Source organism: Peromyscus leucopus, chromosome 3 (assembly GCF_004664715.2).
Source record: "Peromyscus leucopus breed LL Stock chromosome 3, UCI_PerLeu_2.1, whole genome shotgun sequence".
Taxonomy (NCBI): Eukaryota; Metazoa; Chordata; class Mammalia; order Rodentia; family Cricetidae; genus Peromyscus; species Peromyscus leucopus.
In genome coordinates this window covers 147,819,184-147,880,131 of record NC_051065.1, presented here as the reverse complement: position 1 = coordinate 147,880,131, position 60,948 = coordinate 147,819,184, and the positions used below count along the sequence as shown (strand labels likewise).

General features: G+C 45.3%; 2 protein-coding genes across 5 annotated transcripts; one reads left to right on the top strand and one right to left on the bottom strand.

Moving 5' to 3' along the window:
* The first annotated feature begins 1,321 nt into the window (after window positions 1-1,321).
* Window positions 1,322-23,689, top strand: Foxj2 (forkhead box J2). 4 transcript variants are annotated; one of them, XM_037204165.1, is made up of 13 exons: window positions 1,322-2,169; window positions 2,331-2,524; window positions 9,173-9,519; window positions 12,786-12,860; window positions 14,343-14,411; window positions 14,548-14,688; window positions 15,170-15,371; window positions 17,395-17,850; window positions 18,236-18,337; window positions 19,115-19,324; window positions 19,867-19,965; window positions 21,412-22,502; window positions 22,824-23,689. In XM_037204165.1, the coding sequence occupies exons 2-12, from the start codon at window positions 2,464-2,466 to the stop codon at window positions 21,498-21,500; spliced, it is 1,851 nt and encodes a 616-aa protein (XP_037060060.1). In that variant the 5' UTR covers window positions 1,322-2,169; window positions 2,331-2,463; the 3' UTR covers window positions 21,501-22,502; window positions 22,824-23,689. The 4 variants fall into 4 exon arrangements, with proteins under 4 accessions (XP_037060060.1, XP_037060062.1, XP_028713659.1 ...); XM_028857826.2 differs by having other exon boundaries at window positions 1,326-2,169; window positions 17,395-17,814; XM_037204167.1 differs by lacking the exon at window positions 2,331-2,524 and having other exon boundaries at window positions 1,323-2,169.
* A 5,509-nt stretch (window positions 23,690-29,198) lies between these two features.
* Window positions 29,199-36,268, bottom strand: C3ar1 (complement C3a receptor 1). The gene is given in 3 exon segments (XM_028857834.2): window positions 29,199-29,803; window positions 29,806-30,942; window positions 36,035-36,268. Coding segments are annotated over 2 exon segments (1,446 nt in total). The 5' UTR covers window positions 30,935-30,942; window positions 36,035-36,268; the 3' UTR covers window positions 29,199-29,486.
* Between the last annotated feature and the right edge of the window lie 24,680 nt (window positions 36,269-60,948).

Below are 60,948 nucleotides of genomic sequence, written 5' to 3'. Positions count from 1 at the left end.
TAACAGGGCTGTGTGTAATTGCTAGAAGAATCCAGTGTGATAACACATGGGAAGTGGGAAGGCTTAATGCCTGCACATTGCATGTGTAATGTGATTGTATGTACCTAGAACTTAATTGCACACATTTAGCCAGAAGACAAATGGCATTACTATCTAAATGTAGTTATCAAACTGTAATCTTTTCGAACAATTCAAATAGCAAATGAATAGTTTTTTAGTTTTTTTTTTTTTTTTTTTTGCCTTGTTTTATATAAAAACACAGTTGGAGAAAAATAAGCCTGAGGGTGATATGTGTAAGAGTTTGTACTGGAATAGCGTGACTGGAGGGTAGAAGTGGAGAAGGTCTACCCTGGCGGTATTTCCTGCCCTGAGATGGAAATTCTTCTGTAAGGAGTAGAGGGATGTGTTGAGAGAACATTCTATGCCCGCTGCGGCACTCAGGATAAAATGTTTTATAGGAATGTCACTTGATGTTAGGACAAAGGTCAAAAATATTTTATAGGCATGTCAAGGGGAACTTAATAATCATACTTTGCACCCTTTGTATATTGTACAGTTTTAAAGAGCATCTCCACACAAATCGTTTCCTTTGGTGACTGCGACATCCATATTAGTAGGCAGGCCAGAGTATCCAAAGTCCCCTCATCGGTACCTAGGACTCCAGAAACAAGGGCCTTGCACAAGTTTACAGAGCGGGAGCTAACACGAGACCCCATCTCCCGCTGCTTATTTCTCTCTAACAAGCTCATCTGTCCTTTCATACGTCCACTGATCCAAGGAGCAGCCACTGACCTCCAGGATAGGAGTAAACTTTAACTTCACGCCAGGCTCCATAACCCTTTATGAGCGGTCTGGAAGAGAAAGAGAGAAGCCATCAAATCCGTTTCTCAGAAAACCGGGAATGCTCGTCTAGGAGGAGACCACAGCACAATGAGAGGTCTGCGTGGCGCTTAGCGTGGACGCTGGCACCGCTGGTGCCCGGGTGCGGAGGGCCGGCGGCCGGCGGGCTGCGGGGACCCGCGATCCTCCTTAACCCGCGCCGGGAGGCGGTGGCCGCGGCGGCGGGAGGGGGAGGGGCGCGGAGCGCGGCGCCGAGGCCGGGGAGGAGCCGGGGCCTGCAGCGGAGCCGAGCCGAGCCCGAGCCGAGCCCCGACGCGCTCTGTCCGCCTGCCGGCTCCCGGGAACCCCGACCGGCCGGAGCCCCGGTGGTGGCAGCGCGGGAGCCCCACGCGCGGGGAAGCGCGGCGGACGGGGGACGCGACTGGGGAGGCGCTGCCGCCCGGCAGCGGGTGACGGGAGCCGGGACCGCGGCCTCCGGGACTCTGCTGCCCAGGCCGGCCGGCGCGAGCCGGAGTGCGTGGACCCCACCCTCGGGGCACCGGGCGCCGGGACCTGCTCCTTCTCCCGTGGGAAGGAGGACCCTCCGCACTCCCGGGACAGCCAGGAGAGATCGCCGCAGGGCACGCGCTGTCCCTCCCACGCTGGCTCTGGAGGAGACCCCCAGAAGTCGGGAAGGGCAGTGGGACCTGAAGGACCCGGAGGGAGACCGCCCCGACTCCTCAACGCACTCCAGACAGTTCGGGACTTTGGAGGCAGAGAGAAAGGGAGCCGTGCCTGTGGAGTAGGCACCCCGCATCCCACCCAGTACTCACCGCGGAGAAGCGTCCTGACACGCACAAGCCAGGACCCTCCAGGGAACCGCCAGCAATCCGTTCCAGTTTGCTGGAGAGTGCAAGACCTCTCGCCCCCCAACTTCCGTGCACCTAGACAGTGGACCCGGGCAGAGCCCCTCAGCTCAGATCTCCAGCAGACAGAAAGAGCCCTCAGCCCCTGAAAGATCCAGTTTGGGGGGGAGGGGGATTCCCCCAAAGGGGAGGAGACAACTCCTGGTTGGGAGAGGCTCCTCCCCTCCTCCCTAGGGTAGCAGGCAGGGTGTGGGGGTGTGCCACCTTCCCCAGGTAGGTCCTCCCTCTCCCCCTCCTCCTCCTTCGGCTCCTCTTCCTCGGGGGACTCAGTGCCCCGCTCCAGCTTGGGAGGCTCCGCCAGGCACTGGAAGAGTCACAGAGGATGAGACCCGTCACCCACCTGTGAAGAGGGGAATCCCTGCAACCTCAAACTTCTGTACCAGGTGGTTTCCTCCAGTGGCGGCCGGGGGAACCTTGGAGGCAGGTTAGTGCTTTCTTGCATCTTTCTCTCTGTGGTCTTTACGCACCACTAGGTATGGGGAGCTGAAATGGTGGATCTTGGGGTTCATTCCTGTGGAAGGCAGAGTCCCCTGGGAAATGTCTTCTGATGGAGCTTCTGCAACTGAAACCCACATGTTGTTGCAGAGACTCTGAGAAACGGGCTTTTTAGATTTTGGAGACCAAAGGGATGGTCATTTGCAGTTCCTAGAGAAGTGGATGCTCTGTACTGAGAACAGACAACAGGTGCGTTTTCAGGACGCCATGGTTACTGTTAGTAATGCAGGACACGGCACAGCCAGAATCCCACTGCACTCTCCGCCTTCCGGTCTTGTCCTCTGGTGAGTGGACCTGCTGTGAAGTCATGGGGGCATCTTGTGTCTTGTCTAGGGCATGCCTTCGTCAGCTTAATGGCCCACAGAGGTCTTCCTTACAGTCTGATACACTGACAGTTTGCCTGTCTGTCAGTCTGTCCCCACCCACTCTCTCTATCTTGGCTACCAGGAGGCCCTTCTGACATCCCTGCTTCAGGCTGGATATCTGCCATCCAAGGGGAAATGTGAATCCACATGTCCCGAGGTGAGAAAAACACTGTCTAGGGTAGTGCACACTGGTGGGCTGAAGTCTTCCTAGACACTGGTTCTGCCTTAGTCCCCTACAAGTGGCCTGCCAGGAAAAATGAGAATGTGGCTAGGAGGCAGACAGTGTTTCCCAGTTTCCTCCACACCTCGTCTGCATGAGTTGACCACCGGGGAGGTCGGACCTCCGTGCAGTTTTTTAGAGTTTGCTTCCAGGAAAACATCTACTGGTCTCATCATCTCTCTTCCTGTCCTCTTGTTTAGTTCTGGGTCCCAGGAACCTTGTGGTGAAAATTTTCATCCTACCTTAAGGAATCATCAAAATCCAGACTCTTTAGAAAAAGCAGGAGAAAAGGCACGGAGGAATTTTCCTGGTTGAGCCAGGACTATGTCTGTAGTGGAGCTCTGAGTTTTAACCCGAGGTCACTACCTGTGGGCCTGCTCTCCGGCCTGGTCATTGGACCATGCCTCATCTTCTGTATGGGGTTTCCTCCCCGTGGGTTTCAGTGTCTGCCTCCCTAGGTGGGCCATGGACAGACTGCTCAAGTCTCTGCCGTCCACTTGATCCTGGAGGTTTCTGTGGTGGTGGTGTGTGAAACAGAGCTGTGGTCCACGGGTTCGATGGCCGTGCCGCAGAATGAAGTACACGTTTCTCAGTGGAAATGAATGTGGCTTAGTGTCTGTGTTGTGAGTATGTACATGGAGAAGGGTACACTGGTGTTCTCAGACTGCTCTCTGAGCCCTTAGAATCATTTCTGGCAGGCATGTAGAAGCAGGTGACCCTCTGCCAGGACCTAGGAGAGGTGAGGGTGCAGATGACCAGTGGGAGGAAAGCTTAGCCGTCCCCTCCCCCACCAGTGGGAATTCTCATGGTCTCCTCTCGGCAGTCAGGCCGTCATCCCTGGCAGCAGGGCAGCCCTTTCTCTGTTTGGGCCTGTTTCTTCCGGGACAGGTAGGAGAGCTTCATCGCGGTTGCCCCCAGTCTTTAAAAAGATGGGGATCCTTTACTTCCATGTCTAGGACTGCCTCTCCCACTTTTGAAAAGCAGATGTCTCTGGTGTAGCCGTGGCCTGTTTCTTACACAGCTCTTTGCCAGATGCTGGGGCGCCACTTCTGAGTGGCTCAGTGTGCACTGTCCTGTGGCTGCCCCAGGCGGACCCACTCATTCAACTGGCTCTGCTGGGATAGGAATCACTGTGGGGCGGGTTGGATTAACTGTGATTTGGAGGGTTCTGTTTTCCAGACTGTATCTTGCATCTAAATCCCCTTGAAAGACAGGGGATGATATTTCCGCCATCCCTTCATCCTTGGAGGTTTCCCGATCTTATATTAATCAGTACTGGGTTGATATGAACTCGAAGGAAACGTTTGAAATTCAGATGTCCTGACAGACTTTGAGATTTGATACCCTGCACCTTTGGTATTTCTAATGCTGCCTCTATGATCTGCTATAATTTTTGACATTCTCTTTTCTTTTTTTAAAATGACATTATGATATATATATATTTATATATTATATATTATATATATATAAAAACTATTTTCTCTGCAAGTATGCACACCAGAGAAGGGAATCATCCCATGGGGACTACAGTTATAGATAGATGTGAGCCACCATGTGGGTGCTGGGAATTAAATTCAGGTCCTCTGGAAAATCGCCAGTGTTTTTTTTTTTTTGTTTGTTTTTGTTTTTGTTTTTTGAGACAGGGTTTCTCTGTGTAGCTTTGTGCCTTTCCTGGATCTCGCTCTGTAGACCAGGCTGGTCTCGAACTCACAAAGATCTGCCTGCCTCTGCCTCCTGAGTGCTGGGATTAAGGGCGTGCACCACCAAAACAAAACAGAAAAAACGCTTCGGTGCTTGGTGCTGAACTTTGGGCAGCATGTGCATGTTAAACACACTGAGCCATGCATACAAGCCTACTGATACTCTTTTCTTTATTCAAAAATAAAGGTTCACTTACTAAGTGCTTTAAGCATATTAAGAAATATTAGACAATCTTCACAACAACTCTTTAGGAACAGTTAATTTTTATTTAAAGGAATTTTAAAGCTGGGTGGTGGGACACACCTTTAATCCCAGCGCTGGAGGCAGAGGCAGGTGGATTTCTGAGTTTGAGGACATCCTGGACAGAGTTAGTTCCAGGACATCTGTGTAGTTGTATAGCCAAGGTTACCCAGAGAAACCCCATCTTGAGAAACAAACAAAAAATTTAAAAAAAAGTTTAGATTTGTGTGTGTGTGTGTGTGTGTGTGTGTGTGTGTGTGTGTGTGTGTGTGTGTGTGTGTGTGTGTGTGTGACAGTGTCTCTATGTAGCTGTGGCTGACCTTGAGCTTACTATGCAGCTCAGGCTGGCTCAAACTCATGGCAACCCTCCTGCTTCATCCTCCCAGAGTGCTAGGAGTACATACAAGCTTGAGTCACTGTATCTAATTTTTTGGAATTTTTAATTTTATTTTACAGAGCTAGAAATTAAGATACAGAGATGTTAAACGACTTGTCCATCAGAGCTGGGCTTAAAACCCGGGCAACATGGCTGATCACAGGATACACTCTATCACTGCCCTGTTAGCTTTGGCATTACGTACAGCCCAGGAAATTATCCCTCCTGGGTACCTGACTTGGGTACCTCGTGGAGAACAGTTACTAGCTGTTTGGGTAAATTGGGCAGTACACAGAGCAGGTTCTTGTGGCTCTTACGGTCCCATACCTCCGGCCGTTCATTCCCCAAGAAGCCTTTCTGTTTGCCTTTGTTTGGTGATCGGCCTTTTCCCAGCACTGTAGTCTTCGTTAGCTGTCCCGTGGATGTGATGGAGCCTGCCCTTTGGCCGCCTTTCCCAGATTCTGTGTGTATTTCCTTTCAGTCTTCCAGCATGCCGAGGAGAAGAATGTGGCCTGACTCAGGTTCTGCCTGAGCCCAGTGGCACGAGGCCCACCTGGAGAGAGGTCTGGGTAACTAGGTTGGCTGGCCTGAGAAATGGAGCCACCTCTTGTTAGCTTTTCTAATAATAGCCTGGACATTAGCCTTGTGCCATTATTTTGGGGAGTGTGGAATGTGTGGCAGCTACGAGCTCATTAGCTTCGTTCCTGTCCCTCCAGGGATGCAGCCTCGGTAGGGGCTATGACTTCATTTCTTTTACTGGAGGGGGAAACTGAGGCATCGAGACTTCATCAGGGCGCGAGGGGTGGCTAGGGGCACTTAGTGAGTCAGTGTTGGGGTTGGGAATAGGATGGAGGAAGCTCCGTCAGTCTTCACTACCCTTTATGAATGGGGAAGTGAGGGAGTAAGGAAGTGAGCAGGCTAGCAGAGTGCCGGGAGACCAGGAGGACCAGGCCCTGTGAGCTTTGTGAAGTTATGCTGGAATGTACCCAGAGCTGAGGTTTGCATTTGGACGGAGGGCTGCCTGGGAGGGTAGTGGAGAAAGGCATCTAACCCCAGGGTCCTACTGTGTGGAAGGGCGCAGGACAGCTAGAAAGAGCTAGAAGAGGCGGGTAGTGTCTCCCTTTCAGGAATCCCTGGTGGTTGGCATGTGTCAAATGTAAGGCCTCTACATACTTCAAATCCACCCTCGTGCTCCAGGTTGGGGTTGAGAGCATTTCAGAGGAAATAACTGAAATTTTCTGGCCCTAAAGATGAGATTTTTCCAGGCTTATTTAGCAGGAGATAATAGGGACTAGGCTGGACTGATGCCCTGTAGACCCAGGGAAGGCAACACAGGAGGATTGCTTGAGTCCAGGAGTTTGAGACCAGTGTGGACAACAGACTTCACACACACACACACACACACACACACACACACACACACACACACACACACCCTGGGTGGAGGAGGCCAGTGGCTGATTGACTAGGGAGCAGGGTACTATCTTTCTAGGGATGAACTTGGTCCTTGAGAATTTGCTAATTGGCATGTCACCGTTGATCTTAGAGAACCCAGCTAAGGAACAGACACTGCCCAAGCTCCCTGCTGCAGTCCAGAGCTGGGATGTTTTGACACAGCAAAAGGTTAGAAGGTGTGTGGCTTCCTGGAGTGATGACATGTCCCTATTGTTTTCCAAGTCTCCAGGGTTTGGGACAAGGTGGCCGTATTAGGGTGAGAAGGTTGGCGCTGGTGAGGAGAAAGCTAAGGCTGAATGGGAAGGCTTTCTTGGTACAGGTTACCAACACAGCCCCATTGCTTTTCTCTGCTCCAGCAACTCTTGGGGTGCAGTTAGGTCTCTTGCTGCCTAGACCCTTGAGGCACAGAAGATGTTTCCTTCAGCTTTGTGGACTAGGTGTGTTGCCGGTTGGGAGCTCTGGGCCAGGTAACATGTGAGCACAGGTTGATTTCAAGGGTGGGACCTGGTCAGGAGGGGAGTGAATGAGAATTCTGACCTGTAGGGAGAGGGCAAGTGTCTATGGCGAAACCTCAGCTTGGGATGCAACAGGGCCAGAAAGGTACGTGGTGTGCTGGGGTGGAGAGAGGGGGGTCCTGCTTGAGACGGAGTCCGGGCCTCCCAAGAGTGAGTCTGTGCATCCTCACCCGTGACTCATCTGGTTGGGCACCTTTTGGCTATGGACTGAGAGAGACATCCATCACCCGCAGAACAGGGTTCTCACCAGCGTTCCAAGTTCTGAGGGGTAGCCTTGGCTGGTGCAGAGCGCTGTCCTGCTGCGCCTGAGCAAGGCATGCTACCTGGCATCTGGCATCCGTGCAGGCACAAACCTGTTAGACAGCCAGTGCTTGGGGGCTCGCTGGCCTCAGCTCTGCAAGGAAGTGCCGCACGGCTACGCGGAGGTTCCTGTCAGCCTTTGTGGACCCTGCAATATAGCTTCCCCCATCCTTCACCTTCCTCCACCAACATGCCACTAGCTACACCTCCCTGGTGGTGAGAGCCTAGGAGGTTTGGTTGGCGGCAGGACCGGCAAACATCAGGCGTGGGCGGAATCGTAGCTCTAGGAGTTTGCATGGAGGTGCAGCCCGTCTGCGTGCCTGGCTGGGAAGGAAGGAGGGAGGGGAAGGGCGGGGAAGGGGAGCCAGCTCTTAGCCCCACGGAGGCTATTTTTAGCCAGGCTATCTGATTGTTACCGGTGTGCACACAGCTGGGTGTCTCCCTGGCTTGGTGAAGCCCAGCAGGCCTGGGAGGTGGGAGGTCCTTGCTGATGACTTCTTCCTGGTGCTGGTGTCTGTGGGCGGGAGCCTGCTAGGGGCAGCTTTAAAGGTGTGAGGGTAGCTGTGTACTCAGGATCTGTTTCTTCTGTGTGACTTTGTTTGGTAATGTATGCCGCGTACATGTTGTGACCTCTGTGTGCGCGCTACTCACTGCCCATGTGTGAATCTTGTATCTTGCTGTTGCAGGGTGTCATTATTTGGTTATTTATTTATGTATTTATTTATTTATTATGGTGCTGGGGACCGAACCCAGGGTCTCAAGCAAGAGCTACACCTTCAGCCCCCTTTTGTTTTTTAATTTCTTTTTTTAAGTTATTTTATTTTTATGTATGTTTGTGTAACATGTGTGTGTGCCTCATGCTCTAGGAGGCTAGAAGAGGGTGTTGGATTCTCTGGAATGGGAGTTTATAGTTGGTTGTGAGTGTTGGGAATGGAACTCAAATCCTCTGCAAGAACGACAAGTGCTCTAAACTGAGCCATCTCTTGCCCCTGTCTTTTGTACTTGTTATTTTGAGATAGGGTCTCACTAAATTGCCTAGGCTGCCTCTGAACTCACTGTGTAGCCCAGGCGGGCCTTGAACTTGTGATCCTGTTGCCTTGGACTCTGAGCTTACAGACCTGTGCACCCAGACCCCCCACCCCTCAGTTGTTAGAACCTGCCCTTGGGATATGTCTAATATACCTTACGTTGGACGTGTGTGTGGCAAAGGGCTGAGTGCTCTTGTTCCGTACAAAGCATCTTTGGGAGTGGTGATGTATGCTTCACTGGTGCATGCTTGTGTTTGCTCCGACTGTCTTATATGTGCAATTGCTGTGTACTTGTGGATGCTATATATAAACATACAAGTGTCGTGTAATTGGAGAATGGACTTCAGCTAATTTTACCTGCTGTCTAAGTGGGGTGGATTTTTTTCTTCTAACTTATTCTTATATAGAGTTTAAAAATACTGTGTTGTGGGGCTATAAGGAGAATTGAGGGAATAGTTCAGTTTTTGTGGGGTGTTGATCTGATCCTGCGTGAAGGGAGAGGCCTTGTGGTCACACTCTCCAATAAGATGTGGGGTCTGAAGCACTCTGTCATCCGGTGGGTGGCTGGTGGTACTTGCACTTGGGATCATGGGTCATCTCAGGAGCTGTTCTCCAGTGGGCATTAAAGTGGGGAGAAACTGCTTGCCATATAGATTGGACGTGGAGTAGCTCTTGCCCCAGTAAACGGGAAATTGATCTGCCTTCCTCCCCACTTTATCCTCTTCCCTGCAGAACCCAGAAGTACAATGGCCTCCGACCTAGAGAGCAGCCTCACCTCCATAGACTGGCTGCCCCAGCTGACCCTCCGAGCTAGTATTGAGAAGCTTGGGAGCGCTTCTCAGGCTGGGCCTCCAGGGGGCAGCCGAAAGTGTTCCCCAGGCTCTCCCACGGATCCTAACGCCACCCTCAGCAAAGATGAGGCAGCAGTCCACCAAGACGGCAAGCCGCGGTACAGCTACGCCACCCTCATCACCTACGCCATCAACTCTTCTCCAGCCAAGAAGATGACCCTCAGTGAGATCTACCGCTGGATCTGCGATAACTTCCCCTACTACAAGAACGCTGGCATTGGCTGGAAGGTGGGACTGTTTCTGTGGCCCGGTTTGTACTTAGCTTCTAGCAGCCTTCTTCACATTTGTGTCTTCCTGTGACCTGGTCTGGCTCGTTCTGACCTGTCTCAGGGATGTCTAAACTCAAGGGCTCCTCTCTTCTGCCTCTGCTTTTATTTACTTTAGCATTAATCAACTTCTTCACAAGCTTTATCATGGGAACACTGGTGATGCCAGCCAGTCAGTGTAGTTATGCGATCTCAGGTGCTGTTGGTGACCACACCCTCTTACTCTCTGGTTCCCCCAAAGGGCAGTCTTGATTTCTTGTCACCCTGCAATGTTCAAGTCATTGAGCAAGGCAAGGCATGACTCCTCCTTGGGTAGGAAACTCTTCAAATTTCTGTAGCTTCCTTGTCTTCATTTTTTGAAATACTGTATATAGTAAGAAAAAGAGAATAACCAGGTCCTTTACCAATAGCAGGTTCACTAAGCAAGCAGTGAGGTTGTTAGACAGAAATAATGGAAAGAAGGTTGATGTTAAACTATATATTTTTTAGCCAGGTTTAGTCACATATACCTTTTTTTTTTAAAAAAAAAAAAGATTTATTTATCATGTATGCAGTGTTCTGTCTGCATGTGTCCCTACAGGCCAGAAGAGGGCGCCAGATCTCATTACAGATGGTTGTGAGCCACCATGTGGGTGCTGGGAATTGAACCCAGGACCTCTGGAAGAGCAGCCAGTGCTCTTAACTTCTGAGCTTTCTCTCTAGCCCTAGTCACATATATCTTTAATCCCAGCACTTTGGAAGCATAGGTGGGTGGATCTCTGAGTTCAAGATCAGTCTGGTCTACATGGCAAGTTCCAGTCCAGCCAGAGCTACATAGTGAGACCCACCCCCAACTCATAAAGAAGAAAAAGATGGAGGAAGAAGAGAAGGTGGAGGAGGAGGAGGAAGAAGAAGAACCCAAACAAAGACAAGAAAAGCCCCCAAGGATTTATTTATTTTGTGACTGTGGCTCAGGCTGGCCTGGCCTGGAACTCATGATGTAGCTGTAGCTGACCTTGAACTCCTGATTCTCCTGTCTTGACCTCCCAATACCGGGTGACAGGCATGCGCCACCACGCCAGGCTTTCTTGTAATCGTTTGGAGCAGCAGCTCATTTGCCAGCTGTCGAGTAGAAGTGGGAATTAAATGTGGATTTCTCACTCTATAAATCACCAGCCGGCTTACAAACCAGATGATGAGCTGAGGCTGTTGGAAGCATTCGATCTTCCCCTGGTAAATGTGTCCCCGCTAGGCTGCAGCTCTCAACGTGCCCACCGTGTGTACTCCGGCCTTGCCTCTTCTCCAGATGTGGTCATTCTGAGTGTTACTGAGAAAACGGAGCTGATCTGTACTGTTGTTTTGTGTGTGTGTATGTGTGTGTGTGTGTGTGTGTGTGTATACATGTTTTTGTGTGTTAGGGTACTAGAGGGCCATGGTGTTGGGTGCCACAGCACATGTGGAGGTCAGCAGACAACCTTGGGTGCTGGTCCTTGCCTTCTGTCTTGGAGGCAGGGTCTCTTGGTTGTTAACACTGTGTGATGTGTAGCAGGCCTGTGAACCGTGAGCACTGTCTCTGCCTCCCATTTGCTGTAGGACAGCACAGTGTTCCCTGTGTAGCTGCGGGGGTATTACAGAGCACCCTACTGCTCCCGGCTTTATGTGGGTCCTGGGGATCAGTCCTCACACTTGTGAGCTTTGCTCAGGGGGCCATCTCCCCACTGAATGATTTTGGTCTTGTCATCATATATATAAGCAATATAAAAATGCTGCTCTTTTGCTTTTCAGAGGGAATTGAGAAGTGAGGTAGATATGAATTTGAGGTGCTTATTCGTTGGTGTGTGTGTGTTTATGACGTGTGTGCAGAGTGTAAATACATGCATACCATGTGTGGCTATGGAGGTTAGAGGACAGCCTGGGGTATGATCCTCATCTTCCCGCTGGTTTCAGGCAGGGTCCCTATTGTTCACTGCTTTATGCCAGGCGGGGCTAGTGTGATCTTCCAGGTGTTCTTTTTTTGGCCTTTTTTTATTGTTGTTGTTTGTTTTTTTCTTTCTTTCTTTTTTCTTTTTCTTTTTTTTTCTCAAGACAGAGTTTCTCTGTGTATACCTGGCTGCCTGGAACTCACTCTGTAGACTAGGCTGGCCTTGAACTCAGAGATCTGCCTGCCTCTGCCTCCCAGTCCTGGAATTAAAGGTGTGAGCCACCCTCCCCCCTCCCCCCTGCCTGGTTCCTTCCAGGGATTCTTATGTCTCCACTTCACATCTAATCCTAAAACCTCTGAGATTGCAGGTGTACTTGGCTATGCCTAGTTAATGTGAATTTCGGAGATTTGAACTTAGGTAATTTAGGTCTCTTGCTTGGGTGTTATACATTTTATCCACTGAACCATCTCCCAGCTCCTACTTATAATTTATTATTATTATTGTGTGTATGTGTGCATGGTGTGTGCGTGTGTGCATGAGCGTGCGTTTGTGTGTGCGTGTGCCGTGATGTGGAAGTCAGAGGATAACTTTGTAGGATTGATTCTCTCCCTTCCATCTGAATGTGGGTTTCAGGGACCAGGTCCCCAGGGTGAACCATCAGCCTGTCAGCCCCCCACCTCCCATGGTCTCATCCTGTAGCTCTAGTTGTCCTGGAACTCACTGTGTAAACCACAGTAGTATCAAACTCACAGAGATTCACTGGTCTCTTCCTCCTGAGAGCTGGGCTTATTAAAGCATGCACCTACGCCTGGCTTATTTTTTGAGAGATGGTCTTTTCATGCAGTCCTGGTTGCCCTAGAACTTATGTGACTGTAGACCAGGCTGGCTTCCAACTTGTGGCCACTCTCCTGCCTGTGTCTCCTGAGTGCAGGGCTTACAGGTGTGGGCCACCATGTCTGGCTGTTTTTGCTGTTCGTTTTCTGAGACAGGGTCTTACTATGTAACTCTGGCTGTCCTGGAACTCGCTATCACGAGGCTAGGCTTGACCTCAGTGACCCTCCTGGCTTGAGGCATTTATAACTTGTTATCACTTTGGTAGGAAGCCTGAAGAACTATAAACTTTCAGGAGCACCTGGTCACCATGCCCCTCGCCAGTTAACTCTGATTTCCTTTCACACCCTCCGCTTTCTGTGTGTCGCTCCCTCCAGCAATACAGTGAGGAGGTGCTGAATGTGCCCTGGAACTTCACTGTGTGCTCTTCTGTGTCCTTTGGAAAATACTGTGGTTTGCCCAATGCTAGACCTAACTTGCTTCTTTGCTTCCCCAGAATTCCATTCGACACAACCTTTCTCTTAACAAGTGCTTCCGGAAGGTGCCCAGACCTCGGGATGACCCTGGGAAGGTGAGACGCTGGGGAATCAAAGGAGAAGGAAGGAGAGTGAGGTAGTTTACACTCAGAGTCCTGTGGCTGTTCTAATTACCTAGAGGAGGAAACCGTGTTAATTTTCAAAGCATCTCTGTTTTTCCTCAAAGGAAGAACATGGTTGCCAAGCTTCTGATTCCTCACGAGAATGGGTGACTAAGGAAGACAATGAAATCTTTTTGTTTTTAATAGGGATGTTTATGATAGAGTTGATTTTGAGGTTCTCCTTCCTCTTCCTTCCTTTCCCTCCCTCCCTCCCTCCCTCCCTCCCTCCCTCCCTCATTTCTTCCTTATTTTCTTTCTTTCTTCCTATCTTTTGAGACAGAGTCTCACCGTGTAGGCCTGGAACTTAATATGTAGACCTGGCTAGCCCCCAACTCAGAGATTTGAGTGGTGAGATTAAAGGCATATACCAAGATGGGCGTGGTGAGGCACACTGTTATCTCAGCACTCAGGAGGCAGAGACAGGTGGATGTCTCTGAGTACAAGGCCAGCCTGGTCTACATAGAGAGTTTCAGGACAGCCAGGGCCTAATAGAGAGACTCTGTTTTAGAAAACAACAAACAAGCAGCAAAGGCATGCGCCACTGTGGCCAGCCTCTCTCATTGTGTTTGAGTTAGTCTCACTCTGTAGTGGCACTTGTTCCTACATGTAAAATGTTGATTAGTCACTGCTTCTTCTTCTTCTTCTTTTTTTTTAGTAATACTTTTATTTTACAATTAATTTAATTTCACATATCAGCCATAGATTCCCCCATTCTCCCTCCTCCCACCCCCCCATTCTTTTTTTTTTTTTTGAGACAAGGTCTTGCTGTGTAGCCCAGGCTGGCCTTGAACTCGCCATCCTCCTGCCTTAGTCCCTCCTGAGTGCTGGGATTTCAGGTGTGTGCCAGCATACCCAGTTTACTCACTAACTTTTTGGAAGGTTTTCTATGCAGAGTCTTCAGGTTTTGCCTTCCAAAGGGGGGGGGGCGTCATTCTCCCCATTTGACAGATGCTAAGGCCCACTGGACTTTTGCTTCAGGTCGTAAGGGAGAAAGGGCTTTCTGGCCATTTCCAGCTCTCGACACAATTACCATTGCTCGTCTGCCCGGTTGGGACCTTTGAGGCTAGTGTTCGGACTGGGGAGTGACCTTGGGGACACATCATTCCTCACGGGTTCCCGGCTCCCGAGGACTCTGTCTGGATGCCCAGCCCCGCTTCTTCCCTTCTCCTCCTTGCCTTGCCTTGGCTTCTCTCCGGCTTGGTCTCACTTCCCTCTTCCTCTCTTCTGGTCTGTACTGGGGAGTCCAATCTGAGGCGTTGTCCGAGCTAGGCCGCCATTCTACACCGGGTCGCATTCCCAGCCCCGCCCGCCCGTTTTCAGCGTGACTGCTGTAAGAAACTGCCTGAGCACTTGTTTCCAACGGGAACGTCTATAGGTAATGCTTTTCTTCTCCGTGGGGTTGGCTTCTCCTTCCAGGGCTCTTACTGGACAATTGACACCTGCCCGGACATTTCCCGGAAGAGAAGACACCCTCCAGATGATGACGTAAGTTCTCTCCCCTTGGGGACACCCTTCCTTGGGTTTTAGTCATGTCTGTGGTGAATGTGGGTTACCACTGGCAAAGGGGAGACGTTTTCATGGGCTCCGGGTGGGTGTTCACCCCTCCTTTCATAATTCTCAGCTGTCCCAAGACTCCCCAGAACAGGAGGCCAGCAAAAGCCCCCGGGGAGGTGTTCCAGGGAGTGGAGAAACCTCACTGCCTCATGAGGGGAATCCTCAGATGTCACTGCAGAGCCCCTCCTCCATGGCCAGCTACAGCCAGGTAGGACGCAGGGGCCACAGGCCCGGGGCAACCGCTGCATGGTTGAGTAGGTTCGGATACCGCTCTCTTCACAGTTACATGCTAAGGACCGGGGATATGCTAGGCAGGTAGATTGGGAAAGAAGAAAAACGCAAAAGAGGGAAACCCAGCCAGAAGGGAGGAGAGGGAGCCGACGGAGGAGACAAACGGATGGCAGAATTTTGATCAAATCAGGAAAATAAGTGGTGAGAAGAGCAAGAGCCCGGAAAGCCACCGCCGGGAGGGGGAGGCAGGAGGACCCTAGGAGGGTCCTGGGGAAGGAGTGGGTAGTGATAATAAGGAGGCCAGATTCAAGACGGGAGCCGGCCAGGAAGAGCAGGTGACGCTGTGCCACGGGCCAGCTGGAGAGGGTGACGGGGACAGGCCTGAGAGCCTGGTGGCCTTTGGAGGGTTATGCTGCTTCAGAAGGGACGGAGCTCACCATCCTTACCTGTTTTCGTAGGGCCCTGGGTCTGTGGATGGCGGAGCAGTGGCCGCAGCAGGGGCTCCAGGCCGAGAAAGCACAGATGGTGCCCCTTCCCTCTACAACACCAACCACGACTTCAAATTCTCCTACTCAGAGATCAACTTTCAGGACCTAAGCTGGTCCTTCCGCAACCTCTACAAGTCCATGCTGGAGAGGTCCTCCTCCTCCTCCCAGCACGGTGAGTGTGGCGAGGACGGGCAGGTGACATCCTGAGAGCTCCTTTCCTGCTTTCCTCAATTTTCTGTGACACAAGGTCTCTCTGCGTAGTCCTGGCTGGTCTGGAACACGCTATAGACCAGGCTGGCCTCAAACTTACAAAGATCTGCCTGGCTCTGCCTCCTGAGTGCCGGGATTAAAGGCTCTTTATATTGTCGAATAAGTGGTAACATTCTCTTCTCTTCCAATTTTCTGTTGTTGTTTTTTTTTAAATTACATTTTAGCACACGCACTTGTGTGTTTGTGTGTGTGTGTGTATGTGTTTGTGTGTGTGTGCGCGCGCGCTGCACGTGCCACAGCACACGTGGTCAGAGGACAACTTGTGGGAGTCAGTTCTCTCCTTGTACCATATAGGTCCCAGGGATCAAACTTGGGTTGGGTTTGGCAGCAAAAGCGTGTACCTGAATGTGCCATCTTGCCAGCCCCCTGGTTTCTTGTTTTTTTTTTTTTTTTTTTTTTTTTTTTTCCGAGACAGGGTTTCTCTGTGTAGCTTTGGGCCTTCCTGGAGCTCACTCTGTAGACCAGGCTGGCCTCGAACTCATAGAGATCCGCCTGCCTCTGCCTCCCGAGTGCTGGGATTAAAGGCGTGCGCCACCACCGCCCGGCCGGTTTCTTGTTTTTAATATGTAAACTGATTACTTGTCAGAGGAAACAGGACTAAAATGTTTGGTGCCAGACAGCGGATTCAGGGGCCGCTGGGTTATTATCTTCACAAGCTGAATTGGAGGACCATCCAGAGGCAGAGATTTCCCCCACATGCCCTGCCCCAGTGCTGGGGTCCGACCCAGGGTCTTGTGTGTGTTATGTGAGTGCTCTCCCACTGGGCCACACCTCTACTTCTGGGGTAGAGATTTTATGGCCGTGAGCCAGTCATTCAGAGTGTGACCACTAGGGGACAGTAGTAGTACTCTTTCCCCAAGAATCCTTCCGCTTTGTTATAAATAACTTTTCTTTTTCAGTTAGTAAGTTAGATTGAGACAGAATGGCAGATAGCCCAGGCTGGCCTTGAGCTTGAGACAATGTAGCCAAGGATGACTTTGAACTTCTAATCCTTCTTCTCCCACCTGAGTGTTGGGATTACAGGTGTGCTCTGTTACACCTTGTTTATGTGCTCCTTCCTCCTCCCAGACCTCCTCTACCATCCTCCTTTCCTGTTCCCTTCTCTCCCTTCTCCTTCCTCTTTTTTTTTTTTTTTTTTTTTAAGACAGGGTTTCTCTGTGTAGTTTTCGTGCCTGTCCTGGATCTTGCTCTGGAGAGCAGGCTGGCCTTGAACTCACAGAGATCCGCCTGGCTTTGCCTCCAAGTGCTGGGATTAAAGGCGTGCATCACCACCACCCGGCCAGAAAACAAAATTTAAGAACAGTATTTCATGATGTTTTAAGAAACTTAATGACTGGAGAGATGGTTTAGTGGTTGAGAGTTTATGGCTTATTCTTAGCCATCCTGAGCTGTCTTGGCCTCGGGCTGCAGGCTACTCCTTTAAGTTGGCTCTTCCTTGCCCAGTTGGCTTGGGAGATCAATTAGTCTGTGTGCTGCTTCCCACCCAAGCTGCATTTCCTGGTCGTGGAAGACCAGCAGGCAGGACAGTAGAGGGCTGCAGAGACAACCAGGAGGAGCAAGCTGTGCTTGCTTAATAGCTTTGTTTTAGTTATAATTTAATTTTTAAATTTCATCTGCTATGTGACTTCCTTTGAAAATGATTCCAGCCCTATATCTAAATCCCCTAAAAGTAGCATGAAAAGTCACCAATGAGATTTTTAAAATTTTTTATTAACATTTCCGTGGTCACCAGTGGGTCAAAGCTTTCCTCTTATTTAACTGCTTTTCCGGTCTGTTATTTCCAAGGAGGGACATGGGGTGCTTGCAGTCACAGAATATGCTCTTGTCCTTTCAACTCTTCTGCCCGAGCTCTCTCATCCTGAGAGATGTCATTTAGTGAAACTATATAGCTCAAATCACTTACCTACTTCCTCCTCCCCCTGCAGGGTTTTCCTCACTCCTGGGAGACATGCAGCCTTCTAACAACTACTACATGTACCAGCAGCCACCACCTCAGCAGCAGCAGCAGCCACCACCGCAGCAGCAGCAGCAGCAGCAACAGCAGCCGCAGCCGCCGCCACCCCAGCAGTCACAGCCCCAGCAGCCCCAGGCACCCACTCAGGGCCCCTCCGCTGTAGGGGGTGCCCCTCCACTGCACACCCCAAGCCCCGATGGTTGTACGACACCAGGGGGAAAAACAGCTGGAGCCGAAGGCTACGGACCCCCCGGTGTGATGGCCATGCATCCTCCCCCACTGCAGCACGGAGGCTACCACCCTCATCAGCACCATGCCCACCCCCATCCTGCCCAGCAGCCGCCGCAGCAGCAAGCGCAGAGCCAGGCGCCCATCAACAGCTCTGGCTTTGGTGAGCACGGAGGGGACAGAGAAAGCTGGGAGGAGGGTGAGTGAACAGAGTTCTGCCGGCGTGGAGGAGCCGTGGGTGAAAAAGCTAACAGCTGGTCTTTTAGGTTCAGTCTCTTACCCTCTTCCTTCATCTCAGCCGAGGGAAGTTGCTACATAAAGCCCTGTGTACGGAGGATTGAGTTGGGGATTTCGTTGTTTCCCGTTTCATATTCATAGATGAATTAGCATTGGTTTGTATGAACTTTGCCTATGAACTGCTGGTGCTAAAAGAACGGCCACTCTACCATTCCTGAATCTCCGGTGAGGGAGTGTCCGCAGCTCTCTTGGCAATGCCGCTGTTAAGCTGGGTGGGTAGCTGTGAAACTGGCATGTGTGGACTGCTCTCTTCCACCCTACCTCACTGCCTGCCTCTCTCTCCACAGCCTTTCCTCCAGACTGGTGCTCCAATATCGACTCCTTAAAGGAAAGCTTCAAAATGGTGAACCGGCTCAACTGGTCGAGCATTGAGCAGTCCCAGTTCTCAGGTTAGCGCTTTAGGTCCACTCCGGGGCAGAGGGGGGTACTAGGACCCCGGTGATGCCCGAATGGGCGTGGGACCGAGACTTTCATCACTTCTGCATGTTATACAAGAAAGATATAAGTGTTTTCAGATTTGACTCAGATGTTTGCCCTTGTTCAGATATTACAATGCTTTATGCCTGTCATCTTTTGTCATGGGGAAGAGGAAAGGCTCTTGGGGATTCAGACCCTGGACCACAGTTTTGTAGTTATGCTTCCTGACAGAGACGATAGTGAATTATTCATTAAGTCACTTGGAACACTTTTATCCATCAGGGAGATGCAAATTAAAATAAAAATTTGGCAAGGAACAAACAGAATGGAAAGTTGAAAGGAGAAACTGTAAAAAGATGAACTCCTGGCCTCTGGATGGTCATTTTGGGATTCCCCTTTAAGAAAAACAACAAAGTAGTTTCAGTTTTGCAAGAAGCATTCTTAGCTAGAGTGAAATGAGTAGGCTTATTTCTAGTCTATTTTATTCTAAAATTGTGAGTACAGAATAAGGTTAAAGTAAGCAGTAAAAACTAATTAAAACCTAGCACATTTAATGATACTTGTTGTCATATCACATGTCAATATATACTTACATAAGCAAAAAAAAAAAACGGAAAAAGGTATAAGTCATTATTGTTAGTGCACAATGCTGGTGGTCCAAGATGAGAGGGAACCGTGCCCCAGGGTGGCGTGGTGGTGGCTTTGGTGGCTAGCTGCTCAGGGTTGCCTGGCTGGTGTTCTCATTGTAGAGCTGATGGAGAGTCTACGGCAGGCGGAGCAGAAGAACTGGACCCTCGACCAGCACCACATCGCCAACCTGTGTGACTCCCTCAACCACTTCCTCACCCAGACTGGTCACATGCCCCCGCAGGGGGGCTCCCACCGGCCACCTGCCCCTGCCCGCATCACTGACCCCTGTGCTCTCACCAGTGGCAAAGCGGAGCCATCCATGAACCAAGGTACTGCACAAAGCTGCCAGAGGAGTGGACTGGGAGGGAAGTGAAGGGTGAAGGGAGAAGAGAAATGAGGAAGCATCATACAGGCAGTGACCAGGCTGAGTCCTGGGACCCGTTTATTGACATCTGTCGACTCAATGAACTCCTGAAGAACCACAGAAGCAGCCGGCCTGTTTCTTTCCATGCCTTGGTTTGGGAGATCAAAACTACTAATTAAAAAGGGAGGGGATTTATTAAAGAAAGTCCTTATTCCAAATTGTCCCAGTAATAATCTTCACATGAGGAGGGGTGGGGGCGGTCAAGCAGGGAAAAACAGATTGATGATCATGTTTATCATGTTTCTGGTTATTCTCAGATCTTTGATATTTCACAGTTCTAGGATCCATCCCTTTTCACCCTAAGAACCAAAGACTGGTAGCTTCTGCAGAATGCTTCCTGCTTGCAGGAAGAGAGACAGAGACTGATGGGACAGGGAACATGTTCTTTCTTCCTGCCTTGTTGACTACAATAGTCCCCTAGTCAAGTAACTCTGTTTTGTTTGGCAGTGAACTCTTATGGGCATCCACAAGCCTCCCATCTCTACCCTGGCCCAGCACCTATGTACCCAATCTCCACCCAGGACACAACAGGATACAGCCGCCCAGGTAAGAGCAGAGGGTTTCACCAGCAGGCAAGCACGCTCATCTCTCAGTGTTTTGCTTTCTTTCGGAATCCTCTCTCTGCCTTCTGTCTGCACCTGCTAATGGATGAGGGCATGGTTCCCAAGGCTGGAGGATGAGACGCGATACCCTCTAGGGAGGTGTACATCCGGTGAGACTAAGAAAGGCCGTTTTATTTCATTAAATTTGTGTTGTTTTATAGTGCTGGGAGTGGAGCCAGGACCTCACTCACACTAGACAAGGGCTTTACTTCTGAGCTACACCTCTAACTTGGGATTGCTTTAAAATTACTTCTGGGACTGGAGAGATGGCTCAGTGGTCAAGAGCACTAGCTTTTATTCCAGAGGACCTGGGTTTGATTCCCAGCATCCACATGGCTTACATGGCTTACAATGGTCGACAACTCCAGTTCCTGGGGATCTGATACCCTCTTCTGGCCTCTGCTGGCATTGCGTGAATGTGATGCACAGACATACATGCAGGCAAAACACACAGACACATACAGTTAAATAATTTTTAAAAATTACCTTGTAACTGCAATACTGAAAAGAAGTAAAATTATAAATGTTAGTAAAAGATAACTGTGAGGGATGTTTATGTCCAATTTTGGAATCAAGATGGAAGACAGGCAAATGAAATGAATGTCTGTTTTCCTATCACCTGACCATTAGTATCAGGGATCTGGGGGCAAACTATCTTTTTTTTTTTTTTTTTTTTTTTTTTTTTTTTTTTTTAAATATTTGTTTTTTTGCAGTGTTGGGGTTAAACTCTTGTATGCTGGGCAAGTACTGTACCACTGAGTTGCTTCCTCAGCATGGGATTGAACTGTCTTTGATGGTGTGGAGACACTAAACCCCTTTAGATGGTACACTTGCACAGATTTCTCATGTTTAAATGTATTTCAGGAAATTCACTGTTGTCATTTTATTTGATCACAAGTAGTTCAGTTTTGTTTTAAAGATGTATGTATTTATTTATGTATGTATTTATGTACACACTGTTCCACCTGCATGTATGCCTGCACTCCAGAAGAGGGCACCAGATCTCTGGTGGTTCCTGGGAATTGAACCCAGTCCTCTGGAAGAGCAGCCAGTGCTCTTAACCTCTGAGCCATCTCTCCAGCCCCAGTATTCCAGTGTTTAGGGTGACGTCTGTTTCTTTGTCCGTGCCCTGCAACTGTGACTTTCTGTGCTGCTGTTTCATATGAGATCACCTTCTTGAGTTATTTTGTCAGAGTTTATGGCATGTGCTTTGGTGTGTTTCCTGAGGTGTCGCTGAATGAATAGTCTGTAACAGAAAGAACCACAGGCTGATCGTCTGGTGCTGTCTCTGTGTCCTTCCTGGTGTTGTTGGGGCAGAACACTCCCCATCTAGACTGATGGACTTGCTTCTCATCCAGCTTCCTTTCTGGTCTGTCTTTCTTCTTGACAGCACACCACATGGTTCCGCGGCCGCCCGTCCCGCCTCCTGGTGCCACTGAGGAGATTGCTGACGACTTCGACTGGGACTTGATCACTTAGTGAGTCAGATGGACGTCAGCCCAAGGCCTGGTGTGGATTCTCGCCGTGGCGGAAGAACGGTCCCCGCCCATCCTCCCCAAACCTGTATATAGATATATAGCTTCTGTCTGTTCTCTGTCAGAGAAGCCACCGCGAGATGCTGCCGAAGATACCCTTTCCTTCCTCATTCTCCGGTTCCCTCCTAGTTCTTTTATTATTATTCTAATTATATTATTGTTATTATTGGTTATATACTGCCCAGTCTACTGCCCCTCACCATGGGCTATGCCCTCCTCTTTCCTATTTGAAGTCTTCAAGATGCAAGATGAGGCCGTGGTAGCTGTAGAGAAAGGTTTCAAATTCGACTTCAGCTTTCTCTCTGAGAAACTCAATGCTGCTTCCACCATTCAGCTCTAAATTGTCTTCTGTTCCTGTCTGTTTCAGGCTGGCCTGGATAGGCCTCAGCGAGGGGAGGGGTCTAAGACACTGCTTAGCAGCCATGACTTTGCAGGTTTTACTCATTGGTGCTAATTGTGTCCTGAACTCTTCCTTTATGCACCCAGTCTTTACTTCTTCTGGCAGTCCTCATTCCCCATGAAGGGTGGACTTAGACAGCTGAGTTGAGGAGAAAGTCATGGAGAAGTGACAGGGTATAAATCTGCATGAGGTTGGGTGTGCACTGCCATGTCAGGGCATCCCTGGCCTCCTCCTGCCATGTCAGGGCATCCCTGGCCTTCTCCTCCTATGTCAGGGCATCCCTGCTTCCTCCTGCCATGTCAGGGCATCCCTGGCCTCTTCCTTCTATGTCAGGTCATCCCTGGCTGCTTCCTCCTTCTATGTCAGGGCATCCCTGGCTGCTTCCTCCTGCCATGTCAAGGCATCCCTGGCTGCTTCCTCCTGCCATGTCAAGGCCTCCCTGCTTCCACCTGCCATGTCAAGGCATCCCTGGCTTCCTCCTGCCATGTCAGGGCATCCTTGGCTTCCTCCTGCCATGTCAGGGCATCCCTGGCTTCCGCCTGCCATGTCACTCCTTGCTTCTTATGTCAGGGCATCCCTGGCTTCCGCCTGCCATGTCAAGGCATCCTTGGCTTCCTCCTTCTATGTCAGGTCATCCCTGGCTGCTTCCGCCTGCCATGTCAGGGCATCCCTGGCCTCCTCCTTCTATGTCAGGTCATCCCTGGCTGCTTCCTCCTGCCATGCCAAGCATCCCTGGCCTCCCTGCCAAGGCATCCCTGCTTCCTCCTGCCATGTCAAGGCATCCCTGGCTGCTTCCTCCTGCCATGTCAGGCATCCCTTGCTGCTTCCTCCTGCCATGTCAGGGCATCCCTGGCCTCCTCCTGCCAGGTCAGGGCATCCCTGGCTGCTTCCGCCTGCCATGTCAGGGCATCCCTGGCTTCCGCCTGCCATGTCAAGGCATCCCTGGCTTCCTCCCTCTATGTCAGGTCATCCCTGGCTGCTTCCGCCTGCCATGTCAGGGCATCCCTGGCCTCCTCCTTCTATGTCAGGTCATCCCTGGCTGCTTCCGCCTGCCATGTCAAGGCATCCCTGGCTTCCTCCTGCCATGCCAAGGCATCCCTGGCTTCCTCCTGCCATGTCAAGGCATCCTTGGCTTCCTCCTGCCATGTCAAGGCATCCCTGGCTTCCTCCTGCCATGTCAGGGCATCCCTGGCTTCCGCCTGCCATGTCAGGGCATCCCTCCTTCCTCCTAGCTAATACTCTCAGGTTAGCTTGAATGGGAGGGCATGAGGACCACTGTTCATCATAGGTTCAGCCTCTTGGAAACACTTTCAATTTAAAGCATTTGGCTTTGGGAAAAGTTCTTTCTGAGAATTAACTGTGGCCATTACTGCATACGTAAACTGTCTTCCATCTTCTTTTCTCCTTCAGCAAATACAATGTTGTCTTCCTGTAGCTGTTTGTCCAAATCACCCCCCTGTCTTATTTTCTTCTCCCATTTTCTGGCACTCTCAAATGACAAGAGGAAGCGATTCTCACTCCGAGCCTTTTCAGGTCCTGGACATGCTGCGGAAGCCTCTTTCCTGTCACAGCAGACTCTGCCCGCAGTGTTGCTGCCAGGGGGTGGGGAGGAGGAAGGGATTGGCGCAGACACGGGCAGGGACCCAGGGACCGTTTGTTTAACTACGCAGGCAGGGAGCGCTTCTCTTGAAATCCCTGTCAGCGGGACTGAAGCTTTTGATTCTGGCAGGCAATGAAAATCGTAGGAGGGACGTGAATATGGAGACAGGATGCAGTAAAGGCAAGGGACTCCCGGGTGTGGGGAGGAGTAACCTCCCTTAACAGCAAGTGGCCGTGACTTACTGCTGCAGAGTTCTTAGTGAGTGTGTTTGTTGAATTTGGCTTATGAGAGGGAAGACCAGTTTACCTCCATTTTTCTGAAATGGACAAAATACGTAGTTTAGACAAGGACAATCTCCTTGTGCTTTCTGATTTTTGTTCCTTTTCTTTTCTTTACCCATGATTTCCAAGATACTGGGCTTCCCATCCTGATTTCCCCCTCATCGGCCCCTTTCCGTTCTTCAGAAGGGGGTTAATGTATGAGATTGGTGAGGTCCAGTGAGGCTAGGTGAAGGGGCAAGGCAGGGCAGTTCACTAAAGAGCACTTTATTTCTTTTGAAACCTTTGTAAGGAAAAAAGAGGGGGGCGGGGTATAAGAAAAAACAAATGCCCTACAACACAGTGGAGGATGGTACTGGAGAGCATTTGGTGGGGTTGAAGTATGATCAATGTTTCCCACTGGGGAAGGAGTGTTTCTCTCGAGGGTGGCGCATGCCATTGCCGGGTGCCCAATTAGACATCTCCTTGTTCCTTCCATTCAGGTGTATTCTACACAGCTCCCCTTTGGTTTTCCTCAACATCTTGCCTTTTCAGAGTAACACTCCTCTTTCTAAACACCTTCCTGGTCAGATCTGTACAAGGTTGGGAAGGGTAGGCTGAATCATACTCCTAAATGCCCCTGGCTCCAGCATGTCTTGAGAACTAGTCTCATGAAGGGCCCCGGTGGGCAGCCGGAGCAGCTGACGTATGGGGCTGGGGCCTGGAGACTGGCCTTAGGCCTCCTGGGGTTCCAGATCTCCTCCACCAGGCTCAGGCTTGGAAAATGGCACAGGACAAACTTGATTCCCTTTGGGCTTCAGTTCCCCATCCCCTCCATGAAGTGGAAAGAAAACTACTTTATTTTGTTGGTCCAGTGTTACTGGACGTGAAGTTTAGTCATTGTTATTGTCTTGGGTGATGTGTGCAAAATTGTAGGAGTCACTGCCTGTAAGAGGGAATAAGGGAAAAAGCAGAGGAGAAGGACAAAAGGAGAAGTCATTTGGTATTGATCTACCTATCCTAGGCTTCCTCTCCTCAACTCCCATGTTTCTGGTTTGGTGAGTTCTTTATACCACCCATAATGCTTTGCATTGGTGCAGGCTGGGAAGAGGGTGTATAGGCTCACAACTTGATTTTTTTTTTTTTTTTGCATGCTTTCTTAATAAAAAAAAAAAAAAAAGGAATGTTTCCAGTTCTTATCTTATTGGTACTCCTCTCCAATTTCTTTTTGCCAGGGTGGGAGAGGAGAAGTGTGAAAGCGCTCGGCTCCTGCTGGCACCCTGCCACCCCTCGCCCATCCTTGCCACCGGGGTTGCTTAGCTGACCCTGACTGTTTGTGAGAGTGATGAAAAAAAGAATTAGACATGGATTTCACAGTTCGTCTTTAAAATGCTATTAAGTGTAGTTATATCTTGTTGGCAGTCGGTGGTGAGCAGGCCCACCAACATGTTTGCGTATTGTTTAAAGAGTGGACACAAAGCCCCACCCTGACCAAGAGTCTGTTTGCATCTGATACCTGCTGAAAAGGAAAATCCAGTTTTCTCTAGTGGAGTGACGCTGTGTATATAAACCACACTCCAGGGCAGGCCCCATGCCGGGAGTAGCTGGCCAACACGGAACAGACCCCATGTTTTTTATGTATGCTGTTGTTGTTGTTTATTTGTTTTTGTTTCTCTGTGCAATGGTCCTGGCTGTCCTGGCATTCACTTTGTATATCAGGCTAGCCTTGAACTCAGAGATCCACCTGCCTCTGCCTCCTAAATGCTGGGATTAAAGGCCTGTACCACCACCGCCCGACTTTTTTGTTAGTTTTCATCTTAGGATTTTCCTTTTTTAGTTTGTGTGTCTGTTTTGATTTTTGTCTTTTGTTGTTTTTTCCTTTTTATGAGAGAAAGAACATGAAGTTGGGTGGGTGGGTATGTGGGGAGGATCTTGAAGGAGTTGGGGGAGGAGAAGAAATATGATCAAAATATATTGCCTATTTTTTATGTATATTATATAACTTTAAAAAAGATTCAGGATACTATACTGTAGGGAGGGGTTGGGTCTGTGTTTCAGACTTCCTAGAGGTGAGAGTAGAAAACAGGTAAAGATACTTACAGAGTTGTAAATCTGCAGTGAGGGGATCTAATTGTAATTTCTTCAGAGTCCAATCCCAAAGTAAGCAGAGCACTTGGAAGAAGTCAGTTGTTGCCAGAATTACTATGCCCTCAGTCTTCACATTATGCCAAGATTATTCACCCTGCTGCCCTTTACAGTAACCCAGGATCTGACATCCAGAGCCTTAGAGGACCAGAAACCTGGCACTGCTTCACAGCGAGGCTGCCGTCCCTCCCGTGGGTCCATTTGCTGCGTATTTGCGCAGACACGCATAAAGGCGAAATGCTAATACACATAAAATAAAATCTAAAAGCAGAATGAAAAGGATCGGTGAGTCCCTGAGCCTTGTGGATAAAAGTGTTTATTCATATGGAATATATAAGCTTACATTGGAAAGGCAAAACTGCAGTCTTCTGCCCAAAATTACCTCGCAACAAAAAAGAATCTTAGTCATTTGAAATTTTTCTGTTTAGTAGTTTATAAAACAGTTGTAGCCTAAGACCCTTCCCTCCACAACAGAACAAATGTTTTTCAAGACTAAGATACATTCAATTTTCTGTCAAGCTTGAATTTTCAAGGGCTTAACAGGTGAACATATAAGTATAGAAATACTAGAGGCTGGAGACATGCTCAGCAGTTAAGAGCACTGGCTGCTCTTCTAGAGGTCCTGGGTTCTATTCCCAGCAACCACATGGCAGCTCACAACTGTCTGTAACTCCAGTTCCAGGGGATCTGACACCTTCACACAGACATACAGGCAGCCAAAACACCAATGCACATTAGAAAAAAAAAAAAAAAAGAATAGAATAGAAGATGGTGGGAGTTGCTAATTTTTTAAAATTAAACTGAAAGTTTAGTGCAGTACTATGTGTAATAGCTAAGATGCAGACCTGCTGAGGTGTCTGTTAACAGTTGAGTGGATAATGGCAATGTACTATATACACATACCCCATACAGTGTTAAGAGCCATAAGATGAGTGAAATCCTGTTATTAGCCCAAAGGATGGAACTGGAGGACACTCTGAGTGAGATGAAGTGCACACAGAAGTACCACATAGTCTCATATGTGACAGCCAAAAATGTCAACCTGAGCGGGCTGGGGAGTAGCTCAGCTGTTAGGGTGCTCAGTCAGCATGCAGGAAGCCCTGGTTTTGATTCCCAGCACCCCGTAAGACTGGGCATAGTGGTCCATGCCTGTAATCCCTGCATTGGAGGTGGAGGCAGGAGGATTGGAAGCTCTTTGGTTGCATAGCAATTTTGAGGTCACCTGGGATTCTTGAGATCTTGTCTTAAAGAAAAAAAAAAAAAGTCAACCAGAAAGAATAATGATTAAGCAGAGTCTGGGGGTTGAAGCATGAATGCTGTGTGCATATATGGATCAATCACATCGAACCTTATATGTACAATTAATGTGTGTTAATATAAAAAAAATAAAAAAAAGATGATGTTAATAAAAAAACATGGTACAAATCTAAGAATGTGTCTTGAACAGAAACTGTAACATAAAAAAATCTTAAAAAAAAAAAAAAAAACTGAAAGGACAGAAGAAAAGCAGTATGTTATCAAAATGTATGGGTAAGAAAATTGTGTCGTCAGCTGGAGGTGCTGGTGCTCCCGTCTAGTGCTGTAGCAAGAGACCTGTGAGTCTGAGGCTAGCCTGTGCTACCTAGAGAGACCCTGGTTCTAAAGCAAACACAATCTAGCAACAAAAAGTGAAAGAAAAAGAACAGTCATGGACAAATGAAAGTATGATATTCACTGATCAACACTGGGATGTTGATGAAAATATGAAAGTGGATAAAATACTCATGTTTCAAAATAAACATTTTTATCCTGTCTATGAAAAACAGCAGTGTAAGCACAAGACTTAGGCATATCGTGGTAAATGTCAGAATAAACAGTTCCCATTCTTGCAAAGGTGCTCTCCTGAAGTAAGAGGGCACTGGAGAAAGAGGCCTTTGCATTTCATTATTCGTTAATTCCTTTACAATTGGGTGCGTATATTACGTTATAATACCATGGTCCAGATAAACATTAATTGGAAAAAAAATCCCAAAGAGAGTGTGCCTAGCACTTTTGTCATACAAGATACCTAGGCTCGTGTTTCAAACCTTTTGATGGTATTGTCATCAGAGGGCAGTGACCTCAGAGTGAGGTGAAGAATGACAGTTCCGCCCTTCACCTCTCCTTCTGTTGAGTTTGGGGTGAGGAGAAAAGCATCTTTAGAACACTGCTTTATTCTATGTGAGGCTCAAAGTCTAACGTGGAAGACGGAGAAAGGGGGGCCAGGCACAGTGCTGTTTACCCCCATCCCCAGCAGGAGACAGAAAGACCCTGTGCGGAAAACAAAGGGAATTCAGGAGTTTAAGAAATGGGACATTGAGGGCCATGGTAGCACACACCTTTAAATCCCAGCACTCAGGAGGCAGAGGCAGGTGGATCTCTTGAGTTCGAGGCCAGCCTGGTCCAGAGAGTGAGTTCCAGGACAGCCATAGTTACACAGAGAAACCCTGTCTTGAAAAAACAAAAACAAGCCAGGCGGTGGTGGTGCATGCCTTTAATCCCAGCACTTGGGAGGCAGAGCCAGGTGGATCTCTGTGAGTTCGAGGCTAGCCTGGGCTACCAAGTAAGTTCCAGGAAAGGCGCAAAGCTACACAGAGAAACCCTGTCTCAAAAAACCAAAAAAAAAAAAAAAAAAAAAAAAAGAAAAGAAAAAAAAACAAAAAAACACTCAAAAAAAAAACAAACCCAAAAAACGGGACATAGCCGGGCGTTGGTGGCGCACGCCTTTAATCCCAGCACTCGGGAGGCAGAGCCAGCGATCTCTGTGAGTTCGAGCCAGCCTGGCTACCAAGTGAGCTCCAGAAAGGCGCAAAGCTACACAGAGAAACCCTGTCTGGAAAAACCAAAAAAAAAAACGGGACATAGATGGCTCTATGAACAGGCGGAATACATACTCCAAACCACAGCTTCCAAAACACTCCAGGAGTAGGAAAGTGTTCGTGTGCGTCTGTGCTCATTTAGGGGTAATCATGGGCACCTGGAATTATCCGAGGATGCTTCCAGTAGCAAGCATTTGGCACTGTATTCTGTTCCAGTCTCTACCTCATCACTACTTGCTTTCATGGGCCTTTTCTTTAGTGTGTCTTTTATTTTTCTCCACTTAAAACCATCACCACCATAAAGCTGTACAATAAATGAATGTCTTTCACTCAGGACAATAAAAGCAGCCTTCTGTGCAAACTAAAAGATGATTTAGATGATGCTAAGGAAAAAAGATTAAAATTGAAAACAGATGGGTAAGTTATTTATCTCACACGGCTTAGGGATAGAAGCAGACTAAGCCAAATGACTGTAGAACTTAATGTTAATCAGAAACAAGAGGGCCCTGTTAAAACACTAGTCCCCGTGGGCCAGAGATTCTGAGTCAAGAAGCCTGGGATGGGACTTGGAAATTTGCATCTTTAATGTTTGCAAATGATGTTATGTCAATAGTCAGAGACCCCTCTCCGAGGGCCACCAGATTGTCTAAAGTTCCCTGCTCACCATGCTTAGGTCTCCAGCTCCACATCTTCACACATCTGTACTCATATTGTTTCTTTTTGAAGAGGCTTTGTCCTGGGTACAGCTGGTAGAGTGTGTGAGCTCTTCGCTGAAGGCTGCCTCCAGAATGCCCTTTATGGACTGTCTTGCTTTCTTCCTAAAGTCTTTCCCCAAAAGGGCGTAAAGGAAGGGGTTGAAGCAACTATTGGCAGATGCTAAAGCAATGGACATGTTGTCCCAAGATAACACAGCTTGCCTCAAAGGAGTTCCTAGGTCATCAATCAATAAAAGGACTCCAACAATATGGTATGGTGTCCAGCAGACAAAAAAGACAGTCACCACCACCAGGCCACCCGAAAGGTTTTGCTCCGAGACTTGGTGAAGTTGGTTTTTCGCATTCGGAAGACAATGAGGCTGTAACAAGCCACCATGATAAAAAGGGGCACCAGGAAGCCCACCACCAGCCTTGTGATGGTCATTGCCTCCAGAGGTGTTAGTGCATGATTGTTATACGTGGACTGGGCGAAATAGTCATCTTGGAAACCTTGTGACTGCTCAGGGTGAGATGCATAACTGCCAGAAGCAGGAGGGGAAATCTGTATATGAGCAGAGAGAAAAGCGTCGGGGTTCTGTGTGTTGGTTCTGTGATCTTCAACAGGAAACCCACTGGGTGTGGCAGCTATGAGCACACCGGGAGCTTTTACACTGTAATGGGATGGTTGACTAGATAGTCTTGCTGAATCTAGAGGGAGTGGATCTTCAGAAGATCTTTGGAATGTTTGTGACTGGAGGCTGGTGACAGCTGTCCAAAGGTGATCACCTATTTGTGTAGAGGAAGGCCTGTCATCCATTTGTCCTGTTAGCTGAGCACTGGAGTTGTGAGTAGAATTGCTTTCTGGGAGATCTATGTCGTACATGTAGTCCCCATAATCAAAGGGCCTGTGGGAATCAACATGATAGGTACATAGAGTACGATCGTCTATACTGATCACTTCTCGGTATACAAATACTGGTACACACATCACAAAGGCCACCACCCAGACACATGCACAGATGGCGAAGGCCGTTCTCACATTCCGATGGTTCTGGCACCAGATTGGCTTGTGCACCATCAGACAGCGGTCCAGGCTAATGGCGGTGAGCAGGAAGACACTGGCAAACATGTTGAGGATGATGATGGATGGGATAAGTTTGCATAGGAACAAGCCATAGGGCCAGTGTCCTTGGAGAATCAGGTGAGCCAGGGAGAAGGGTAAGGAGAGGCAGCAGAGGAAGTCGGCCAGGGTGAGATGGAGAAACCAAACTGTGTTCACGGTCCGCTTCATCTTTAGGCCAGCCACCCACAGCACCAGCCCATTGCCTGGCAGTCCCAGTAGGCAAGTGAGGATGAGGATGACCATGGAGATAATGTCTTGGGGTTTAAACAGAGGTGGTGAGTATGCGGCAGTTGAATTGGTGTCAGCAGAGGAGGACTCCATTGCTAAACCTGCAAAAAGATGAAGAAAATGTTAAAGCTTGTAGTAACTATAAAAATAGGTACTGTTAGGAGCCTTCTGTGGTGATGCAGCCTCTCATTGCCAGAGGCTCTCAGGAGTCTGGTTTGCATTCCTTCACCAGAATAGACACACAACATCATTCTCTGATAGTTTAAAATCTAGGATGCTGAGTTAAATGTGTATCAAAAAGGTAACTTCATTTGGGAGTTCATATCAACTCATATCTCCCCTCCCTCCCCCTTTTTTTGTTATACCCCCTGTGTTTTTTGCTGTTGTTGTTTTTTTCCAGTGCTGAAATTCAAGCCTAGGGCCGGCACCTGCTGGGCAGCACTCTACTGAGCTACAGCCTCACCCCTGGGCTTTTTGGCACAGGATCTGCATGTTGCCCAGGCTGGCTGCCTTCCAACTGGCTGTATTGTGGAGTAAACTGACTTGACCCCCTGATCCTCCTGTCTGACTTCTGAGAGCTGGGACGTTCCTCATTTCCATGGCTTCTTTCTTCACTCAGTGTCCGCTGCTAACACTGAACAGATGTCTAAATGGACAAGGACTTCTAGGTGGACTCTCCCTAAACTGAAGTCATCAGAGGACTTTTTTTTTTTTTTTTTTTTTTTTTTTTTTTTTTTTTTTTTTTTTTTGGTTTTTCGAGACAGGGTTTCTCTGTGTAGCTTTGCGCCTTTCCTGGAACTCACTCTGTAGACCAGGCTGGCCTCGAACTCACAGAGATCTGCCTTCCTCTGCCTCCCGAGTGCTGGGATTAAAGGCGTGCGCCACCACCGCCCGGCTTCATCAGAGGATATTTAGAAAGCTTCACCACACTGACGACAGACAGCAATATTAAACGTTGAACTTTGCATATTGTCATTTCAATTATTTACTTATTTAGTGTGTGTGTGTGTGTGTGTGTGTGTGTGTGTGTGAGTGACAACCACAAGGTTTCAGTCCATAACCCAGGCCATCCCCGAACTTGCAGCAACCTGCCTAAGCCTCCCAAGTAGTGAGAGTACAGGCAAGAGTCAAAATGCCCAGCTCTTTTTAATGTCCTTTCACTTGTCACAATGTCCTCCAAGTAGGAGATGTGTCAGGATTTTCTCTTAAAGGCTAGGGATGCCTCTTGGTGACTACCTCTTAATCCTAGCACTCAGTCACAAGGCGTAAGGATCGCCATCAGTTCAAAGTCCGTGTGGGCTGCATGGTAAGAGCCTGTCGATATTCCAATGTGTGTGTAGCATATTTTATTTATCTAGAAATCTAACAATAGACATTTGGAGTGCTTCTACCTTTAGGGCATTTAAATTCTCTACAGCTATATTTCTCTGTTTTCTATTGCTGCAATAAAACCGAAAGCAACTTGGAGAGGAAAGGGTTTATTTTTTACAAAGTCCAGGTCAGAGTCCAGTGAGGGAAGCCAAGGCCGGGGGGCCTGGAGGCCGTGACTGAGCAGCCCAGAGGAAAGCTATTTACTGCTTTCTTCTCACGGCTGCTCACCCTGTTTCCTTATTCGTTCCAGGACCATCTCTCTGCCCAGTGCAGGCAGTGGACTGGACCCTCCCACATCGGCGGTAATCAACACAATGCCCAAGGAGTTGTCCACAGGCCAATCTGATGGGGACATTTTCTCAACTGAAGTTCCTCTTTCCAGATAACTCTAGCTTGTGTCGGGTTGAGAGAAAGCCACCCAGGACAGCAGTTACAGACACAGCGCAGAGCACTTTCTAGACTTACTGTTTCAGTTAAGTCCCCACATCGCACAGGAAGATTTAATTTAAGGAATACCAAGTTTTTATCCAATTATTTTCCAATTTTCTCCCTAAATACCTTTTTTTTTTTTTTTAAGTTTTCATGTTTTTAATTATTTAGTCAGTCTTTTATTTTTATGTGTTTGTGTGTGTGGTCGTGTGAGCTTATGTGCCCCACATGCATTCGTGATCCTGTGGAGCAGAAGAGGGTATAGGGTTCCCTGGAATTGGAGTTACAGACAGTTGTGAGCTGCCATGTGGTTGCTGGGAATTGAACCCAGGTCCTCTGGCAGAGCAGCCAGTGCTCTTAACCCCTGAGCCATCTCTCAAGCCCCTAAATATCTTTCATAAGTGGTTTCTCCACAGTGATCTAAGCTGTGACCATATTACCCATTAGGGTGTTGGTTCTTTTGGTTTGTTTGGGGTTTTTTGTTGTTTTTTTCAAGACAGGGTTTCTTTGTAGCTTTGAAGCCTGTCCTAGAACTTGCTCTGTAGACCAGACTGGCCTCGAACTCATAGAGATCCGCCTGTCTCAGCCTCCCGGAGTACTGGGGTTAAAGGCCTGTGCCACCACCACCCAGTGTGGTGTTGGAACTTACCTTTAACACAGCTTCTCTTTCAAGGCCGACAGCTTGTTTGAGGGCTTATTATTCTGTTTTGCTTGTTTGCTTGAGACAGGCTTTCTTTGTGTAGCCCCGACTGTCCTGGAACTCACTCTAGATCTGGCTAGCCTCAAACTCAGGGATCTACCTGCCTCTGCTTCCTGAGAGCTGGGTTCAAAGGTGTGCACCATCTTCCCTGGCTTGAATTATCATTCTTAGCTCTCTTCTTTGAGGTTTGGGTTTATTTTGTCTTCTGCTCCTATTACTTTGCTAAAATTGCATCGAGAACTCAAACCCAACCGATTTCTCTGTCTTCCACAACGCAGTTCTTAGCAGTCTCTCCTCCTGGTCTATGTGACATCCTCCCAATTATTGCCATTTTATAAACATTTCTAAACGGGGCTAATGACTTCCGTTTAGAATTGTCCCCTTGTATGGCTTCTTCTGTCCTCTACACTAAATTTCTATTTGTTAAAATACTTACTCTTCAAGGCTAAGATCAATGCATTCTATCTGAAATATTTTTTTTATAATCCCTTGAAGATTCTTCAGTCTCTTCCTTGCACGTGTGCACACCCACACGTGCATATGCCTGTTTGAGTGTGTGGTTGAGTCTTTTTTGATGTGCACTGTGAGGTGGCATATTTTATCTTACGTTGTAATTCTTACAGTGGCCCTAAACTGGGTGGTGGTAATGCCACCATAGGTTTATAAATGCCTTTTCCACGGGGTTTACCATATGGGTGAGTGGTCACTTCTTTTCTTTTGGCTTTTCCCCGAGATGAAGCCTGATCATAAAGCCCAGGCTGGCCTCAAACTGGAGATCTTTTGCTTCCATCTACCAAATGTTGGGATTACACAGCATGCACCACCATGACCAGGAGAAGGATTACTTCTCAGGTTTCAATTTTTTCATTTTTAATTACATTTAAAATTTTAGTTCTTAGCCTTTTCATTTTTACCCAGATGACTTCCTTAAATCCTATACTGTCTCTTCTAATTTCTGTTTTGTTTTTAAATTCCCAATTAAAAAAAAATTTCTACCTTTTAATCAGTGCAAAGTTGTTTTTATATACTAAAACAAAATATACCATTTAATATAATTTTAATATATCATTTCAAAATACAGCCTCATGATCTGCTTAGTTTGACTAACACTGAGCTGTTAATTTTGAAATACAGCTTTTAAAATGAGAACTCAAATGGAATTATGCTCCATAGATGAACAACATCACTCCCAGTAAATTCCCAATTATTACTGAATATAAGAACACTCGACATTTTTTTTTTTAAAATGGAAGCTCAGACATTTGGAAGTGATTCTGCTGAGCTTAACAAAGTTTGACGCGTGCAAGGTCTTACACGAGAAGCGGAAGTTAAAACAACAAGTCAACAAAATGAAGAAGGGAGAAATGATTCCCTTCCTCCTATCTGTCTTTTTCTACTTAGATCCCCAAATCCTCCCAGTTCCTAAGGTGATTGGCAGGAGTGCTGATCTACTGTGCCATCCCAATGTTGGTGTACAGGATCCAGAGATATTGAGAGAAAAACAGCCAGAGATTGCTAGGAACACGAGAACACACAGAAATCATCTCTGCTCACTTTGCAGTTTTTGATGCTGAAACTCAGAGGATTGTGTGGCCTTCACACAATCACAGCTGGGAGGAGCCCCCGGCCCTTCATCCAGTGACTATTAGGCCAATGTTCTGTTTATTACAAGAATCACAAAGGGGAACTTGATAATGAAGTAGACAGGGCAACTTCAAATAATAGAAGTTGAAAAGAACAAGACCACAGGATAAGAGAAACTGAGTTTTACACTGTGAGTTATACTTTAAATATCACAAATGATCTGCTTTGAAAGTGTATGCAAGCCAGGCCTTAAAAAGTCACCCAGAGCAAGATCACAGTTCATATTTCCCCAAATTTTGAGAAAACAAAAACAAACAAACAAAAAAACCCCTACCTTTATGTTTAAGATTATTAGTTATTTTTTAAGATTTTAGTATTGAGTTAGCCAGTAGTAATTAAAAAGATAGGTAAAATCCTGGGACTAAAGTTTATCTGTGATGAGTAAAGAAAAGCAGATTCTCAAATCAAATACTAATTATAGAATGATAGAAACAGCAGTGTGAGGGAAGAGCTCAGAGACTTGAAATTCAGAGGGAGAGACAGACGGGGATCCGCATATGGGTATATACATATACATATACATATACATATACATATACATATACATATACACATGAATAATGTGCATACCTGTGATCAGTGATTGGAGAACAAAGCTAATGGGAACAAACAGAATCAGAGATCAGGAGAAACAGTCATTTTATGAAAGGGGATAAATGACATAAATATTCATTATTATTTTCAGAATGAACATATTAAAAGAAGGAATGCATAGTACTTAGAAAAAAAGAAAAACAGACATGGGAATAAACAGGAGAAATAAAAGTTAGGGCGAGAGCCGGGCATGATGGTGCACGCCTTTAATCCCAGCACTCAGGAGGCAGAGGCAGGATATACATACATCTCTGGGAGTCGAAGGCTAGCCTGGTCTGTGTAGTGAGTTCCAGGCCAGCCAAGACTACATGGTCAAGACTCTCTAATAATAAAAAGTCTTTCTCGGGGAAAGACTAGGAGGACATAGAAGATAATGAACTCAAAACATTGTTCATGAATAGTATACAGCGGGCTAAGCAAAGCACAAGCTATCAGGTTCATCTAGGGTTTCTTACCGAACACACTGAGATGAAACAGGGCTCCAGTGCTGATCTGCAGGTCACCCACAAATCCTATCTGCTCCCCACGCTTAGCTGAGACGAAGTCATGCAGTCTATTGGACAAGTTGCTGAGCGCCGACTTTCCCTGTGGTAAAGGGAACTCGGGATCTAGACGGCTATCAGACTGCCCAGGAAGGGCCTCTCTGTGAGTCACATCTTCAACTTAGGCGGTTTAGATAAGAAAAGCAGAAGGACAGAGGAGGGAGTGGAATGCAGATGTTCTCTGCCAGATCCTGTCGTCCTAGCTACCAGAATGCTGAGGCAGGAAGCGAGAAATTTCCAGGCCTGCCTGGGCTACAGAGTAAAGTTTTTGTTTTTCCTTTTAAATTCATTTTTATGTATGTGTGTGCCACGTGTTTATGGGTGCTCGCAGAAGGCAGAAGAGGAGGCTAGATCCGTTGGGGCTGGAACCTGACGTGGGTGCTGGGAACCCAGGGTCCTCTGCCAGAGCAAAAAGTGTTTTTAACTTCTGAGCCGTCTCTCCAGCCCCATGGAGTGAGGTGTTTAAAAGATTTATTTTATGTGTAAGAGTGTTGTCTGCGCCGGGCGGTGGTGGCGCACGCCTTTAATCCCAGCACTCGGGAGGCAGAGCCAGGCGGATCTCTGTGAGTTCGAGGCCAGCCTGGGCTTCCAAGTGAGCTCCAGGAAAGGCGCAAAGCTACACAGAGAAACCCTGTCTCGAAAAACCAAAAAAAAAAAAAAAAAAAAAAAAAAAAAAAAGAGTGTTGTCTGCATATATATATATATATCTTCCCAGCCTCTAGAGTGATTTTTAAGGCCAACTTGAGGATGTTATCAAGATCTTATCTCAAAATAAAAAGTAATTAAAGGTCTCGGGATGTAGTTCAGCGGCGACCACTTGCCTACTATGTTTAATCCCAGCACAGGAACAAGAAAGTGTGTGTGGGGGTGGTGGGGGTGGATGGGAGTGGTTATGATCAAGATACATTGCATACATATGTGTTTGTTAAAGAACAAATAAGAACACATTTAACAAAAAAAGATGACTGAGTTGGGGTCGGGGGTTTGGGGAGGAATACTGTAAAAATACATGTAATCAATCGAATTAATTAATTAATTACATAAAAGAGAGATAGTATCTCTTTAATGTTTGATATGTGGATAATAAACTATGCTATACCAGAATCAGAATGAGTTAAGCTGAGTTCTAATCTCTGCGCGCGCGTGTGCGCACGCACACACACACACACACACACACACACACACACACACACACGCATACACACCCCCCTATAATACAAACATACTTTGCATGTAAATAGAAATAAAATGGGCTGCAAGGGGTGTGGATATGTTCATCTGGGGGCGATCTGGGAAAAAATGAGAAGTGAGACGTAAACAAGCCCTCGAGAGATTGCAGGGCTCACACCAGCAGCAGCAGGTGACAGATGCTATGTGTGGGAGGAACTGGGCCCCAGGCCAGGGTAAGAGTGCAGCCGGCTCCTGGCGGCCTAGCCGGAGGGCACAGGCTGCATTTCATCAGGTGCAGATAAAGTTCCTAGAGCACTCCTTCTGCAAAGAATTCTTTCCCATCAACCAGACAGGGTGACCCACATCTGTAAAACAGGCGCTTGGGATGCTGAGGCAGGAGGATCACAAGTGAGATACCTACTCAGACAGACAGACAGACAGACAAAGCCTTCTTACTATCATTGTCTGTGACAAAGGCTCCAGTCCACACTGATCAGCTCATCCAGAAAGCAACTTTGCCTCCTGCTGTGGGATGTTCTGTATGTCCTGTGGGAGCCCTTCTTGGGTTCCTTGTGGCGTTACCCAGCAGGTCCGTATAGAGGATGATTAGGACCATGGGCCTGAGTGCAGGTGTTTGAGATGGTCTGCACTTGGCTGTGCTGGGGGATGGTCTGTATGTCAAGTTGTTCTGATTGGTTAATAAATAAAACCTGATCGGCCGGCCGTGGCTAGGCAGGAAAGATAGGCGGGACTAACAGAGAGGAGAAATAAAAAGGGACAGGAGGGCAGAAGGACTTGCTGCAGCCGCCGCAATGACCAGAGATGCTGCAGCCGCCGCCATGACCAGAGATGCTGCAGCCGCCGCCATGACCAGCAGCCTGTGAAGACGCCGATAAGCCACCAGCCACGTGGCGAGGTATAGATTTGTAGAAATGGATTAATTTAAGATAAAGGAACAGTTAGCAAGAAGCCTGCCACGGCCCTACAGTTTGAAAGCAAAATAAGTCTCTGTGTTTACTTGGTTGGGTCTGAGCGGCTGTGGGACTGGCGGGTGGCAGAGGTTTGTCCTGACTGTGGGCAAGGCAGAAAAAACTCGAGCTACAGCCTCCTTTCTTTGTTTGTAATCAAATAATCTGGGATGTCTGAGTTAGAAAATCTTAAAAAAAAAAAAAAAAAAAAAAAAAAGGACAAGAGTTGAATAATACCCATTAAGTTATTACTTTTGTTTTTGTTTTTCGAGACAGGGTTTCTCTGTGTAGCTTTGTGCCTTTCCTGGAACTCACTTGGTAGTCCAGGCTGGTCTTGAACTCACAGAGATCGCCTGGCTCTGCCTCCCTGAGTACTGGGATTAAAGGCATGCGCCACCATTGCCTGGCACAAAAAATAGTTTTGAACAAAATGTAACATAATTGATGTGTGATTTTTATGGCTTGATCTTCCACTGAACATGTCAGAACTTACTTCCATATTCATATACAATGTATACAGTTTCATTACTTAATTAATCAATCTATTTATCTATTTATTTATTTATTTTGTGTGTGTGTGTGTGTGTGTGTTTTCCCCTCCAGGATTTGGAAACATTGAATAATGAAGGTATTCAGAAAGCATACAAAAGTAGGATTATAGTATGTAGATATTCATACATGTACGTATATAGTCACATAAAATATATATTGTTGAGACAATTCATTACCATGGTCAAACATTAAATTAGAAGGATTAAAGTAGAAACTAAAGTTTCTAAACACCAATTTTTTAAAAGATTCATTTTATTTAAACTTTTAAATGTAAATTTTATTTTATGTGTTTGATTGTTTTGTCTGCATGCATGTTTGTGCACCGCTTGTATATCTGGAGTCCACAGAGGACAGAAGAGGGCAGTGAGTCCTGTGGAGTCATAGACTCTAGTTATAGTTATAACTAGAGTTACAGAGCGGTGAGCCACTATGTGAATGCTGGGGGCTGATTGAACCTGAGTCTTCTGCAAGAGTAGCCCATGCTCCTAACTGCTAAGGCATCTCTCCAGCCCCTAGATTTATCTTAAGTTCAATTTGTGGGTTCTGTGTGTTTGTGCGTGTGAGTGCAAGTGCCCAAGGAGGCCAGAAGAGGACACCGGATCCCCGTGGAAATGGAGTTATAGGTAGTCGTGAGCTGATGGGTATAGATACTAGGAATTGAACTGTGGTCCTCTTTAAGAGCAACATGTGCTCTTAAGTCCCCAGCATAACTGATTTATTTTTAAAATAGATACAAATATAATAAGCAAAATTTATATAAAATACAAATGCAAACATGTACTTCCATTTCACATTTTTTTCTTTTAAATTTTTGTGTGGGTGTGTATGCATATTTGAGAATGAGTGTACATATGTGTGTGAAGTATGTGTGTACCTATGCATGTGTGTGCAGCTGTGTGTGCCTGTGGGGGTGCTTGGAGAGACTAGAGGAAGATGTTGGGTATCAGGTGTTTGGCTCTGTCACTGTCTACTCATTCTTTGTGAGTCAGGGTCTGTCACTGAACCTGAATCTGGGTTGGGTATCTAGCAGGCCCCAGAATTCAATTCTCCCTTGATGTTCTAGGGCTAGGATTATTGGCATGCACAAGGCTGAGCCTAGCTGTTGACATGAAGCGAGCATCCAAACTCTGGTCCTCACGATGGTGTAGTAAGTGCTCTTCGAACCCACTCGGCCACTTCTCCAGCTTCTCACATGCTGTGGAGGTTTAAATGAGATGTTCCCTTTAAGTCCCAGGCACTTGAATACTTGGTCCCCAGTTAGTGGCTGTTTGGGAAGATTTAAGAGGTGTGACCTTGATGGAGGAGTTATTCCACTGGGGGGTGGGCTCTGAAGTTTCAAAAAGACTGTCTTTTGAGTGCACTTTCTTGTTGTGGGATATTTTGATCACACTCTGACACTCCTGAGACTACAAACAATGTTAACCTTGAATCAGAGGGCAGAGCTAGCTACTAGGTGACCAAAATTAGCCATAGAGGATTTGGAGGACCCAAGGTATAAAGAGAGACATAGGAAGTAGTAGGGAGGGGCTTAGAAAGATTCATGGGCCCTTTTTGGATCAAGGAAGAAGAGGGAGAGGTCACTTCTCCACCACTTCTCTGGTCAATTGGGTTTTTACCCCAAAATCTGGCTCCTAAGTTTTATTTAATAATAGAACAATATAAATAAATGCTTTATTTGGCGTCCAACTTGGGGCACGAGATTTTCGGCTTTGTAGCTTCAGGAATCACTGCTCACTGCCCACTCTGTCATTCAGGTGATCCCGTGCCCTCACTTCCCATCACATGGGTGTCTCCTGCATGTTCCCCTCTGGCAGCTTTTCAGATGGTTGCTACCTCTCCTTGCGAGTTTCAGGCTTTCCCTGGAGCCCCTCCCTGGGCCGCCACAGTGTCAGCTCAGCTGCCTCAGCACCTGCTTGCACCTGATCAGTCTTCTGCTGCTGCTGATACTGCCTCACAACTCAGCCCCTGGCTAAACTGGAGCAGCTGCAGCTGGCTACCCTTGCACAGATACACCCTTGCTGTCATCATCATCAGATCTGGTGAGACACCTGGGAATTCCTAAGGGAGGAATTAGGTTTTTTTTTTTTTAAGGTTTTTCCCACATTAAGAATGGGGAACAGTATTATTATGATTCAGGGAGTTAGGTCTCTGTATGGTTCCACAATGGTTTGAAATTGGAAAAATTAAATGAAGGTATAGTCAACTTGGCTGGGATCGACATAATATTGATTATAATTATTAACAGTGTGGTAATTCATGTTTTATTTTTTAAAAAGTGGTTTGATATTGGTTCCAAATATGAAAAACTGACTATGATACAATCCTTAGAAAGACCTACTTATGAAACTAAAAAAATATTCACACACAGGCAGAGGAATTTAGAGCAGAACCTACCACACCACTGCATTATGAAAATGATGAGGAGCATTAGAAAATCAACCTTAATTTATCCAGTTACCATACAAGAACAACCACCAGATGGTAGGCACCCCCAAGGATATGCAGAAGTTAACTTGGATCCTGTAGAAATGATATATTTGAAAAGATTTAAAGAAGGAGTCATTTCTTATAGTATGCAGTCACCCTTTGTGAAGCAGAAATTAAATTCATGGGCAACTTGCAACAGAATGATTTCACAAGACTGGAAAGATTAAGCTACAACAATATAGGAAGTTGGTCCTCAGTTACAATGAAAAACATGGTGAAGAGAGGAAGCTGAGTTCATAGAACAATGAAGTAGGGCTAGAGGTATGGAAATTTCCCAAGACCAGCTCCTTAATGAAGGCCAGTGTGCTCATTTACAAAGACAGTTTAGATTTGATGATCACACCTTGGCCTTATGCAGACAGCAGCTTTGAATGCTTGGGATAGAGTTGGGAAAGAGGACTAAATCATTTACTAAAATTATACAAGACCCAAAAGAAGCTTTCACTGATTTTTTTTTTTTTACAAAGATTGACTTCAGCTGTAAATAGAATGATATCAGACCCAGAAGCTAGACAAATATGAATTGAATCTTTAGCTTTTAAAAATGCTAATTCAGAATGCAAAAGGGTGATTAGGCTTCTAAAGGCAAAATGAGTACCCACAGATGAGTGGATCCGAACTACCGCTAATATTGGATCTCACACTTGGATGATACTTGGATAGAAGAAATTTCTAAAAATTTTAAGAAAAATCAAAATGTCAGATGTTTTAATTGTGGCAAACAATGTTATTTGAAAAGAGATTGTAGGCAAGGTATTCCTAGAAACAATGTTTTTCTAGAGATAATCCAAACAGAAGGCCCCAGTCTTCTGTACTATGCAGAAGGTATGGCAAAGGCTGACATTGGACTAATGAATGCAGATCAACAAGGGACAGACAAGGTAATCCTTTGTCATTGGAAAACACCTTAGGGGCCCCTTATAAGCCCTAATGCCAATTTTGATTAAATAATTTCCTGTCTGCATTGGGGAAATCCATTCACAGAGAAATTAAAAGACTTAATGCAGCTAGGCGGTGGTGGTGCACACTTTTGATCTCAGCACTTGGGAAGCAGAGACAGGAGGATCTCTGGAGTTTGAGGCCAGCCTGAACTAAAGAGTGAATTCCAGGAAAGGCTCCAAAGCTACACAGAAAAACCCTGATTAAAAAAAACAAAACAAAACAAAACCAACCAAACAAATAAATAAATAAAAGACTTAATGCCTGTTGTTTAAAACCATACTGCTCTGGATGACAGAACAGCTTCATTAGACAAAACAAACTTTTCAGGAGAGAAAAGAAAACAAGTATTTTGGCAAACTGCCATAAATGACAAGAGACAAAAGTTAAAAATAGAAATAAATGGTATTGAAATTGAGGGTTTGGTAGACACAAGTGCAGATGTAACCATATTTTCACCAAATTTTGGCATCCAGATTGGCCTCTTCAGGAGGTAAATGCTTAACTTCTAAGGATTGGAACTTTATCTCAGATAAAACAAAGTACAAGATGGGTTGAGTGTATAGGGCCAAAAGGAGAGATAGGTAAATTCAAACCATATGTGGCTAACATAGCAATCAATTTATGGGGACATGATTTGTTGCTGCAATAGAAAACCCAGCTTAACATTCCTCCAATCTCAGAAACAAACCATAAAATAAAGAATGCTTCTAAGAGAACTTTTAAAAGGTATTATCAAGAGCAGTCACAGACCATTCAGAAGGTATATAAACAGGGCACAACAGCTGGTGGTCTTTCAAAGGTACCAACAGCCCTTCTTTAAAATGGTTAACTGACAAACCTGTCTGGGTGGAACAGTGGCCTTTGATATCAGAAAAAGTACAGGCATTATAACAGCTGGTACAGGAGCAGCTAAATGCTCAACATATTGAAGAATTGACCAGACCTTGGAATTCTCCTACATTTATCATTAAAAAGAAATCTGGAAAATGGAGGATGGTAACAGATCGGAGAGTTATTCTTAAGGTGATCCAGCAAATGGCTCTTTACAGCCTGTAATTCTCTTGCCTTCTTTATTACCTAAAGGATGGTCTATTATAGTGACTGATTTAAAAGACTTTTTTTTATTTTTACAAGAACAGGATAGAGAAAAATTTTCCTTCACAGTGCCTACTTATAATAGTTCCCAGCCTGTTAAAATATTTCAGTGGAAAATCCTTCCACAAGGAATGTTAAATAGTCCCACCTTGAGTCAATATTTTGTACAATAGCCACTGGAAATAATTTGTAAACAGTTCCCTCAATCTATAATTTATCATTACATGGATGATATCTTATGAGCTGATTCACACACAGATACCTTAGGAAAAAATGTTTGCTGAAGTAAAGAGAATTTTGCCTTGTTGGGGATTACAAATATCTCCTGAAAAAATACAAAAAGGAGATTCTATTAATTATCTAGGATATAAGATAGGTTTACAAAATAATTCGACCACAGAAAGTACAAATCAGGAGAGATCAATTATGAACTCCTAATGATTTTCAAAAATTGCTAAGAGATATTAACTGGCTATGGCCTGCAATTAGATAAGAGCTAAGTAATTTATTTCAAACTTTACTGTTCTCTACAGACATATAAAGCCAGTGGTCTTTTTGTAGTCCCAATTCAATTAAAGACTAAAGCTGGCTTTGGAGTTGGAGCATGGCTTTCTCCTTCTTTAAACCTAAGCTTACTTGTTTAAGGAAAATCCAAAATCTCTGTCTCATGTTAGAAAAGCCATCGGGTACAGGACAGAAGAAAAACCAAAATTAAGAGTCTATTCTATTGCCACTAATCTCATAATCCTTTGGTTTTATTTCGACTCTTTAAAGCTTTTCTTAAGTTATAAATATTATCTCAAAATTTATAAGATTTATGTATATATATTTAAACTTTCTGTTGTGATATTAATGGTCATGTAGAGTACTAACTAATTCTAGAAATAGACTTCATCTAGCTTCTTGTATGTGATTTCAGGCTTGAGTCTGAGCAGGTAACTAAGAAATGAACTTATGTACCCCAGATGTATTTAATAGGTTGTGGTTCTTTGACTTCTCCAAGATCTGCTGAATATGACATTTAAAATGTTTAAATTTCTGGGTGAACTGTGACCATTTCTAACAGTGACCTTTTGAAGTCTTCAAAAGGATGATGGGACCTCACAATGACAATTCCATCTAGATTGTAGTAATGCTATTAAGCTGACCAACACCACCCAAAGATCAGCTTTGGACTATAAACTGCTCAGGACAATTTCAAGGTGGTTAGCCAAGATAGTCTACCCTCATAGACTATTCCAGCCAGGACTTCAGATAAGCCCTGTACTTTCCCATCACACCAAGACTAGACAACAGCTAGCTCTCCCAGGACTTACCATTATCTTAATCTAATGAGAAGCAGATGTTAAGATACCGGTAAGCCACGAGCCACATGACAACTTATAGATTAATAGAAATGGGTTAATTTAAGATATAAGAACAGTTAGCAAGAAGCCTGCCACGGCCATACAGTTTGTAAATAATATAAGCATCTGTGTGTTTATTTTATAAGTGGGCTGTCGGACTGCCTGGGGTTTTGTGGGACCCGGAGAGAAAACTGCAGCTACAGTTTGCCTTTAATCAGAGGATGGAGCTAGCTACTAGCTGACCAGAATTAGCCATAGAGGTTTTGGAGGACCCAGGATATAGAGAGACACAGGAACTAGTAGGGAGGGGCTTAGAAAGATATGTGGGCCCTTTGGATTGAGGAAAGAGAGATGAGATCCCCAGTTGCTTCTTCTTTGCTGTTTCTCTGATCAATCAGGATTTTACCCTGGTATCTGACTCCTGAGTTTTATTTAATAATAGAATATAAGTAATTGCTTTACTTTCTCCACCTCCTGTTGGTGGTTAATGTGAACTCTCAGCTGCTGCTTCAGCCACCTGCCACCTCCATCCTGTCATGGACTCTAACCCTCTAGAACCATGAGTCCAAAATAAACTGTTCCTTTTGTAAATTGCCTTGGTCATGGTGTTTTTTTTTTTTTTTTAATCACAGCAATAGAAAAGTGACTAATATACTTGTTTCTAAATTCAATTTCTCCCATTTATTTTTTCATACCAGGATAAAGCATACTTTAAAAACCTGGAGAGATGGCTCAGTGGTTAAGAGCACTAGCTACTCTGGCAGAGGACTTGGGTTCAAGTCCTAGTGCCCACATGGCATCTCACAGCTCCTCAACTCCTTCCTGTTCCAGGGGATCTGATGGCCTCTTCTCTCTCTCTCTCTCTCTCTCTCTCTCTCTCTCTCTCTCTCTCTCTCTCTCTCTCTCTCTCTGGTTTTTCAAGACAGGGTTTCTCTGTGTAGCTTTGGAGCCTGTCCTCGAACTCACAGAGATTCGCCTGCCTCTGCCTCCTGAGTGCTGGGACTAAAGGTGTGCGCCACCACCCAGCGGCCTCTTCTCTTTTGTTAGCACTTCATGCACCTGGTGCATAGACACACATGTAGCAAAACACCTGGATACACAAAATAAAAGTAAAAAAAAAAATTTTTTTTTTGAGCTGAGACAGAACCCAGGGTCTTGTGCTTGCTAGGCAAGCGCTCTACCACTGAGCTAAATGCCCAACCCCAAGTAAAGGCATTTTAAAATTGCTCTATATTGTTTTATATGATTACTCTTCCATTATGAATATTCAACTTTTTGGTTTATTTTACTGTTTTAGTAAGTCTTTGAGATTTTCATACAATATATTTTGATGACATTCACCTCAATTCCTCTCCTTAACTCCTCTCAGATCCTTTCCCACCTGCCTATCCCTCTCCTAACTTCATGAGTTTTTTTTTTGTTTTGTTTTGTTTTTTTAATTTAATAACCCATTGACTTCAGTTTCTGCTGTCACTGTATTTCTGGGTGTGGAGCCATCCACTGGAGTATGGTTGACCTATCAGGAGGGACAGCCTTAAAGAAAACTGACTCCTCCCCCCCTCCCGGAAGCCATCAGCTGTCCATAATTTCTTGGTTAGGGGTGGGACCTGTGCACTCTTTCCCACTCCCTGCTAGAATGTTGATTGTGGGATCTTGTTCCGGTCTCGTGCAGGCAGCCACGGCCAGCTGTGCGCTCATGAGTGCGGTCGTCCCGTCTGTCCAGAAGGCACTGTTTTGGTCTTGCCCTCTTAAAATGTTTCCACCCTGTCTCCCTGAGCCTTGGGGGGGGGGGTGTGTGACATAAATTTCCTTTTGTAGCTGAGCTCCACAGTCACTTTTTCTCTGCACTTTGACCAGTGTGAGTTTCTGCACTAACCTCCGTGAATTGCACAAAGAAACTTCTCTGATGAGGACTGAGAGTTGCACTAATCTTTAGGCAAGGACGCATTTAGAGGGCAGTTTGATACTGTGTCCGTTTAACAAAGCAATAGGTCCAATCCCAGAGGCTACGTGCTCCCAACTATGGGTGCTTGGGCGTCTTTGCAGTACCAGGCAGGTGTGAGCTATTGCCATTGTTCTCAGTTGCTCACCAATGCCTGACGGGAAGACTCCCTTGTTGAAGACACCACGCTGGTTACAGAACATGGAGAAATCAAGTTGGTACTGACCAGCGAGCTTCCTCCTTGTTGGCTAGCTTTCACAGTACTGGAAGGTACTGCATAGGTTGTGGGGTGGGGTGGGGAGAAGGTCACCGACAGTTTTACCCTGCCGTGAACGCTGTGAACTGCAACGATGACCAGTGTGGCAAGATATGCCCATCAGTGCAATGGTGGTGCAAATGTTATGGAGGCCACCTACCTTTCTGCTTGGCTTGGGTTTTGAGATAGGATCTCACCATGTATCCCTGGCTGGCCTTGAACTTGATATGTAGACCAGGCTGGCCCCAAATTCACAGAGATCTTCCTGCCTCTGGAGTACTGGGATTAAAGGCATGTGCCTTGTCTGGCATAATATTCTGTTTTTATCAAATTTTAAACAATTATAAACAAGAAGTATTTTTAAATCTCTCTCTCCTCTCGTCTCGTCTCCTCTCCTCTCCTCTCTAAGACAGGGTCTTATGTGGCCCAAGCTGGTCTCAAACTTGTATGTAACTGAGAGTGATCTTGAACTCCTGATCCTCCTGAGTCAGGCTCCCAAGTGCTGGGATTATAGGAATGTATCACCATACATGACTATACCAATATTTAAAAAAACAAAAACAGATTCCTAGAATTGGAAGAGCTTAACCTGAAAGTACGCATGCATAAATTTAAAGACTGATAGACTGATTTTTTTAAATTATATGTGCAAGTGTTTTGCTGGCATGTATATATGCACACCATATTTGTGCCTGCTGCCCTCAGGCCGGAAGAGGATGTTGGCTCCTCTGGACCTGAAGTTACATGTGGGTGCTGGAAACCCAATCCAGATCCTTTGCAAGATCAGGAGGTACTGTTAAATGCTGAGCCATCTCTCTAGCCTCATAATTTTTGAAAGATATGAAAATTTTCACTACAATGTCATCATGCAGAGGATGAGAGACCAGTTCCCACGATTAGCTCAGGGCAATAAAAGGAATGCCTCAGAGTAACGAGGGATGGGAAACTTTTTTATCTGAGGGTAATTAGGAATAAGTTTTAATCTATCTATGACTGATGAAATAAGGAAACATTCTTTCTGATGATAACTTTCTCTTTTACTACAATTTAAGAATGGTCATCTTAAGCCAGGTAGTGGTGGCCCATGCCTTTAATCCCAGCACTTGAAAGGCAGAGGCAGGCAGATCTCTGTGAGTTCAAGGCTAGCCTGGTCTATAAAGTGAGTTCCAGGATTGCCAGGATTGTTACACAGAGAAACCCTGTCTCAAAAAATTAAAAAACAAACAAACAAACAAACAAAAAAGGATGGTTTCTGACTCTTTCTGTCAGCTACATATCTCCACATATCTTTCTTTTACATACATCTCTTTCCTACACAGCTTCATCTTCCTTGTCCTCACACAGTTACAAATCTCCACAGAGCCACAGTTAAACAACTCATTCACACAGCTCTCTCACCATACAGCACTTTACACAGTTCCTAAGCACAGCTCCTCTATGGAGCAGGAACTCTTTCACACGGTTCTCTCTCTCTCTCTCTCTCTCTCTCTCTCTCTCTCTCTCTCTCTCTCTCTCTCTCTCTCTCTCTCACACACACACACACACACACACACACGCTTCTACATTGTTTATTCACTCTTTCACCCACTCATTACCTCACACTGCTCTCATGCTTGTTCTTCATCTCTCACCCAGCACACACACACACACACACACACACACACACACACACACACACGCACACACGCACTCACGCGCGCACACTTCAATCACATTCTGCAGCGGCTCTCACGCAGCTCTACACAGCCGTCTCTCTCCACACTGCCGCTGTTGCTCTCTCACGGCCAAACTCTGAACAATTATATTTCCAGGCCCTACCCATTCTCACAACACAAGATAAGTCACGTAGTTTCTCTTAGGCTAGTAATGTCACACTGACCCATGCACGTAGCTCTAAGCTGGTGAGGGGTCCCAGAGAGTAAGTAAACAGTTGGCTGAACCTTGAGCCTGTAGCGTGAACTGAGGCTGGGACTACATGTAAAAAGTGAATTACTGAGAAAGTTATGTCTCAAGTTGCTTCAAGCTCTGACCTGGAATAAGCGAAGCAACACCTGGAAAAAATGACCTCGTGTATTTGTCTCCAGGGTCAACCAGCCTGCTTTGAATCTGCTCTGAAATCTAAAGTTAGCTGCCTGTGGAAAAGGCTGTCTTTGTGACTGAGAATCCCATGCCAGTCCGAGGAATGTGAAATATCCTTGTAATTGTTTCTATACATCAAAATTATACAGCTTAAACAGAAGTCATAACCTGACCATCCACAACTCCAAGTGTGCCCAGAGATGTAAAACACACCACCAAAGGGCTGTGGAAAGCACCCCACAGCTGTTCTTATAGGGAAGTATAATGGTGGTGCATGGGAAAGTTACAGACAGAAAACAGCCGGTTTCCACAGCCAGTGACCCCACGGCTTTGCCAGGTGGGGCTCCCCGTCAGGGAGTTCTATGTCTGGTGGGTGGACTTGTCAAACACTAGCTGTCACCTGCTGTATACTTCCACGGCCCTCGGCAGGGTCACTGGTTTTCACTCCCACTAGCAGTGATGAGAGTATCTTCTCTACTTAGAAATGATGAGGTCTAGCCAGGGATAGTGGGCACACCTGTAATCATACTGCTTGGGAGGCTGATGCAGGAGGATTGTGAAATGGACCCCAGTACAGGCCACATAGCTAAACCCACCAAAAAAAACAAGAGGAAGCTATTGCTTCATTGTCATGGGCGTGTTGTCTGGCTCTGCCTTTGGTACCCCCATCTTTATCGTGGGAGGTGCAGAAGCTCTGAGAGATGACTTATCTACAACACAGTAAGGGCTGCTATGGCTGCACAATACACTTCGGGGGCATTGATGTGGGGAATACTAATCACCCTTGAAATAAACAGTAAGCTGATGCGCTGAAGAGATAGGCCTGGAGCTAAGTGTTAAGGGTGGGTAGACACTGACAGACACTAGACGCCACAGTGCTGTAAAGTAGCAATTTATCTGTCTCTGTCCCACAGAACCTGAGTTTCTCTATGTCCTCTCTGCCTTCTGCAGAGCCCTGGGACAGCTTTGCCGCTAAGATATGAATGTTTGCCTGAAAATGACGTCTGAATATAATACAAAGAGCTAATAAATATGGCTCCTTAAAATTGTTTCTGGAGTGGAGGTAGCTTTATCGATTTATGTCTTTCTAAAGACTATGCAAGAGGGATTGGAGACATGGCTTAGTGGGTATATGCACTCAGTCGCTTTTGCAGAGGACCCAGGTTCAGTTTCTAGCACCCACATGGCAGCTCACAATCTCTGTAACTACTGTTCCAGGCATCTTTCACCCTCTCCTGGCCTCCAACGGCACTGTACACACATGATGCACATGCATGCATGCATGCAGGCAAAGCACTCATACATGTAAGACAAAGATGAATACATCTTTAAAAAGATATGCAGCAATTTAAAACAATTTGAGAGCTTCCGGCTGTGTTTTCAGTCATTAAGAAATTATTAATTTATTATTATTAATTATCACTCTGGATCTCACTGTTTCCCAGGCTGGCCAGGAGCTCTCAATAAGTAACTGGAATCTTTTTTTTTTTTTCTGAGACAGGTTTTCTCTGTGTAGCTTTGCGCCTTTCCTGGATCTCGTTCTGTAGACCAGGCTGGCCTTGAACTTACAAAGATCTGCCTGCCTCTGCCTCCCAAGTGCTGGAATTAAAGGCATGTGCCACCACTGCCCAGTCAAATGCTTTCTTTCTTTCTCTCTTTCTTTCTCTCTCTCTCTCTCTCTCTCTCTCTCTCTCTCTCTCTTTCTTTCTTTCTTTCTTTTTTTTTTTTTGGTTTTTTGAGACAGGGTTTCTCTGTGTAGCTTTGTGCCTTTCCTGGAACTCACTCTGTAGCCCAGGTGGCCTCGAACTCACGGAGATCCTCTCAGCTCTGCCTCCTGAGTGCTGGGATTAAAGGAGAGCGCCACCACTGCCTGGCAAGTAACTGGAATCTTAAGTGCATACTACTATGTCCTGCTTAAAAAAATTTTCTTGGGGTTCGGGATTTGGCTCAGTGGCAGAGCGCTTGCCTAGCAAGCACAAGGCCCTGGGTTCGGTCCTCAGCTCCAGGAAAATCTCATTTTGTTTTGAGATAAGAACTCGTATTCCAGGCTGGCCTCAAACTGACTATGTAGCCAAGGATAACTGTGAATTCTAGATCCTCTTGCCTCTGTCTCCCGAGTGGGAGAAATTACTATATCTGTTTTTGCGGTGTTGGGGGTGAAACCCACAGTCTTGTGCATGTTAGGCAAGTGTTTCACCGCCAAGCCACACCCCCAGCCCCAGTAAGCAGATTATTGAGAATGTCCTGTGAAGTGTTCCTGTTTTTGATGACGTTTCTCCCTTCTGTCTGCTTAGTGGTTAAGTGTGAGTAAGTCTGGGGAATTTGTGTTGTTGACTTCTGGTTTCTCCTCTTTTGAATGTCTAAATATAAATTCCAGAGCAGAGAGACCAGATGTTTTAGGAAGAAATGAAAATTAGAACCACACACACAGAGACCACATTAAAAACCTTTTATGAATTACCAATTAATCTTACATTGTCAGTGCTAGACAGCTCTATTAGACTTCATTCAGCCAAAATAAAAAAAAAATAAATTATAGACTCTGTAGCCCTTTTTCTCTGATAATTTAAAACAAATATATGACAAGTTTTAGTGTGATGAGTGATTAGATGTATTAGTTCATATGGAGTAATCTATCTTCTAAATTAAATATAACAGTGCAAAAACTGTGGATGACACACAAATGCTATGTCTGATTAACAAGGCACAAGATGGAAAGTGATCAAAACTGGAAAGTTTTCAAGGAAGAGAAGATGCTTGGCAGAGAAAAGAGCTGAGACTAGGAATTTGGAGATGGGATTTAACTTCTGGTTATGGTAATAGCTACTTGTCATTGAGCTGGATGTTTGACCTGGAATTTTTTTCTTTTTACTATTATTCAGGTGTAAAATTAAACAGCTAGACTGGATGATGGTACCATATATATAGCAATCTAAAATTCTGTTATTTGACCAGAGAAATAAACAAAGAGGGGATGTTTTAAATGTAGACACAAGCACCCGGATGAGCTGGGCATCAGAGTGGTACAGATAAAGTGATCCGGCTGAAGCAGAGAGGACCTTCCAAGGACTCATCCTAGGTAGGGAGAGAAGCTAGGCTGGAGGTGCATCTTGACCATGCAACATTGTGTGCTGCACAGTTAACTCTTTCCTTTCCTCACCTGCGAAACAGGAATGTGTCCGACAGCTGTCCACAGCAAGCCCACCATGCCCTTGCTTGTTGTCTGGGAAAACCCGAGTGGTGTGTCTCATCTTGCTTGTTTGATTGATCAAGACAGAGACTCCAGTATCTAGTCCATGACCTTGAACTTGTGTTTTTCTCGTTTCTGACTGAATGCTGAGATCCCACTCCTACATTTTAGTGTGTTCCTAATAGAGTGTATTTGGAAAGTAAAGAAACTGAGAAATTTCTTCATTTCATTCTTTTTCTTTCTTATTATTATTATTGTTTGTTTGTTTTTCAAGACAAGGTTTCTCTGTGTTGCCCTGGTTGTCCAGGATCCCACTTTTTATAGACCAGGCTGGCCTTGAACTCACAGAGATCTGCCTACCTCTGCCTCCCAAGTGCTAGGATTAAAGGTGTGTGCCACTATCACCTGGCTCCTTCATTTATTTCTCTAAATTAGTTTGTGCAAAGAGATTGCAAACCTTTTTTTCTTTCTTCCTTCCTTCCTTCCTTCCTTCCTTCCTTCCTTCCTTCCTTCCTTCCTTTCTTCCTTTCTTCCTTCCTTCCTTTCTTTCTTTCTTTTTTTTTTTTGAGACAAGCTCTGGGTGTAGCCCAAGGAGGGCTTGAATTATGTAGCCAAGGATGGTCTTGGCCTTCAGATTACCCACGCCTCTCTAAGCACGTGCCATTATGCCCAGCTTGCAAATGTGTCTTAAAAGCAGAAGAGTGAGCTGGCTAGAGAGATGGTTTAGCAGTTAAGAGCTCTGGCTGCTCTTCCAGAAGATACAGGTTCAATTCCCAGCACCCACATGGCTGCTCGCAACCTTCTGTATCTCTAGTTCTGTGGGAATCAGATACTCTCTTCTGGCCTCCATGGGTGCCAGACATGTACTGATGCACAGACATACATTCAAAAAACACCCATAATGTGGGGGTGGCGGTGGCACACGCCTTTAATCCCAGCACTCTGGAGGCAGAGCCAGGTGGATCTCTGAGAGTTCAAGGCCAGCCTGATCTACAGAGTAAGATCCAGGATAGGCACCAAAACTACACAGAGAAACCCTGTCTCAAAACAAAAAAAAACCAAAAAACAAAACAAAGAAACAAAAAACAAAAAACACCCATAATGTAAAATAAAATAATTAAAAGATTTTTTTTTAAAAAAGAAATACGTGGGCTGGAGAGATGGCTCAGAGGTTAAGAGTACCAACTGCTCTTCCAGAGGTCCTGAGTTCAATTCCCAGCAACCACATGGTGGCTCACAACCATCTGTAATGAGATCTGGTGCCCTCTTCTGTGTACATAATAAATAAATAAATCTAAAAAAAAAAAAAAAAAAAAGAAATACGTAACAAATGAATAAAGACACAAAGCCTATAAAATAGAATGTTCAAATGTTGGGGCATCCATCTTCAGCCTACAGGCCTAGAATATCTGACAGACTTTTCTGTGAAGCAGGAATTTTGAAAAGATTGTCCTACTTTGTCTTGGCAAAGTCCAGCAGTTTCTTTCTGTGTGTCCTGCTTGTCCAGTTTGGACAGCATGCTGTCAGCAGTCAAAGCAAGGACAGTTTCTTTCTGTTTGTCCTGCTTGTCCAGTTTGGACAGCATGCTGTCAGCAGTCAGAGCAAGGACAGTTTCTTGCCCAATGACTAACTTTGCCACAATGAAAGCAAACTCCATATGAAGGTTCTTCAATGCCATCATCCTTTCTTGAACTAGAGTGGTGCTGCCAGGAACAGATGTGTCTCACTGTCATGAAAAACCTGTTATTAAAACATCTTAAGCCAGGTAGTGGTGGCACATGCCTTTAATCCCAGCACTTGTGAGGCAGAGGCAGGTGGATCTCTGAGTTCAAGGTTAGTCTGGTCTACAGAGTGAGTTCCATGACAGCCAAGACCATACAGAGAAACCATGTCTTGAAAAAAAAAAAAAAGAAAGAAAGAAAAAACAAAACAAGACATTTTAAAGTGCTATATTCTGTAGGTCTCTAAAATGTTTGAAGACTATCTATTTATCTAAAATATATGTCTGTTTGACCTTGAAAACATATCTAACATAGCCACAAATTTGATTGTTATAGATGACTTACTACTAACCTGCATTTCTTATTATCCTACATAGCTTTCAAGGACTAGAACTTTACATTATATTTTAAAATGAGCTTCATAAATACAATACCTTAAACAAGAACAGAAACACATATACAGGTATGTTCTAACAACAAAAAAACCCCTTAAATTTGTATCAATATACAAAAATCCATACCACTAAAATATTTGAGATTAATAGTTGCTTTTTAGTTTAAAAGTAGATTCAACAATCAACCCTTTTATCCTATCATTCCTATATCCCCCCTTTTCTCCTTTTAGAAGGAGATCCCTGAATGTAACCAACTTTGCTTATTTTTTCCCCTCACCATGACCAGTAACAGCTTGCAATCAACCCCTCTAAACAATGACAAACATCCATAACCCTTCAAATGACCAAAAACCATCTACCCCACCGCTTGAGAATGTGGGTGTCCTGTTCTTAAAATTACTTCCTGTCGTCTGGGGGTAAGAGCATCTTTAGAGGACTCTGAGAAAATTGATAATGATAAAGTCCTGGGAGAACTAGCTGTGTCATTTGTTGTCCAGTCTCTGTGTGATGGGAAAGTGTAGAGCTTATATGAAGTCTTGGCTAGATAGTCTGTGAGGCTAGACCATCTCAGCTAGCTGCTTTGAAGTTGTTTTGGATGTAGATTTTTGAGGACACTGCAACAGAGGAATTCTGAGAGGCTGGATCACCTGGGCTACTTGTCTTTATTGGTATCTGATCCTTTTTTTCTTAAAACACGTAAACTTTAAAAGATAATGTACATGTCTGCATTAACACAAGTATGGAATGTACAGTGTGCACAAGTTGGTTAAAGATGATTTTCTGTTTTATGTTTGAGTAGGTAAAAGACATCTGTCAACTTTATAAATCCATTTGGACTGCATAACCAAACTGTAATATAAATCTCTATCCATACCATATGAAAGGATGGCATGTAGTAATAAGTCATGAGGACTCTGTAGTCAACAAGGTTTATCATGTCTCATCCAGTCTCAGAACTGTTCCCATAGTAGAGGGATCAGCATATACATCACCTGTCTTGTAGTTTTTCTTTTTTTCTTCATGTCTGTAGCTAAGATTTTCAGGAGGTCTCCCTTGGTCAAATCTGATATTTATTAATTTTGAAGAAATCCATAGCTTTTTGTTTCCCTTGGAAACAAAAGCATAATCTCCCCCTGCCCCAATGAAACACACTTTCTGACTTCCATTCTGAGGTTAAGACATCCTTAAAATATATAGGCTAGTATAATTTGGCAGTTTTTAAATTATCCAATGTATCTTAGCAGCATTTTCCCTTTGCTCATCAGCATTCAAAGTTCAAAGTCATCAAAACACCATATAGAATCCAGACATCCATCCTTACATGGCATATTTTTAAAAAATTTAAAAAATATTTTTAAAAAGACTTTATTATTTCTAAACAATTTATGACTGTCTATACCCATTTTCTTTTCTTTCTTTAGCATCTAAGTACATTTTCAAGCATTCTGTACCTTTTCAGAGGTCTTTTTCAGTCTGGACCTGACTTTCTTTGCACCTGCAGCCTTCTCTGACTGCCAAACCTTAAACAGCTAGACCACAGGTCACGCAGCTCCACTTCCACTTAGCACAAGGCTCTGGTGGCTGGCCCCTCCCCACTCCGTTCCCTAAGAACCTAACCTCATGCAGGTGGGTGCTGGCTCCAGAGCTGCATTTACCAACCCCACCTGTAGGAGTTTGCTGAGTTTGTGCTGCAGCAGCCGTTTCTAATTAGTCTCCCAATTTAGTAGTGCAAAGCAGGGCACCTTAAAGGATCCGTGCCTCTGTATGTCACAAGCCCCAGGACTGCACGAAAGACTGCGGTTACTGGGAAGCCGTGTGTCCAGCTCTGTGTTCAGAACTTTTTTCAGCTTTTTCAGGCCTTTTGTGGGTTGTGTTGGACACCAAATGTAGTGCAAGTCCTTCTCATAGGACTTTCTTGGACTGCCAGACCCCAAACAATGACACAGAGGCTTATTATTAATTATGAAAGCTTGGTCTTTAGCTTATGCTTGTTCCCAACCAACTCTTATAACTTAAATTAACCTGTTTCTATTCATCTACATTGCTATTGATCTACCTTTCCTCCATTCTGTATGTCCAACTCCCTCCATGTCTTGCTGGCGTCTCCTGCCATGCCAGATTCTGACCCCTGAGTCCCTCTCTCTGTCTAGAGTCCCAGCTATTCTCTCCTACATCGCTATTGGCCATTCAGCTCTTTATTAAACCAATCAGGTGCCTTACGTAGGTGAGGCAAAACACAGACACATCTTCATGTAGTGTAAAGAAATATCGCACAACAGCCATGTAATTCGGGATCCTGGAGTCTTAGATCAGGCAAGATTTATTAAGGAATAAAAATCTATAAGGGACCCTCATGACACAGAACAGAGCTGAGACGCCACTGATTCAGCTGCTGCTGTCCCGCTCTTGTGCCCAAGGATGATGGAATCAAACTGCAAGCCACACTTCTCCTTCAACCACCGGAGAGTGTGTGACCCTTGCTCCACCATTTTTAAGGGGTCATATATCTTCAGAGAAAACCACACCCATAAGGCCAAAAATGCTCCATCTAACTGGTCACTGGACTGAATGGCAGAATTCCCACAGCAGCCGTCTCTTCAGCCCAAATACTGAACTTTTTACTAACAGTGTCATAGTTCATCCATGAATGAATTTTATCTAACACACACATTCTCTGTGTGAGGCACAGTCAAGCCTTCTTATGCTAAGGAATGCTAAGTTACCAACAAAACCTGCAAAATTGCAAAATGGTGGCACCTAATAAGCCGTGGAAAAGACATTTGTTTACTTATGAGAACGGAATGAGAAAAGAGAGATTCCTCTTGTTCAACCTCTGTTCTGTTTTCCCTATGTTCAGTGATTTCTCTCTCTCTCTCTCTCTCTCTCTCTCTCTCTCTCTCTCTCTCTCTCTCTCTCTCCTTTCTTTTTTTCTTTTTTGGTTACTATTTTTTTTTTAATTGGGGTCCATGCTGGTAGATCAGAGAGACAGAATAAGCCACAGCTATCTCACCTTGCCAATTCCTCAGCTGGTCCTGTTTCCTCAGACTGGAAGCTTCTGTGTCCTCATCCCAATGGCTCGCAGTTGAACTGCTGCTAGAAGCCTGAATGCTTAACCAGCCAAATGCTTAACCAGCCAAATGCTTCTAGTTTCTGGTCCTCACGCCTTATATATCTTTCTGCTTTCTACCACCACTCTCTGGGATTAAAGGCTGGCTTTCTGGGATTAAAGGCATGTGTCACCATGCTTGGTTTTTTCCAATGTGGCCTTGAACTCACAGAGATCCAGAGGGATTTCTGTCTCTGGAATGCTAGGATTAAAGGTGTGCACTATCACTGCCTAACTAGTGGCTTTTCTGTTCTCTGACCCCAGATAAGTTTATTAAGGTACATGATATTTTGGGGAACACAATATCACCACATTTCCTCTCTTTTTGTCTAAAATTAAAGAAAGCTTGTAACTAATACAAGAAAAACTATCCAATAAGTATATACAATATATACAGCCAAAAATTACATTAATGATGTCTAGTCCATTAACATTTGACAGATTCAGATGAAAACTCCATTATATATATTAACAATGTCCAGTCCATTAACATCTGATAAACTCAGACCAAAATATTTTCATTACTTATCTTATTTAAAACAAGTAGTTCCTTTTTAAAAGTAGATTCCATAATCTCCCTTTTTATCTTATCATATCCATATTCTCTCTTTTTTCTTTTCATAATAGATTCAGTAGTCTACCTTTTGTCATTTTTATATCTTTCCCTTTTTCTTCAGTGTAGATTCAATGATCCACCTATTTATCCTATTATTTCTTTATCTTTTTTCTCAGAGTAGATTCGATGATCTATCTCAAATCTATTTTCTCTTTTTCTTTTTGTTTCTAGGGGTGAAGATATCTTTAGGGAATCTTGAAAAGAAAATTTTTGGGTTAATTGTCAAGTCCTGTATCATTTGTCCAGTCTTTGCATAAAAGGAAAGTTCAGGGCTTGTTTCAAGTCTTTGTTCAAGTAGTCTGTCAGGCTGGATCATCTCAGCTAGCCATCTCAAAATTGTCCTAAGCAGTTTGTAGTCCAAAGCAGATCTTTCCGTGGTGTTAATCAGCTTAATGGCTTTACCATAGTCCTTTTGAAGATTTCAAAGTTGCTGTTAGGTGTGGTCATGGTTCCGTGCAGACTTTTTTTTTTTTTTTTTTTTTTTTTTTTTTTTTTTTTTTTTTTTTTTTTTGCCTCCTCTGTGGTTTGGAGCAATCACAGTCTGATAAATGTCTGTCTCTCGGAACCATGAACATTCTTCCCTAGAACAGAAAATCTTCACAGCAATTTTTCCCCACCATTTGTCTTGCCAAACTTTTCCAAACTGACCTTTGCTGATGCTTTCTTGTAACATGATGGTCCTGGCAATTCTTCTCTGAACAAACAGCAGTAAACCCTTCGTCCCAGGTAGCAGCATCTCTACAGTGACCAACACGATGAGAAGGAACTGGCAACGTGGAGCAGTAGCCACTGCTTCCATGGTCCCACCACTGTTTGTGGTTCAGTCCGGGTCGAAGCTTCTCCCAAGCCTCCTAGGCCTCAAACTCGGGATCCTACTGCCTCTGTCTCCTTCAGCAAATCCTACCGGTGTGCGCCACCACAACTGGCTAAGTGTAGCTTGGGCCTGAGCTGGGGCTCACAAGGCCACAGGCAAACAGCTTTTTCATGAATTCGTAACACAAACGTTGGGCGCCAGATGTAGCAGGAATCTTAAAAGTTCTTATTAATAAAATCAAACCCGAGGCCAGTTATTGGGGTCCATGCTGGTAGATCAGAGAGACAGAACAAGCCACAGCTATCTCACCTTGCCAATTCCTCAGCTGGTCCTGTTTCCTTAGACTGGAAACTTCTGTGTCCTCATCCCTTGGTTACTATTTTAACGTTAGAATGAAGTAAATGAGTTGAATATTGATTTAAATCCCACACCTCTCCCCTTGGGATTGAGCCAAAGGCTTTGCCAGACAAGTGCTCTACCACTGATCTGCATCCCCAGATCCATTTTTTTTTTTTTGCATCAATCTATGTGGCTCAGACTAGCTTTAAACTCATGTCTCAAAGTGTCGCAGCACAGGTATGTGGCTTCACTCGGATCTGTGGAAAGAAGACTCAGAAATGCCTTTAGAACGAATCTAGCCTTTCTCTGGTGCATGGAGGATCCAGTCTCTAAGGACTGAAACACTTTCCCTTCGCCCAGGGCATTTTTATTTCTCTGTATTTACACTTTAGCCAGTTGATTTCCATATGTTCAGAACAACCTGAAAGAAGCTCCCACAAATACAATGCCAAGTTCAAATTCCTCTATTCGCCAGGTACCACAGTTTTCCAGGTTTCCTGAACCAAGTTTTGCATAGGCCTTTGTATCCTTGGGAGACTCTGAGAAAAGAGACACATAGGGTGACAAGAGAGACAAGAGGTGTCTGCTAAACAAAAGATGGATTAGGGCTAGGTGCTACTCTCTGGAGCCACGCCAGGTATAGCCCAATGAGAATGCAGCCACAGATCCCCCTTTCTATATACAAAAATCAATTATCTTGAAGGTTATGCAGTTTCACACCATACACAGCCTTTTTTCTATCTGTCTTACAATCTTACATAAGTAGACCAAAACACAGTGTAAGGCCAATAAAGTTACTATTGCTAGAAAAAGAGCAACACCTGCCAGGATAAGATTTCTATTAAAGTGATTCATAGGATTGAATGAGGCTATGGTATCTGCAAGACTTTCCATAATGTCCATTCCTGTCATATCAGGTAACTTTTTAACAAAAGTTTCTTTAATTCCTTTCTATAAATTATAAACCATTTGAGAAGAATTAGGGTGACCTAACAAATGCATTGTAACCTTTTCCCAATCATACTGCTTTCATTAAATCTTAAGGATGTGATACAATAAGAAGAATCATTCCAATCACATTTTAATTTTATCTGCTCCTTCAAAATTTCTGATTCCCTAACAATACAACAGTTTCCCTTAATTCAGCTGATTCATTTACTACCTCATTATCAATCTTATTTTGTCCAGTCCAAAGTTCTTCTGAATGTCTATGCCAGTCTCTAAGGAATCCAGCGGTTTGGATTTCTTTGTGAAACGCCACTCCAGCTGTTGCTGCTGTAGCTGCCAATGCAGTGATTCCCATAATAACTGCAACCACCAGTCCAGCCATGCGACATGCTCTTTTTAATATTCTTTCAGTGAGCTTCTGTACCAGGACCATCACAGGAGAGTCTTGCCATGGCCTTGACAACTTCACTGGTATCCAGATTGCTGGCCTTGCTCTAAGAATGCATAAACTTTTAAAGGTCAAATTTAAAAACATAGTAGAGTTAACACAGGTCTGAAGGGTACAGAGTTCACAAGTTTTGCTGTAATTATTTGGGTGCCATTGTACAGGCCCTTAAAGTAGCAAGTAAGGAAATGGTACACATTCCATAGAAGGATGGCTTTGATTTAGTCTAAAAGACAGAGTGTACTTAACATCCTTAATATTTAATTTTGCTTCCTATGCTTTAAGAGGGTGGAAGGCATTTGCCAGTTTCCACAAGTGAATCGGAATTGAATCGCCAAATTGCAGGAGAGGACTTGCCATTCCAACTTCATGCCACCGAATAGGTTCATTAACAGAAGCATTGATTTCCACAGTTC

What these genes read in the sequence shown, in the direction of transcription:
- Foxj2 (XM_037204165.1), top strand. Translation starts at nt 2,464, where the DNA reads ATGCAGGACACGGCACAGCCAGAATCCCACTGCACTCTCCGCCTTCCG. An exon ending in CAGAGAAAGCTGGGAGGAGG is followed by an intron (nt 17,851 to 18,235) that starts GTGAGTGAACAG and finishes CTCTCTCCACAG; the next exon opens with CCTTTCCTCCAGACTGGTGC. An exon ending in GGAGCCATCCATGAACCAAG is followed by an intron (nt 19,325 to 19,866) that starts GTACTGCACAAA and finishes TTTGTTTGGCAG; the next exon opens with TGAACTCTTATGGGCATCCA.